The sequence below is a fragment of the Scomber scombrus genome, chromosome 20 (genome assembly GCF_963691925.1).
Source record: "Scomber scombrus chromosome 20, fScoSco1.1, whole genome shotgun sequence".
Lineage (NCBI taxonomy): Eukaryota > Metazoa > Chordata > Actinopteri > Scombriformes > Scombridae > Scomber > Scomber scombrus.
In genome coordinates, this window is record NC_084989.1 from 388,486 (window position 1) to 460,574 (window position 72,089).

Genomic DNA, 72,089 nt, shown 5'->3' on the forward strand with positions numbered 1-72,089 from the left:
TTTCAAGTGGCTTCTCAACAATATAAAGTTGACAAAATGTTTTTGATGTTTTCTGATGTTTATAACAATACTGTTAAAAAATACTAGTTTAGCTATTTGATACAGAAGGATAAAATGTATGTACATTTGAATTGTTATTTGTTGCACCAAATTGTCAATTTAAGTTGGTAAAGAAGGAAGCATGGATTTGAATGGTGAAAAGACTGGAATTTCCTGTTGTAATTAGGCCACTGTCACCACTGTCACAGTCTCTGTCACCAATGTCACCACTGCCACTACTGTCACCACTGTCAGGTCTCAGTCACCACCGTTGGATGGATCTTTTTTTGTTTTAAAATAATATGCTTTCAATCTGTTTCTCCAAAACAGCTGATTTATTAAAGTCATTGTTTCTTTAAATGAAAGAATATATTAATTTATGTTCAAAACTGTTATTTATTTATATTAAATGCAAATGATAAGACTTGCATGATATAAGAGTTTTCAAAGAGCACATGTGAAACAGCCTAGCAAAACTAATAAAAGGGAATATTCAACATTTAACAACATATTTGTGTACTTAAGGTGAAGACACAATGGTTTAAATGCTCTACATTTATATCAGACCGAATAAATAGGAATAGTTAGCTTTTTATTGTGTCTGACTGTGTTGACAAAAACTAAGTGATGACAGGAAAAACACATTTTTTGCCTGTTTTCCCCTTCCACATTACGTAATTGCGCGCACACCCCCACCCGGAAGAGAGTCTGTTGTGGATCCACATTATAATACATCCATGGATGTATTATAATGCAGTGCGGGTGTGGGACATAGGAGGGAGGAGGGTTTTTTTGTGCTGTGTGAAATGCAATAAAAGTAAGAGTCGCTTTAATATTAGATTTTTTTAATTTCAAAATTAAAACTTGTTTTATCCAAATTCTCAAGAATCAGTGAAAGTGGACTGTACTTATTTTGTGCTTTTCTAGTCTTTTTGACCACTCAAAGTGCTTTTACACTGCATGTCACATTCCCCCATTCATACACATTTATACGCCGATGACAAGGCTACCACGCAGGGTGCCAACCTGCTCATCAGGAGAGAGACACACATTCATACACCATTGGCAAAGCCATCAGGAACAATTTGTGGGATCTTTGCCTCCTCCATGACACCAGTACTTTAATCTGAGTCCAGTGCTAGCCACAGGGCTATCTGGATAGCTGCTAAACTTAGCCAGCACTTCAGGTAACATACAGTAATGTCACTGTCTTAGGTCTTTAGGACATAGGACATATTAAGGTTGCTTGTTTGTGTCACTTTGCCTTGGCTAACCGTATTAGCATGGACCCAGCTTAAGTGACACGTTAATAATTTTAATAACCTTTCTGGCTCTCATCTAGACCTTTTATTTTTTGCAAATAACATTGCTTTGGATGGACTTGACACACTGCAACTCAAGCAGCCTTTTTTTCTTTTGCCTGTCCCTCCAATGCACTGAATTTTTCAAGAGAGATTCTACATCAGCCTACGCCATCATGTGCGGGGGGCCACAGCCCCTCTTTTGCACCGTGTGGGGATGATATGTCTTTGACTCCCAAATGACTTAAAAGTGAAGAGACTGAGTCTCTACAAACTGTTTTATTTGCAAGAACTCTCATACACAACTTGGTCACGTAATACTATTACTACTTTTGACTACTTTTTTGATGAACAACAAGAGAATGTGTGAGACCAGGTTCTGTTATTAAAATATGCACAAGACATATTTAAGTTTTCTTCCTTCCCCTTACATCCACTCCCAACTCTCAGTTAATGTATTTAGTGTACAGTTTAGTGTTCATTTGAATCTATTAAGGGAAGTCGGACACTTCTTTTAGAATTAATGTCTATAATGCAACACCGGTGCCCTGACTTAAGTAGCGAGGCTGCTATTAGACCCAACAGTGGTGTTTCATCCTTTCTCTCTGGCCACTATCTGTATTTTTAAGAATCACATCTTGACCTTTGGGAACAGCGACCAGGATCAGTGTCTATGGAAAAGAATGGGAAGCTTTAAAGGGGTTTAGGATTTATCATCAGCATTGGGTTTTGTTTATTTATTATGCATTTATCATTTCTGTATAATTTCCCTTTCTTTCTTTCTTTTTAGGTTTTGTCTTTTTTCTGTTGGTCACATTATTCCCCTCCCCCACTGGCATCACCAGTACACATGGCATTTTAACAGTGGGTGAGTAATGGTGTGTTGCAATAACACCTCAAGGCAAGGGTGGTCAGTTTGTCTCATGGTATGTTAAGGGAGGCAATTGAGTCATTAAAAATATTTACTTCCTCCAGGAAACTTTTCTCAGATACTCTGGATGAGACATATATTTTATTCTAAATTTTCTGTCAGGGCGAAAGGAGCAGCCATCATAATAGGCAGAAATGTAACCCTCAAATATATTGAAGATCCCAACAGTAACTTTGTGGCCATCTCTGGCCGACTGTTCTACAACCGTGACCTTAATGTGTGCCTATGCCCACGTTTGGGATGATGACAGATTCATTGCTCATTTCCCCCATTCCCTCCTAGATATAGATAGTCATTATCCAGTTTTAGGTAGCGATTTTAATCTCAAACTGGACCAGCCTCAACAGGTCCTCCTCCAGACCTTTTAATCTCTCTAACTCAGCCCTAGTAATGAAATCACTCACAGACGTGCTCAGTTTAAGTGATCCTTGGAGGTCCTTCCATCCCTCTGCCAAAGCTTTTTCCTTATTCTCCCACGTACATCATTTGTACTGGAGAATTGATTTCTTGTTTGTTGAAAGTAAACTTTTACATTGGACTAATTATGGTATGTACCACAGCATAATGATCTCAGATCATGCCCACACTTCAGTTGAGATACACTATCCTAATTACAACCTTCCACCTAGGCAGTGGAGGCTCCCCCACATTACTAACTGATAGACAATTCCAAATAAATTGTTGTTGTATGAAAAAGAGGCACCCTGTGGGAGAAGCATAAGGCTTACTTGAGGGGACAACCTATTTCTTTTGCATCTCAACCTAAAAGGGCAGAAACGGCCATGATTGTGAATGTTTCAGATCAGCCCCATAGGGTCGACATACAATATGCCACCACCCCTACACTTTACAACCAACGCCTTAAGCTTCAAGCCAAATTTGTCATCTGCTGAGATTGCAACACAATTATTATAATAAATTTAAAAAATCAGTATTTTGAAAAGGGAGAGAAAGCCAGCAGAACTCCTCACTCATCAGGCCAGAGATGCAGCTCTATCAAGATTTATCCCCAAGATGAAATCACCATCTGGGACCATAGTCTCTGACCCAAAAATTGTGAATTATGTTTTTTTATTCTGACCTTTATTCCTCAGAGAACTCACCTGACGTCTGGAGTTGCCACAATCCTCTGAAGTAGTTAACATACCCCAAAATCACTACCAACCAAGTTAACAAGTTAGGAGCACCAATAACTACTGCTTTAGTACAAAAGGCAAATAAATGTTAAAAATGGTAAATATCCCGGGCTGGATGGGTATACTGTAGAAGTGATGATGGGAACTACTCATAAACTGTCTCTATACACAGACGACCTGTTGTTATATGTTTCCAAACCAGCTTCCTCCCTCCAAATTGTCAAAGACTTTCTAATTACTCTTGATATAAACTAAACGTCCAAAAAGCAAACTCCTCCCCATCAACACCTTATCTGAGAAAATATCATGGTGTTCTTTCACATTCAGAGTTGTGTCACCAGGTTTTAGATACTTGGGGATGTTTATCACTACGTCATTTGAGGAACTTTTGCCCAATTGTTGATAAGTGTAAAAATGATATAACTTGTTCTTCTCTCCCTTGTCCCTGACTGGCTGAGTTAACCTCACCAAGATGGCGATTCTTTCTTTCGGCAGCTAGATCGGGTAATATTCTCAATTCTGTAGGCCAAATAAACCTCCATGCATTAAAAAAAAGCAATTTTCCAACTCACTAAAAACATCAGGCAGCTTGGCATTGCACAACTTTATCCAGTAGTACTTGGCATGCAACACTGACAAAATAAATTACTGCTTTGATAACGGGGCCGAGGTATGCAGGGATTAAAGCAAAAAAAAAATCTTCTGACTGAAATTTTTTTCTGACCCAAGTCATAAACTGTTCACCATTTACCTTGTCATAGAAACCCTTTTACAGTCGCTTCCTAGGATTGATGGTAAAACAAGGTGGAAACAGTTGAGAAAACGGCAAATTGTTCTCCTGCTGAACAAGATTATATTTCACCCACTAACCATTGCTGCTCTTTTCTAAATGAAATGGAAAAGCTTACAGGCAATAATAGGACATACTGCGGTCTGTATAACCGCAGTGGGGGTCAGGAGTATAAATGTTCAGAAATCGTTTGTATTTTATTTTAGCACCTTATGGGCTTCAGAAAATAGTTATTAACATTATAAGAAATCAAAGGGGTCCATCAGACTGTTGCTGTGACACAGGGAGGATTTTTATTTTTTATTTGTATTTATGGCACTCTTGACTTGATGACAACATCCAGAAAATCGAACCATTTTTAAAATTCTGCTAATCACTATTTGACCATGAAAAAGAGAAATTGTATTTCAATTTAACATTTTGTATTTTAAAACAAAAATCAAGTAACCACTCATTTTATGGGTGGATTAGATTAAATTACTCTTCTTTTTTTTAAACACTGGTAGCTTTTATTGCACTTACAACAACATAAGGAGAGTAGTTGTTACCTCCAGTTTTCATCTGGTTCACTGTCTCTGTATTAAAGAGCCGTACAAGGGCGGATTGGGGCACCAAAAGCCACCGGGAGAATTCTGACCGGCCCAGCCCACCACCGGCCTACCACCAGCCCTCCACCAGCATGGGTGGGCTGGTCCACCTGACCTCGGTGGCCGACCAGCCGACCGGGAAAACTCCCGATCGTCCCGACGGCCACTCCGCCACTGGAGCCGTATGCTACTCACACAGAGATCATCATCATAGACATAAAGAAGATCTCTCATTAAGACTGTGCTTGATGATTGAGGTGGAGCTGCAAGGTTGAGTGGAGGTGTGTGGGGAAGCTAACAGCTAACAAAACAGCGTACTACAGCCGCTACCTCTGTAGTCGCTTATTGGCGGAGCAACTCTGTCCTCCATTCAGTGTCCGGACCTTTTATATAAAACAGCGAGGAGGAATAAAGTAGTAGTATTCCTGCCGTGAACAGACTCTCAAAGGAGAGCAGTGCGATGACAGCTAACAGCAGCAGAGGCTAACATTAGCGGCTCCTCTCCTCCGTCTGAGCGGGGCGGAGCTGAGTCCTCCGTGTACAGCAGACACAGACACACAGCGGTGGAGAGTTGTCACAACTTAATTCAGTCATTTAGATGCAGTAATGGTCTGCTTGCTTCCAACACCATTTAAAAAATGTATTGATATTTGGAAATTGACTCGCGGGCTGCCCATGTCTGCTCTGTGTGTCTGTTGTGATAATAATGTAGGGTATAATTATTATTATACCTTTTTAATTCTCATTGGATCAATCCGATGAGACCAAGCAGCGTTGTTGAAAATGATGGCTTCCGATGACTTGTTAATATACTCGAACCACACTACATGTTACTTACTCCCAAACATATAAATGAAGTGGCCAACCCTATCATGTATGCACAAGTGAAACATGGCGTTGCAACTTCATTGAAGTCGGCGGAGAGAGTTGCTTTGATTTGCGATAGCTGGACATCCAGAGCAACAAATTCATACCTGACTTGATGGGGCTGTTGCACATTGGTTGTTTTGCACACACACTAAACTTAGCCTCGCAAGCAGCTTTAGTCTTAACATTTAGGCAAGGCAACACCTGAGCTTAGGGAAATAGGGACAAAGTTAAGTTTGAAACTTTACATAGTTTATGCAACAGTGATTTAGTAGAAACCTCTCTGCCAGTCTGGTCAGGAGAAATGTTCACAATAACTTATAACTATTTCAATCCACATAATGGGCATGTGAGCCTTTCCTTTAAATAAAGACAAAAATGAAAAGATAAAATATATAAACGACGACAACAATTGTGAAACAATTCAAAGACAATATTTAACATATCATATTAAATGAATAAATAAATTAAGTGATTTAATCATTCTAATGGTAACAAATGTGTTGTAGTTATTTTATTTCACAAAGCTCTTTTTAAAGTCATTTATTTAAGTGTGGATTTTTTTCCAGTGACACCTTTATTTTATAATGTCGGTGTTCCAGTCCCCCCCCCCCCCCCCCCCCCGTTGTCTGAATCAACCGTACAATTGTTTTATTTGAAAATTTACATCAGAGGGAAAAATACTAATATGAAATTAAATGGATTAAAAAACAAAAAACATTTTGAAATCTATGACAAAAACAAAATGAATTCCTACAGCAACTCCTTGATAACTTTGTTGCAGTGAAAATAAGGATTTCCCTGTATAGTAATTGTCAATGCTCAAATTGTAAAGCTCACTTTCTGTCACCTCTAAATGTTCATTCGAACAGTTAGAGGGACAATTAGGTGTAGCAGAATATGTGAATATATGAACTATAAATGAAGATATCAAACCTGAATGTTTTTAAAGGCTGTTTTCCAGCGTTGCTGAGAGGAATAGTTGTAGTTCTCCCTCTCATGAGCAAAAGGCTTCTATTAATGTTGGTCCTGTCATGTTTAGCTAACAAAAACAGCTCTATAAATTATACCGCTCTGTATATTTTGAGGATTTTTGTTTGGTTTAAGAACACTTTACAAAGAGCTAACTAGATAAAAAGAAATGGTTTTGCTTGCTTGCAGTGCTCACAGGTCATAGAAATAAAAACCTTTGTTTGAGCCATCAGAGCCGGAAGGATTTGGAACGACTGCACTAAACCACGTTAACTTCAGCTGCTTGTTCAGACAGATTTCAGCAGAGCTCACTACATGAAGCCACTGAAGTTCAGTCCCATTATTATTATTGTGTCACACTGTTTTAGTCCCTCGCCTATTGCTGCTTTCTATAAACCTTCCAAAACAATTCATCATTCACTGCACTGATATTGAGTGAAGTGGCAATCCAATGATCTTCTGTTACCTTCACAGCTCATTTTCAGGGACTCTCAATAAAGGGATGTTTGGAGGCCTAATGAAGCCAGGGAGGATGATGTTAGTTCGATTTTAGTGGCATCACTGTCGGGGCCTCCACATCCTCCTGTTCCACCAGACAAATGACTATTTCCTTATGAGCACAATCAATTAATGACAACATTAATAATTCACCTAATCAATATTTATCAAAGTGCTGTGCAAAACCTGTTAGGCTGTTTTCATCTGATGTGTTTCTGACTGATCATTTAGTAACCATCTTTATTTATTAAGGCATTAATTGCCTCTTATTTCTAAGTTAGTTGATCTGGCATTATATGTCTATAGTCTGTTAAGAATGATGGAGCATCAGGATGCTTTCTCTCTCTCTCTCTCTCTCTCTCTCTCTCTCTCTCTCTCTCTCTCTCTCTCTCTCTCTCTCTCTCTCTCTCTCTCTCTCTCTCTCTCTCTCTCTATTACCACTGTGACTCTGTGCTATTGACTCTTCGCCTCTAGGCTATAACAGCCATACGGTCTAACTGGTCCTGATCCGCATTAAGAGTCCAGCTGCTGTACAAACACTTTACTTCGGCATCTGTGGGTCAATAAGGGACCAGACCCCAAGTCTGGATTTAAGAGCCTCTCGGACATGCTGAATCCAGTACTTTTTGAAATCACCAAAGGCTGAACTTTCAGGGAGACTTGAACAAGCAGCGCATCAGCAGAAAAAGTGTGGATAGGTGAGAGACGAGGACGAGGCCAAAGGGAGGGGCGGGGGGGGGGCTTCGCTTTAAAAAGTGAATTAACATTACCAACAAAGTGTAGCTCTGCTACACTTTATTTCCTTTCTATAGAGTTACCTCCAGTCAGCAAAATTTCACCCAAAAGCAGAACACAGGATCGTCCTGCGCTGACGCGCCTGGTCGGCAGGAAGCGGCTGGTGGCGGCGGGGGTCCTGGGGGTCGTTATGGTTCTGGTTCTGGTCATCCTCATCCCGGTTCTGGTCAACTCAGCGGGGACGGCAGCGCACTACGAGATGCTCGGTACCTGCAGGATGGTGTGTGATCCGTATGGCACTAAATCTCCTACCAGCACAGCTACGGCGGACACGGTCAGAGACAACAGCCTCGTGCAGTCTTTACCCACTTTTATCCAAGGTCCGAAGGGGGAACCGGGTCGTCCGGGTAAGGCAGGGCCAAGGGGACCTCATGGTGAGCCGGGGCAGCCCGGTCCGGCCGGTCCGCCTGGAGAGAAAGGTCAACCAGGTAGACCAGGGTTACCAGGACCTCCGGGACCCAGCGTTGCCTCCGGTGCAATTAGTGCGGCCACCTACAGCACTGTTCCAAAGATCGCCTTTTACGCAGGGTTGAAAAAGCAACACGAGGGCTACGAGGTGCTCAAGTTTGACGACGTGGTGACCAATCTAGGAAATCACTACGATCCGACCACCGGAAAGTTCACGTGCTCCATCCCAGGGATTTATTTCTTCACTTACCATGTCCTGATGCGCGGAGGAGACGGAACCAGCATGTGGGCTGATCTGTGCAAAAACAACCAGGTAACACAAGTAGGACACAACACTAAAGCTCCATCCATGTGTGCACGGTTGGCTGATGACATACAGTGTTTGTTTTAAACACTTTTTACTTTTGTCGGAGGACGCCACACCTCACCTTCAAATTTCATCTGTTGTCTGCTGATTACAGTTAACAGTTCATACACGCAGCGGCGGCTCATATTATTCACGCATTAATAAAACAAAGAAATCAGTATGTAAGGATGATGTAATAGAAAAATAACGACAAACGTCAAAACGCTGATTATGGACGATATGTTTATGGGCTTAATGATACAAACAGTCAGAGGTCAGCATCTTAAGAGAAGAAAGGTAGTTACTGAGGGTGGATGGACAGAATTCTGAGCACTTAGCAATCGTCAGGAATACGGTTTAGAATGTGGACAATGCACTGTGGGTGTAAAGATTACCTGGAGTGTCTGTTAATTGCATTCCACAGTAGCCTACAACAATGCTCCATAATTTACTAAACCAGAACCCCCTTTAATTTCAATATGTCTAAATATATTTTACAAACACACACACACACACACACACACACACACACACACACACACACAAACACACACACACACACACACACACACATATAATAGTTATGAATATTTCTCCATCTTTTCTCACCCAATAATAGTGGTGGACAAATTATTATAGTAATATAGTAAATTGATGTAGTACATTATGAATGTGTTATATTGATGCATAATACCATGATTTAACTGATCTGAGAGAATAGAAGATGTATGAGTGTATGACTTAGTTACAGAGGATGTGTAACCAACTCATACACTATTGACTCGATTAAAGTGCAGAAATGCATCTTAGTTGATATGATGACTGCATATTTGCAGCAAAATAAATACGTAAATGAAAACATACAAAAATATACAATTTGCATAGTCACTCTCTGGTTTCCCAAATTTTCTGTCTGGTAAAATTAAATAAAAGTGTAGTCCAGCTCCATTCCAGTTTCGTTAACTAGTTCTGGGAATTACCTGAATGTCTGAACATAACTTTTTTTTTAATGTTATGTTATAGTTATGTTAATTCAGTCAGGGAAAATGAATGATATATTTTTTAAATACCTTCACAGAATGCTATTTGTTAGTAATAATGATAACATTAATAATCATAATAATCATTATCAAGACTGAGGACCTTCTGAGGCCCTTTGCTGTCCCGTCGCTAAGGCTGCGTGTTTGCTCCAGCTCAGCATCCTGCTTGCTCTGTGGTGATCAGGCTTTCAGCAGCAGATCTAATCCGGGGGGTAAACCAGTGTTGCAGCGTCGCTCTGCCAAGCACATCCCTCCTTTCTGTCAGCCTGCTACTGTAATAGTGCTCCTGACCGCAGCGAACACAGCAAACATCTCTGGGATCAAACCAGCAGAGCTGCACTCCATGACAAATCAGATGCTGAAAAACATGTTTCAATTGGGACTGCTACTGCTGAGACTTTTAAATAGGTTCAGAGGGGAAAAACCACATATCTGTGTGGATAATCAACACACGAAGGCTACCTATATCCTTGATTTGTCATCCATATTAAAGTCATTGAAATAAATCATGATGTAAAATGTTGTCCTTTTTTTTTTTTTTTTTTAAACATATCTTTATTGGTTTTTACATTCATACAACAACATAGAACACTTAAAACATATGGCAGTAATACAAATAATAATGAAAATACTAATAGAATACAGAAAAAGTAAATAAATAACTTGTCATAATAAAATAAATAATTAAAAAGGGATAAATTAAATAGACAAATTGGTCAGAGAAATTACTGAGCAATAAATAATAAATACATAAATAAAAAAATAATCATATAAAATGGTAATGATAATAAATTATTAATAATAATAATATTCTTAATATAGGTTACATCATACACTCCTATCAACACATTAAATATTTTTATTATCTCATTCTCCCATTGCCTCCTCCAAATCTCCACCCTTCAACAGTTCCAAAAATATCTTCCAAATGTCATAGAATTCAGACGCCCTCTTTCTAACAATATAGGTCAGCTTCTCAAGAGCCAAACTTGATGTTAAGTTATTCAACCATTGGGTAAAAGAGGGGCCATTAACATTCTTCCAACATAATGCAATACAGCGTTTGGCCTGCAGTAAACAAAGATCAACCATTTTTCTCTCTTTGCCGGATAAATTACAGTCCTCTGGATAAATGCCTTAAAATACATAACTTAGGGCATAGGGGTACAGGGGAAGTAGTGATTTGAGAGATATACTTTAATATTGAGCTCCAAAACTTTTGAATCTCTTCACATTTCCATAAACAATGAAATAATGTGCCCTGGTGGTTTTTACACTTATAACAAAGATCAGGTATATTAGGATCAAATTTATTTAATTGTACAGGGGAAATATATATTCGCATTATCCAATTAAATTGTATCATTCTCAATCGAGTGTTGATGGTTTGAGTATGTGTTTTTAAACATATTTTACCCCATTCACTGAGTGAAATGTCTTCTTGTAAGTCACGTATCCACTCCCGCCTCTTACTATCAGAGTTTTCCTTATGGTTTTCAACCAGCATATTATAAAACCGGGAGACCAGCCTTTTCCCAAAACAGCTTTTTGTAATATGTGTTTCTAAGGTGGATAATGGAGGTTGTTGCACCGAGTTGTTTAAATGTGCCAGAATAAAACTTCGAAGTTGTAAATACTTCAAGAAGTGTTTCTGTGGTATATCAAACTTTGCTTTTAACTCATTGAATGACATTAGAGTAAAATCATCATATACATCCTGCAATTCTACTATGCCCTTGTTCATCCACGTTTTAAAACCCATGTCATTCTTTTCTGGGCGAAGTTAGCATTCCCCCAGATCGGGGCGAAACAGGATAATCTTGGAGAGTCACACAACAGTTTTTGTACCACATGCCAAACAATAATGGTGTTTTTTACAAAAGGATTAGTAGTATCTTTCTTTAATGTTTTAAAAGAAGCTGAATATAGATAGCTATTCAATGACAAACCTTTTGAGGACCGTTTTAAAATGTTGTCCTTTTAACAAGTAATTTTTTTTGTCTATTATTTTGTTTTAAACTCAAAGTCACATACCTTGTTTAACAAATTTCTAAAATCTTCAACATTTACATTGTCTGTAGTGCAGTGATCAACCTGTCTTTCAAGATACAGGCAACTTTAAAAATAAATGCAAACACATTTCCACTGAAAAAGCAAGAGGTAAATCACCCACTGGCAAGTTGTGGTTAACTTATTGGAGAAAAGTACACCATAGCACTGCAAAATAATCCATTCAGTCACAGATTGAATTGATTATTCAACAGAAAAACATGGAGCATAATAATATTACAACTACAACTATCAAATCCAACTGAAGTAATGAAATTATGGTTCAAAAACTTACTGTAACTATCCAGTGGATTTATACTCCAAACCTGAAAATAGCACATTTTAACCAATTATTTTACTGGCATCATAACTCACCTTTAAACCCCCGTTACAGCACAGACGGTCACATTAAAGGTGAAGCTGTGTATCAGGCATTTAGTCTGTAAAAAGAAGCATGTGAAAGAGACCTTTGTCTTGATTATACCCTACAGGCATCAACCTCCTGCTGGACACAGCTGACACTCCTGGACCACACCACTGCACATTTTTTTTAAACCAACAAATACAAAAGAAAATGCAATTATGATTAATCATGCCCTTCTTGAGCTTTTTTTCTGGAATTGTGCTGCACCATTTTATGCTGAGTTTGAAGTTTGTAGAAAATCTTAAAAGTCAGACACAGACTAGCTGCAGTAGTCTGTGGGCCGACTCATATTCAGCCAGTGCTGGAATTCCAAAAAAGCAACAAGAGAGTGCAATTTCTTTTTGTGTGTGCATGAAAAGCAATAGAAATGCTCCTCAGTAGAAACATTTAAAAGTTTCTGAAATCGAGGATTGTGGATAAATGATCATCCAACTCCGACCTTCTGTGTAGGAAAAAACAGAATGGATGGCGTCGCAAAAACAAGAAGGAGACAGTGAAATCGGCTGCTGTAAGTTCCTTTGGGCAGGTCGGAAGTTGCTGTCTAAGGTCGACCGGCCCAAATGACGTTATTATTATTATTATTATCATTATTATCATTATTATTGCCTTTTAGTGGGAACGGTATTTCGTTTTTTACATGTGTATGAAAGTACATGGTAAAAGTAAGAATCAGAGAAGAAGAAAGGATGCAGGGTGGAGGGATGCATGTGAATATTGTAGAATGAACGAATGATCGAACGAACAAATGAATAAATGAAAAAACGAATGAATGAATGAACAAACCAACGAATGAATGAACAAACTAATGAATGAATGAATGAATGAACAAACTAATGAATGAATGAATGAATGAACAAACTAATGAATGAATGAATGAATGAATGAACAAACTAATGAACGAACAAACGAATGAATGAATGAGCAAATGAATGAATGAATGAGCAAATGAATGAATGAACAAACAAACGAATGAATGAATGAACAGACAAACAAATGAATGAGGCAGCTGAGGACGGCCCTGTAGCGGGCGATGACGTCATCAGCGTCGCAGTGGACTTGTGTGTAGGGCGAGTGTGGTGTTTTGCTGTAGTTCGTGTAAAGTTGGAAGAGTGTGGACTTTCAGTCTGAGTGGTGAAAAGTGATGTTCAACAGGATGAGTCCGTGCTTCGGATCACAGGGAGCAGGCTCTCCCCTGGAGACGTCGAGAGGTGATTGCCTGATGACGGTGGTGCTGTCGGAGGAAAAGAGTCCGAGGGCTGCGGGAAGCTGGGATGACTGAGCGTGACTGTTGTATGTTCGAAATGAGACGAAGGGGGGTAGAGTGGATTGGGTGTGACTTAAGTACTGATTGTGCAGAAATTGAGAAGGTAAGAGGCGTGGTCTCCGTTCCTGAACTTTGTTATAAAACTTCATCAGTATGTGTGAATTTGTATGCTGATAATTTGATGTTAACTTGGTTGTGTAATGGCTGGTAAGCTGGCAGGACCCACAATCAAACTAAACAGACAGGAAGGTTGTACAAATGAGGGATTTATTATAACTCAGGGTTTGGGGAACTGGCAGCTGCCAGTGGCCGGGGAGGGTGGGCACACGGGTGAGGCTTCAGCCAAGGTGGAGGCAAAGAGTGAACAAGGGGTTCCTTGAGGGACTGATGTTCCAGGTTGAATGGCGGGGTGCACGAGGGAGTGGGGGCACTGAGGCTGTGGTGAGGAGGGCGAGTGTGATCGCACAAAGCTGAGGGGGTTTCCACAGGAGCAGGAGGCCGGGCTGGGCAACAGCTGGATGGCGGAGATCTCTAGGCAAGGGCAGACACTGGTAATGCACGGAGACACAGATCAGGTTAGTTAGACAGCACAATATCATAAGCTCTCAAAGAAACTCAGGAAATTACTGAAGGGACCTGTTTGTAGGTCAGGTCACTGGTGGAGACAGGCTTAAGCATGGAAAGTGGGGTGGATTTGCATGGAGGCAGGGAGTTTTAAACATCTCAAATGGACCAACATACCAGGGAGCCAGCTTACGTGAGGTCACTTGGAAAGGGAGGTCCCTGGAAGACAACTAGAGCTTTTGTCCAGGATCATATTGTGGTGCCGGAGACCTGTGCATGTCGGCTAGCTTCTAGTTCCTTCAGGACAGGTGATCCTGAACCGAGGGCACAAAAACATCCTTCTCCTGTGAGGGGAATAGTGGTGGTTGGAAACCATTAGCAACCATGAAAGGTGACATACCTGTAGCAAATTTTGGCCATATTCGAGCCACAGAAGGTGGTCGCTCCAGGAATCAGGGTACCTAGCTGTGACACAGCGTAACGCTGCTTCGAGATCCTGATTAGCCTGCTCTGTCTGGCTGTTGGTCTGAGTAACATTATGACTCTTTTTCTCGTATTATTACGACTTTATTCTTGTAATATTACGACTTTATTCTCGTAATTTCCAAAATGTTATTCATTTATTTTATTTTTTATTTTTTGGGGGCTGCAGAGGAGGCATTTACAAGCAGACCCGGCATTAACTAAAGTCTGCATGTCTCTTTGTTAAAGGAGGTTTATACAAAGACCTCCATGCCGGTCAGGGGCGGACTGGGACAAAAAATCGGCCCTGGCATTTTGGACCAGACCGGCCCACCACATTCGATAACGCACACCTTTTCTGTCTTTTCGGTCTCTTGAATGTGTATATCAACTGTGCAACTCCAGAGGTGTTCACAACTCATTTTTTGCAAGTCTAAAGTCTCTCACCAACACTAAGTCAAATTCAAATTCTGACCTTAGAGCTGTACAATCCTTTATATAGGACAGTATGAAAATTGATCAATTGTAGATTAACTATAGTGACTGCCACGCAGTCATGTGGTTGTCCATCGTCTGGTGTATGGAGAAGAGTTGCAGGGTTAAGAACATTGCATCTTTTAACAGGGATGTTAGGTATGTCAAGCAGAATTGTGTTATATCTGAGCGACCTTGCTGTTGACAGGTGGGAAGTTTTCTGTTCAATCAAAATCAATGAAACAGCATGTGGTACCAGTAGGGTGAGATCAGCATAGCCTACAATGTCACGTGAGGCTATCACAGCTTTTTCAGCAGCTGCCACGGCTCTTAGACATGTAGGACGTCCTGCAGCAACCGAGTCAAGTATTGATGAGAAATAGGCTACAGGTCTCTGTCGTCCCCCATGCTTTTGTGTCAGTATTGAAGTCATGTACCCACCCCGTTCGTCAACAGTCTGTGTGAATGGTTTGGTGCAATCTGGAAGGCCCAGTGTTGGAGGACATTGTAATGCCAATTTCAAATCCACAAAGGCTTTTACGGCCTCAGGTGTCCAAATGACTTTGTCTTTTGCTGTGAGGCCCCTCCCATGAGCGAGGGTGCTTAAAAGGGCTTCAATTTCTGCATAGTTTGGGATCCACTGTCTGCAATATGACTTCATTCCTAAAAAACTCATAACCTGTTTCTTTGTTTCAGGCTGTTGAATGTTTAGGATTGCTTCAATTCGTTTGGGTGAGAGAGTTTTGCCCAAAGTTTTCACAAACTGGCCTTGTGAGCGTTATCAGCCAGATGGTTCAGGAGAGCGAGTGTGTCTTGTACACAGGCTTCCTGTGTGGGAGAGCAAATCATGAGGTCATCCACATATTGCAAAAGAGCACTACCAGCTGGTAAGTTGGGTGAATCTAGGTTGTCTTTTAATGCTGCATTAAAAATGGTTGGAGATTCAGTGTAACTTTGACAGAGCCGCGAAAAAGTGTACATTTTGGATTCAAATAGAAAAGCAAACCAAAATTGGCTATCTGTATCCACTGGGATACTAAAAAATGCATTTGCGAGGTCAACAACAGAAAACCATTTACTGTCAGATGGAACTAGAGAGAGAATTGTGTGTGGATTTGGTACATTCGGTGCTGTACAAATCTCCACTCATCGGGTTGCTCAACATCTCTGATTTTCTTTACAGGAAAGATTGGTGTTTGCACAGGAGATTTTTCACATGGAACTCCTGCTTCAAGGAGGGATTCAAACACTGGTTTGATGCCCTCGACTGCGTCTTTTTTATAAAAGGATATTGGATATTGGGTCAAATATAACCAGTTTAGTCTGAGTGTGTGTCTGTCCTGATCTGTCAGATACCATGTTTCCTCAAACACTGTCTGCTCCCTGCGAGATGTGAGAAGTGCAGTGGAGGCATTGAGATGTCATGATGTCAGTGTGTGTGTCTTTAGTGAGTGTCTTGGCCTCCTGTATCAGTGTGTTGTTGACAGAGTTGAGTGCAGTGTCTGGAATCTTCCACTGATAAGCATACATTAGGTCTTCCCTACCAACAACAGAGCATGCACAGACAGAATGGAGATTCGGGATTGAATAGGAGAGGAACAGGGTGCATATGCGTGTCCGCAGATCAAAAAGTATAAAACATCTGTAACTGAAAGTATGCAGGAATAATATATGTATTTTGAAAAGCCTGAAAAATCGTCGAAAATCCCACATGTAATGGCAAACTGTGCACTTCCTGTTGGATTTAGGTCAGTGGTGTCATTGCGTGATTTATAGGTCTTGATAAGACAAACAATTTAGTTTTGGTTCGATCGTAGTGGCCGTTTTACTGTTTCTAGGTGGCGCTAGAGAGCCCATTTTGGCACTTTTGGGGTTACTTTTTCCATTTTATCAAATTTATGGCCAGACCTGATGTGCGTGGTGAATTTGGTCTGTCCTGGAGCATGTTTAGGTGGTCAAATTTAGGGTGCAAGTGGCATTAGACTCTCCTCCCATTCATTGTCTATGGGAGCGTTTTGGCGAGGGTTTTTGGGCACTTGACATTTGAGGGCTTCTAAAACCGGACGAGTAATGAAAAAGTTGTTCAGAACTTTTGTGCAGCAGGGTGTGCTAAGTCAGCTATTTACTTTTAAAGCGCCACGATGAACGCCCTCGGACAAGATAACGTTTGTAGCAGGCCAAGAATCGTCAAAAATCCCACATGTAACAGCAAATTGTCCACTTCCTGTTGGATTTAGGTCAGGGGTGTCAGCGCGTGATTTGTAGGTGTTGATAATACAAAAAACTGAGTTTTGGTTTGATCTTTCTACGATATTCCTATCAGGCGTAGTGGCCGTTTTAGTGTTTCTAGGTGGCGCTAGAGAGGTCGACGTTGTTTTTTCCATTTTATCGAATTTTTCGCCAGAACTGATGTGCGTTCCAAATTTGGTGCGTTTTGGAGGAGGTTTAGGGGGTCAAATTAAGGCTCAAAGAGGCGGTAGAATAATAATTAAAGCTGCAATCAACGATGAACGGGCCCTCGCCCCCAATGCAGGGCTGTGTCGCCGTCGGAGGGCTTGCACACGTAGACGTCTTCATACACTGGCTTTTTTGTTTTTTTTAAAAGATTTTTTCTGGCAGTAGACAGACAACATGGGAGAGAAAGGGAGGTGTGACATGCAGCAAAGGACCTCTGACCATGATTCGAACCGGGGTATACGGCATACGCTCTAACCACCGGACCACCTGCGCGCCCTTTATATGCATGCTTTTATCGGAAGTTTCATGAATTGGTGAAACATCACTGTTCACTATGTGGAGATAGAAAAATTGCCACTAAGTAACACACACAGCCACTAATCATAAGTGAATGCAGACGAAAATCACACCCGTCCTAAACATGATGTGATAAATCTGTTAACTTTAACACTGAGGAAGATGCAGGTTATTTATGCATGGATTTAGCTGCTTCAAATTGTGTTTTGAGATGTACAGGGTTCCTACACATTTGGAATTTCAAAATTCCATACTTTTCCATACCCTAATTCTCTACCCTAGACTTCGCTGCAGGGTTTTTTTTTTCAGAGAATATGCGACATCTGAGTAAATAAATCAGTGTATCATATTTCACATCATATTTAATTATTCTTATAGGGGATTGTAGCCAAGTACCATAATGGCATGCAAATAAAAACTCAGGTAAATTCAATGCGTTGAATTTTATATGAACAGTTCAATGCTTACAATTTTTTTGTGTTCCTCAAGTTTCTGAAAATAAAACTGTAAATACTGTTTCACTCACTCACTCACTCTCTCTCTCTCTCACACACACACACACACACACTCACTCACTCACTCACTTTCTCTCTCACACACACACTCACTCTTTCTCTCTCTCTCTCTCACACACACTCACTCACTCTCTCTCTCACACACACACTCACCCACTCTCTCTCACACACACACACTCGCTCACTCACTCACTTTCTCTCTCACACACACACTCACTCTTTCTCTCTCTCTCACTCACACACACACAGACTCACTCACTCACTCTCTCTCACACACACACACTCACTCACTCACACTCTCTCTCACACACACACACACACACACACACACACACACACACACACACACACACACACACACACACACACTCACTCATTCTCTCTCTCAACAGCATGTTGAATGAGCAGACTTTGAGCAGACTTTGGCGGGGCGTCACGCTAAGTGTTGTTGATGCAGACTTTAGCTTTTAATAACTTATCATCACAAAGGTCTTAAGATGACACAGAGTCAAATCCCCGCAGTCATGAATATGATGTGATAAAGGTGTTAACTTTAACACTGAGGAAGATGTAGGGTATTTACAGATGAAGCCACTAGAAATTTCCCCTGTTTCCGTGATGGCTCCTTGACCGCCCCTTGATAGGTCCTTGACTGGCCGATAATGGAAGCAGGGGGGAAATGCGATGACGTGTCAATGAGGCCCCGACTGGAAACGCCCCTAAACTGCCTGAGTGAAAACCAGTTGCAATGCTTCATTTGTCCACGGGGAGGCGCAGGTATTAGTGCAGGAGACCCGAGTTAGTTTTACACAATAATATAACTTGTATTTACTTCTATTCTTCTTCATAAAGTAGCCTTATACTATATGTTGTTGTTATTGTCACTGTATCGTCACTATGTGTCTGTGTAATGCTGCTGCTACACTATAATTTCCCAGCTTGGGATCAATAACGTATATCTATCTATCTATCTATCTATCTATCTATCTATCTATCTATCTATCTATCTATCTATCTATCTATCTATCTAATGAAGGGTGCAATATAGTTCAATCCATTAGAAGGATGCAATTGAAGCTGCTGTGCGCCGGTAAAACACAACACAGCCTATCAATTAACAAAACGCACTATGATTAAAAAGTGCAAGCTTGTTATTCTGAGTCATGCCTGTGTAGTATGCAGTACTAGATACTAGTGTAAAAAAGACTCCAGTAAAAGCAGACGTCCTGATTCAACTCTTTACTCCAGTAAAAGTAAGACTTAGTTTAATGACTTAGAAGTCGCCAAATGACTTACTTTAACGAATTTCGTTAGTTTATATAATGCAGATTTGTAAAATATTACTTTTATGAAGGTCACAGTCACTGACAATAAACTTAGCATTTCATAATTGTGGTAGCAGCGGTGCAGCAGATGTAATGAAGTCCACGCAGCACGCTGGATGCAAACTAATATTAAGCCTTTAGCCTTTTCATTATAATGTCCATGGACATAAACTGAGTTAATTCATTGAAGATACCGTACATTTTACAGGACCTCTGACAAATCATTGTCACTGTCAAACCAAGAAATAGCCCATGTGACATACCCCGTCTAGTGATTCAAAACAGGACGCGCTATTTACTGTAATACATAGTATTTCAATGGACGGTGCAAATAATGTAAATAATGTCACGACTATTTTACTACATATTTCTTACTATTATTGTTCTTATAGTTTTTTGTTTGTTCGTTTGTTTTTTTGTATTTATTATTTATTGTTCTTTATTCTTTTCTTATTGCTGCTATTATATTCTGACACTGATACTGGGTTTCCGTTATCCGGTAATTACAAAGTCAAAAGTCAAAATGAAATGAAATGAAATGAATGACGTTGGCGCACAACGGGTTATGAATGGAGGGGGATCTCCCACTCGAGGCACCCCCCGACACGTCACTTTCTCGTAGCCAATCGTAAGCCCTGTTGAGACCGACTGGTTTACACAATCCTTCTCCTGTCGGATTACCTCCAAAATCATCATCCAGCGTGTCATTGTCAAAAGAAAGTAAAATAGATAAAACTTTGAACTCGCTTGAGAAAACACGTCTCTGTCCGTGCAGCTAACATTAACCTCAGCTCCAGTGAGTCTGTTCAATACTTTTATTTTATTGGCAATATGTTATAAAACATAATAGTTAAAATAATTTGATCATAATGAGAGCAGGCGTAATAGAGCCGTGGGAGGAAAAATTCAAAGGATTCACAGTTTGCCATGAGACATGCACAGGTGTGGGGGGGGGGGGGGGGGGGGGGGGGGGGCATTCGATTTGAAAGACAATGGAACAGGCTCCCAACCATCCCCCCAAACCCATCATCACCCCGCCAAATCCGCACCCCTTCTCAGAAAGTACTGTAGTTGCAACGGCCATGAACACTCTTGCGTGATTTGTGTGGCAATGGAACCAAATAGCCCATTAAGCCCAAACAAAAAGTTAAGCAATGATAATGCTAATAAAGTGGATGGGCTTACCTGACTTACAGCATGCACTGAATAGACCGGGGTTGGCTTGCACATTTTTCAACAATTCTACAATTCACAAATTAGCAGACGCTGAACTACTCATTCTCAGTTTTAGCACTCTGGCATAATTTGTGTGAGAATATTCAAACCAGCATCAAATGAAAGGTTAATCATCCTTTAAATTCCTTGTTTTTACGTTTGTTTCTAATTTCTCACTGTCAAATGTTTATTTTCATATAAATAAAGCTGTGTTGTCTTGTCTTGCCTTGCCTAAAATCAAAGTCGTTTACGTTTTTCCATTTCGTATAATTGATCTGAGCCTAAAATTGAAATATGAAAAGCAATTTGTCTTTCTTTTTTGTGTTAGATTCAAAACAAATAACAAAATAATCAGTCAGTAGGCTATTTAATTTTTTGATTTGAAAATGTGTTCCGATTTTTTGCAGTATGAACTCTTGCCAAATCCTGTCACGCACACTTTGTTTCTCTTTCTAGCACAAACATCCCATTCATTTTCCTTTCTTCACTGCTAAACAATAAAAACACTCTTAAAATACTCTACAGGCAAACACACTTCCTGTTAACCAAGAGAACATCATTAAACACACATTAAACTCATGGAACATAGCAGAGAACCATAGAATTATCTGTCAAGATTTGATTTCCATCATTTAACAACCTGAAGGTTGTAAAGTCAGTTATTTTCGGGTTGTATGCATTTACTTAACAAAGTTATGAAAATGCAGCAGAGTTTTTCCGCTGAAAACATTGTCAATAAGTAACTGCTACTGCTAAGACTCGAACCCAGGGCTCCCGCACTAATGACGGACACGCTGCCCGTTACGCCACCGCTCCGGTCCTGTGTTGTAACGTGTCTAACTGAGAAACTTACGCTTGTATGCATTCACTGAGGAAAGATTATGAAAATATAATACAACTTTCCCGCCAGAAATGTCTTTAGAACAAACATAAGATATGAAACCTTTCTAAATTCGCCCTTTTCTGTTGGCGTGGAAGATGAATACCCGCCATGTTTTCACGTTGTTATAGGCTACGTGTAGGGTGCAAATAGACACTCCGCATTTTTTATTCAAGATAGTCATGTATCTGTGTCTGCAAATTGTTTGCTCAGTCAAGGTCTTCCTTGAAATTTAAAATATTTTTTCTAAGTTGTGGTGCGTGCATATAAAAAGTCAGTGGGTTACGTTAGGTAGTAATTAAGTTTACTGGTTCGGATGACCAGTAAAAATTCATAGAATATGTGGGCTATTCTGTGACAGAAGCGCCATCACCTGGTCATACCCTGTATTACAATGAATAGGTGGGTTTACAGGAAAAGATAGACACGCCCAGGAGAAGGAGGGGGTTGCTGAGTCGGCTGGCAGCCGGCTGGGAGTCAGCTGCCATTCAGCTGGCTTTCAGCTTGAACGGGAACTTTCAAGGGGCTTCATCTGTATGCATGGTTTAGCTGCTTCAAAGTGTGTTTTTGAGTTTCTGATCATGTAGCTGGTATGAAAATTTGCCAAATGTTGTGGGAAAATTGTTGGCAATTGGCCATAGTGTAACTTGTAATAATAAATATGTCTATGTTATGTTTAGGGTGTTGTGTAAGGATGTTGTACCTAAATAAATGTGGAGGTGACAGACATAAATGTGCATGATTGAGAAAAAGTAAGGATGTAATTAAATGTTGATTTAAATTACATCCTTAAATGACTGATGAAAAGTCACTGTTTTAATAACTTTTCATCTCCAAGGTCTGTAGATGATACTGACATAATTTGAAGTCGCTGAGGTCAAATATGAAGGAGGAATATGGAATATATATATATATATATATATATATATATATATATATATATATATATGGAATATGCAGGCAGGAAATGGCCAAAATGACCTCAAAATCACCACTTTGACCTAAAATGGCCGACTTCCTGTTGGATTTAAGGTATGACTTTTTGGTTTGTCCGGTCATCATATATATGCATACCAAATTTCATTTTTCCACGACAAACCGTGTAGAGGGGCCCAATTTTGGCAATTTTCAAGAGGGCGCTGTCGAGCCATTTTGCCACGCCTTTTTGTGGGACCCATAAAATATATTTACACGGGACCTGGCGCGCATGCAGTTTCATGACTTCGTGAAATATCACTGCCTGTGTCCACTATGAGGCGCTAGAGATCACCCACCAATTATATGTCATGTTGTAGTGTATGATGTAAAGAACACATCCTGTAAATTTTATATAAATCGGATAATGTTTGTCATATGAGGCTGACTTCCTGTGTCCAGTAGGTGGCGCTGTGTATATGACACAGTATTGATGCAAAGACGTGTTCAGGGCGGGACCATCTACATGCGTGATTAATTTGGTGTAGATCGGACAATGTCTGTAGGAGTTATAAGGATTTTCTGCTTTTTGGCGAAGGATCGTATGGCGAATGAAATTGTCGGCACCGCCACGCCCAAACCGAATCCCTAATCAGAACGTTTTTGATAACTTTTTAGCTCCAATGTCTCAAGACGATTCTGTGCAAATTTGAAGTTGGTGTGATTAAATCCCTAGGACAAGTTCGCTCAAATATGATGCCACGATCGGCAGCAGATCTTCCTGTTGGTGTTAGGGTATGGGTCCAAGAGACTTTTTGGTGCGACTTGACATGATGTGCATGTCTACCAAGTTTTGTTTGTCTACGTCAATCTGAGTGGAGGGGCTTGAATTTTTAAATGTTCTAGGGGGCGCTATTGAGCCATTTTCAATATCAATATCAATATCAAATTGTTCGCCGGAACGGACATGATTGCAAGTTTTGGTGAGTTTTGGGGCACGTTTAGGCTGTCAAAAAGGCGATCACTTTGTCAGAAAAAAGTCTGAAAAATAATCCTTAAAAATTATAATAGGTCCTCGCAGTTTCAGTGCTCGGGCCCTCATAATCCTTACAATTAAAGCTGCAAGCAGCGATGAATTGGCCCTCGCTCCCCCATGCATGTCGGGGCTGTGGCGCAATCGGAGGGCACGTAAAAGTCTTCATACGCAGGCTTTTATTTGACGTCGCATTATGTGGTGAAATATCACTGCCTGTGTCTTGACATGATGTACATGTGTACGAGTTTCGTTTGTCTATGTCAATCCGTGGTGAGGGGCTCAATTTGATTCATTTGTCAAGGGGGCACTACAGAGCCATTTTGCCACGCCCATTAATGCAAACCATTAAATATCACATTTTTCGCTGGGTTGGCTTGCGTGCAAAATTTGGTGAGTTTTGGGGCACGTTTAGGTTGTCAAAAAGGCGATCACTTTGTCAGAAAAAAAAAGAAAAATAATAATAATCCTTACAATTACAATAGGGCCTCGCACTGGTCAGTGCTCGGGCCCTAATAATAATCTTGACATTTATAATTAGATATAGAATCGAACCAGAAACAATAGGGCTTTGCGCTGGTTAGCACTCAGGCCCTAATAATAATCTTTACGATTACAATAGGTCCCTCACTGACTAGTCAGTGGCTCGTACCCCAAATAATCGAACCAGAAACAATAGGGCTTCGCGCTGGTTAGCGCTCGGGCCCTAATAATAATCTTTACGATTACAATAGGTCCCTCACTGACTAGTCAGTGGCTCGGGCCCTAATAATCGAACCAGAAACAATAGGGTTTCGCGCTGGTTAGCGCTCGGGCCCTAATAATAAACGACACAAATTCAATAGGGTCCTTGCCTCCAGGCAAAAATTTCAGAAATTCTTTCTTCTGTTGAATGGCTGGTGAGATAAGTTGTTGCTTGCTGTGTGCCTGTTTCTGTTGTGTTTTGTATGTCAGTGGATGCATTTCTACTTATCTGCTGTGTGGAGCGATCTGCCGTCTCAGCCCTTGCGTCATAACCAGATGTGTCCGTCACTGTCCTCTGCTCTGCCCCTAGTCAATCTTTGATCTTCTACAGTGAAATTCCCAGCTACTTTTGTCCATTTGCCCATTTGGATCATGAGCAGTCGCTTCAGTCCATTGGTAGATGGTCTGAATTGTTGACAGAAAATGTCCAATTGTGTTGCAAACTCATCTCCCCCATTTTGGACTGAGGGGAGGTGAGTAGCAGCTTCTTTCATGTCGTTGTATGTCCATGGTCTGAAGATTAGCTGAGGGTTTCCGTCTCCTCCAGCTACTTCAACTATTGGTGCAATTAACATGGAGTCTGAGTAGTCTGACAACAAGGGGCTGTCTGTTGACTTGAAAATGGTGCCTTGTCTGCTTTCGTCCCATGGGGAAGGGGTGTGCGGTGCACAATATTTTGTAGCGTATGGTGGAGGTGGAAGTCCTTGTCTTTCCACTCTTGGGTATGGAATTGGCCGTGATGGTGTGGTTATGGCTGTGGCTGTCATCATTTCCGGAGCGCTGGCTGCTCCTCCTTGGTCCACTACAGAGTCCAGATCAGGATTTAGTTTGAGGCACTGAGATGCAGAGGTTAGTGTAGCTTTCCCTGCCTTCTGTCTTCTGTCCCTGATGTTGGCTTCATCAAGCCAACAAGTATAAGCTCCCCAATTTCCTTTGAACATTTTTCCTTTTTTCTTTTGTTTTGCCTGACTGATTTCTTCTTTTACTGTTAGTTGGATTTTCAATTTTTCTAATTGTGTTAAGCTAAAACTACATGTACATGGAAGCCCACACTCCTGAACCCAGATTTCAATTGGGTCAGTACTTTGTTCACCATATTTTGTGATCATAAAGTGAATATTGGGAGAAAACATTAGAGGTGGATTTACAGGTGTTTTATCCCTACTGCTGTTGGAACCCATTGTTGAAAAGAAAAGGGAGAAGAAGAAAAAATAAAATTTGTTTTAGATTTTTAGTTGCTTCTTTAAAGTAGATTTGTAAGGACCTTGGGTTTTAATTTAATTATTGCTACTTCAGCTAATTAAGTGTAGATATTTTTGTTAGTTTTCTCTAAAGTTTTTTTCTTTTTAATTTAATTGCGTTATTTTTACTAAACTCCCCACTTTTTTGTTTTTTTTGCAAGTGAGAGTGTAATGTAAAAATATTCGGTAACACTTTCTATGAAGACCACATCTATAGTGCATTATGAGCGCATTCATAGTGAATTATAATGCTCATCATAATCAATCATAATGCTTTATGACTACACTCATAGAGAATTACATTAAGATTAGTCTGCTTTAGGAATATAACATTAAAACCTGTAGAGGGCACTCCACATGCATATTTTGAACACAAAATGTAAATTGTTAACTGTTTGCACTAAAATGTCAAGATTTGGACCTGAATCAATCAACAACACTACTAAATACCTGGACATAATAGTTTTCAGCTGAAACAGTGGTTTTGGGGTTTAGTTACTGTTTAAGTTATAAAACACTAAAAATGAGAAAAAGACAAAACACATTTTTTCATGCTTTATTTATTTTTTTAGTTAGTTTTTATTTAATTTTCATTCAAAATCATGTACAGAATCACATTCATCATATCTCCTGTTTCATACACAAGGTACAACAAGAGATATAGAGACTATAGTGACAAAGAAAAATATAAAATAAGATAGAATAAAGCAAGATGGAATAAAATAAATAGAATTATATCAGTATACCCAAAGGCTCCACCTTTTAGTGAATATATGTTTTTGAAGCCTCAGGGAATATGTTATTTGTTCCATTTGATATATTTCCTTTATTTTTTCAGTCCATATATTGTGTGTTGGAGGGTCAGGCTTCAACCACCTTGATGTAATGCATTTAATTGCTGTTGCTATTAGTATCTGTAAGATATATTTTTGGGCTCTTCCTTCCAAACCTCTTGGTAATAGACCTAGTAGGGCCACCATTGGGTCAATTGTAATATTTCCACCAAATATTTTATTAAGTGTTTCAAACACTTCCTTCCAGAATGCTTCCAGTTTTGGGCATAGCCAGAGTATGTGGGTCTGATTACCAATGTGTGGGCCACAGTTTCTCCAGCATTTATTTGAGTGTGTAGTGCTAAACTTAGCTGTAATTTCAGGTGTCCATTTAAATTCTCTCCATACATTTGAATTAGGTCCCAGATGCACTTCAGTACAAATTTCCTCCCATATATCATGTGATATGTTGGAATTAATTTCAATTTCCCATCTCTCCTTAACCTGTGTAGATATATTCAAATTCATGCTCAGGAATATTTGGTAACAATAGCTTGCTAATTTCTTATCCCATTTTTTTGTTTGTACTTTAATCAATAACTCTTCAAATAGCGTTGGTTTAGCAACTTTGTCCCAGCCTTTGTGTTTTAATAAGAAATCCCTTAACTGTAAGTATCTGAAGAAATCTGTGCTTGGTAGCTTAAATTCCTCCGACAGCTGTGTAAATGATTTGAAATGACCAGCATTGTGGAGTTGATGTAACTTGGTGAGTCCATACTCAGACCATTTCCTGAAGCCTGTATCTGATTTAGAGGGCACAAAATCATTCATATATCCAATGTTTGTAAGTGCTGAAATTGTTTTAGGCGGCCCAAATGTAGATTTTATTGTCTTCCATATTTTTAATGTGATTTTGGTCCAATCACCCATATTTATTTTACTTGGATGGACATCTAAGAATGGCAAGGCCTGTAAAGGTCTTTCACATAAACTCTTTTCAATATTGAGCCAGCATGTATATGATAAGTCCTGAATCCATATTATTAGCGGTTTTAGTTGCGCAGCCCAGAAGTAGTATCTCAGATTAGATATTTTGAGCCTTCCCTTTGCTTTAGATAACTGTAACACTTTTTTTTTTTTGTAATTTTTTATTTTGTTTGGAAAAGGCATTTACAAACAGACATCAGCATAAAAATATAAAATCAAAGTTTTCCATAAACCTAATCCAATTTTTCAAAATTTTCCCCCATCCAGTCGTGCATACAGGTACTCATATAAAAAAGTCTGCGGGAGTCAGAGATTGTGTGATAGAGGAACGTCCATTTGGTCCTTCATGAGCCTCCATATTCATAATCCTGGAAACTTGTTGTTGTATAGTCCATCGAGTATAGAAGGTTTAGTACATTCAGGTACAGTACTAACTCACACATAAGACCCTCCCTTTAACCCACATGTTCACAGCCTGCATACCTGGGGTTATCATTCAGTAAACAACAGACTTACAGTCTTGAAATGATAACTATATACAATTAAGTGAAGGAGCTTACATATTTAAGTTTTCATCCAGGAAAAGGTGGAAAATAAATGAGTAAGTACTTCAGAGGGGTCATACAAAGTCTGCTTGGGTTTGGAGTTATGAATTCAATCCATCTTTCCCAAATTTGGTCAAACTTATCTTTTTGGGTCCTCAGACAATAGGTCAACTTTTCCATCTTGAAAATTTCCAGAATTGTTCCGTGCCAATCATTAATTTTAGGTGGTGATGGATTTAACCACTTTCTGGTGATGGATTTTTTACTTGCGGCCAAAAGGGCCTGAAGCAGCTTTATATCCCTCCTTAGTGTCACACATACAACACGACCCAGATACAGATTTTCGAAATTGAGGGGAAATTGACACTTAAACACTGTATTTAATGTGTTTTGGATGCCACTCCAGTATTGATTCAGTTTGGGGCATCCCCAGAATACATGGAAATGGTTTGCCTCTGAAGAACCACATTTTCTCCAGCAATTTGAGTTTGTATTCTTGTACTTTTCTTGATACGGGGTCTTAAAATATCTTATAACATTTTTCCAACAGTGCTCCCGCCAGTCCATTGAGTTTGTTGACGACCACTGAAAAGTGCAAATCTCCCCCCAATCTTCCTCAGACAGCTTCATTCCTCCCTCTTTTTCCCACTTGTCTTTAATATGAAGTGTATTTTCATTAGTAGCATGCAAAAGTGAGTCATATAATCTAGAAATGCTTTTTTTAAGAGTTGAGCTGGAGGCTGATTTCAAGATTTTGTAGAATGCTAATTCTGCTGCTGATAAGTCTATAGTTCTACAATTTTGGTTGAAATAGTCACGAATTTGGAGGAATCTGAAAAAGTCATTTTGTTGTAGATCATGCTTGGCCTTTAAACACTGAAAACTTTGTATTGCGCCTTTGTGTGTAAAGGACAGATAGGTTGTAAGACCCTTCTCGACCCAGGATACGAATCTTTTATCTCCCCTATTTGGTAAAAAATCTGTGTCATAGGCACACCATCTGAAAAGTTTTAGCATCTTCTGGATTCCACAATCTTTAACTACTTTCTGCCATATTTTCAGTGTTTGATTAATCCAGGGGTTGTTTATGTTTTCCAATTTAGCTGCCAGTCCTCTATCAGCAATTGTGGCTTCAAGGGGAAAAGTAGTGTTCAAACCAGATTCTAATTCTTTCCACCTGGCCTTGTATTCCCTGCTGCACCAGTGCAGTAAGGGAATAAGTTGTGAGGCATAGTAATAGTTTCTTAAACAAGGAAGTGCAATCCCACCGTTCTCCTTTCCTAGTTGTAAAGTGGAAAACCGGATCCGTGGCTTCTTTCCCTGCCAGATGAAGCGGGAAATCCATTTATCCCATTCCCTGAACTGATTGTCGTTCACCTCTACTGGTAGAGTCCTAAAAATTTATAATAGGCGGGGGAGGATATTCATTTTGACTGCACTTACCCTTGAATTCAAACTGAGAAAGGGGATGAGGTTCCATCTGTGCAAATCTGATTTTATTTTTGAGGACAGTGGACCATAATTTGCCTGTGATAGTTTTGAGAGATCCTTAGTCAAATTAATGCCTAAATATCTTATTGAATTAGCTTCCCATTTGAGATTGAATTTATCCTGTAAATTTCTTGGGGCACTACAATTTAAAGTCATGACCTGTGTTTTTAAGATGTTAAGTTTGTAGCCTGATAATTTCCCAAAATCCTCCAGTAGTGTCATCAATCCTATAAATGATTTCTCAGGCTCTTCCAAGAACACCAAAACATCATCTGCGAACATCGCTACTCTCTGTTCAGCCCCTGCAATGGTAATACCTTTGACAACTTCACTTTGTCTTATCAATTGGCCCAGAGGTTCGATAAATAAAGCGAAAAGTATAGGGGAAATCGGACATCCCTGTCTCGTTCCCCTCTCTAAGACAAAGGAGTCAGAGAGATCATTAATCTTTATTCGAGCCGTGGGTTTATTATATAGGGAACTTATTGTTCAAATAAATTTGTCTTGAAAGCCAAACTTTCCCATCACTTTATACAGAAATACCCATCGAACCGAATCGAAGGCTTTCTCAGCGTCTAATCCCACTATCAATGATTTAGTTTTATCTTTGTTTGTCTGGTCTAGTATGTGTAATGTTCTTCTTATGTTATCCAGAGTTTGTCTCTGCTGGATGAATCCAATCTGATCTAAGTGGATGATATCAGGTAAAATTGATTCTAGTCTAATTTATAATCTAGATTAATGACACTAATAGGTCGGTAGTTACCGCACTCCTGCCTGTCTTTGTCCTCTTTGGGAATGACTGAGATGGTTGCTTCCCTCCAGGAGGGTGGTATTATAAGCGACCTTGGGTATCTTGAAAGGCGCTATATAAATCAAAGTTATTATTATTATTATTATTATTTCTCCCTTCTGTATTTCCCCTCCACTTCATAATTCCTTTGTTTCAGGAAGACTAATTTCTTCTGTGTTTCTTGAGTATAAATTTGATTAATTTCAGACTGTAATTTTTCCTCTTTCGAGGTTGAGCTGATTTTTTTACTATTAGAAGTTTGTAACTGTTTTAATTTTCCTTGAAGGTCACACAGTCTTTGTCCCTTAAGTTTCTTCATATGTGTGGTAATGGATATAATATTCCCTCTCAATACGGCCTTCAATGTGTCCCACAGGATTATAGATGATACCTCCCCTGAGTCGTTAAAGTCTAGATAATCCCGAATTTTCTCTCTTAATTTTTCTCTAATTTTTTGATCATTGAGTATGTTTGAGTTAAATCTCCATAGGTTTTTCTTGATTTTCCCTCCTAGTATTACGGACATGGATATAGGGCTATGGTCTGACAGGTCAATTGTCTTTATGTCACAATCCTTAATTTGAAATCTATCCACACTAAACATAAAGAAGTAGTCTAGTCTTGAATAAACAGAATGGGAGAAGGAGAAATGTGTGTAATCTCTACTAGTGGAGTGTAGTTCCCTCCATACATCTATTATGCCCAACTCACTCATCAGTGATTTCACTCTCTTAATTAGAGGTTTGTTCTGGGTAGTTGATCTGGATGAATCCAGCGCAGTGTTCAACCTGAAGTTAAAATCACCTCCACAGATCACCACACCCTGTGAGTTTACCATTAATTCAAAAACATGTTTATAAAATACCCAGTCACTTGCTGGAGGAGCATACACATTTATTAATTTTATTTCATTCCCTTCTATTCTCCCTGTAATTTTGACATATCTCCCGTCCTCATCCTGAACTTCAGATATGTGTTCATTGTTAAGTGTGTTTGATACAAGAGTGGCTACTCCTCTTTTGCGACCTGATTTATATGAAGAGGAAAACACATGCCGGAAACCCATCCTTTTTAACTTCAGATTGACTCATGTGTGTTTCCTGGAGGAAAGCGATCTGAGCTTTTTCTTTCTTTAACTTTGATAAAATGTTACTTCTCTTGATTGGATTTAACACCCCATTTACATTAAAGGAAATTATTTTCACAGACTCTCCCTGCATTTTGTACTTATTAAAATCAAGTATTCATTCTTTCCTTCTGGTGCATAAGTAAGCAGTCCCTTCACAATAAAAGAACAGAACAAAAAAACACATCTAAAACAGATAATATGAACTTGAAACATGTTTACCTCTGGCCACGCTTCCAAAACTGGGGCCAGTTCACTGCCCTGCTTAGACCCTGAGGGGTAGCCTCTATTTCCAAACAGGATTAGGGGGCCCTCTACTGTGCCGAAAAAAAGTTTTTTTTTTTTTTTTTTTTTCCCTTCCCTTTTTTTTTTACACGACCCTGTAGTTATTAGATATACCGCCATATACCGTCACACACATTTGTCATTATTATCAACAATTCAGGCCGGTCTAGATCCTTTCAGACATTATTTACAGTTTTCAAAATAGAGCTGGCTGCCACGTCCACCGCTGAATCCCCTCCATCAATGATTTCGGCTGGGTGACGACTTTCACCGGGAAGCCCCGTCTCGCTAGCTTTGCCGTTGCCTCCTCCACCGTCCCGTATGTCGTTGTCCCGTCGTCATGGAAGACTCTCAACCGGGCGGGGAAGAGGGTTTGGAACCTTATGTTGTTTTCCTTCAGGAGCTTCCTCACCTCCGCGTATTCCTTCCGTTTGGCCAGGATTCCTGGTGCGTAGTCGTGGTCAATGTTAATCTTGGAATTTCTCCACGTAAAGCCTTTCTTTTGCCATGCCAGTCTGATGATTTCTTTCATCCTGAAGCTGAGGAATCTGACCAAGATCGATCTCGGGTGAGCGTCGGCCGGGGGCTGTGGTCCCAGCGCTCTGTGCGCTCTCTCTATCTGCATGTCACTGGAGCCGGGGATTGTGAGGTTTTCTCTGAGCAGTTTCTCCACGAAGGGGATCGTTTGCCCCGGCCCACCTGCAGCGCCTTCGGGGACTCCATATATCCTCACATTTTCTCTCCGTGAGCGCCCCTCTTGGTCTGTTAACTTCTCCAGGAGCTGCTCTTGTATTTTCACCATTTCGGTTAATACATCTTCGGCGTTTTGCAGCCGTTCCTTGTTGCCCATTATCCGTGCTTCAGCGTCATCCAGTCTCGAGTTTACTTTTGCAATCTCTCCCTTGATGTCGTCAAGCTGTTCTTTGTTGTCTTGTCTGAATTCGCGTAGCTCTCTGAGAATTGCGGTCAGATTCGCGGGCTCACCTTCTTGGTTAGCTTCGCCTTCGTCTTGGCTAACCATGGCGGAGCTAGCGTTAGCTCCTTCATGTTGCTGCACTTCGCCGTCTTTTGCAGCACTCTGCCCGGTTTGTTTTCTACCTTGGTTTTTAGGCGGCATCCTCGCCCTCTTCTAGATTTTACAGATGTAGACCAACTCGTCTATAATTCCAACTTTGGGGCGGTTTTATTTCGCTTTGGTCGGGAGAATTCTGCCTAAGCTGCCATCGCGTGGTGACCCGCTGCCGGAAGCCCAACTGTAACACTTTTAGTCTGATTCTTAGTCGCTTTCTCTGCCAGATAATTATTGAAATTAGTTTGTCCAATTTTTCAAATGTAGTTTTGGGGATGTCAATAGGTAACATTTGAAACAAATATAGTAATTTAGGCAGCACATTCATACGGACACTCTCAATGCGGTCCAGCAGAGATAAGGGCAATATTGACCATCGGTCTAAGTCCTCACTAATGTCATGAATTAAACTTTTGTAATTGAAATCGTATAGTTTTTCTAATGAAGATGGTATATGAATGCCTAAATATTTGATGCCATCTACTGGCCATTTAAACCCACTCTGCAATTTAGTTGTATCTGAGATGTTGCCATTTATATCCATGGCCATTGTTTTGTCCAAGTTTAATTTGTAGCCCGAGAAGTATCCATAAGTGAAAATGATGTCCTTTAAATATGGTATTTTTGTTGCAGGTTTTATGTGATACAGCAATACGTCGTCAGCATACATTGAGATTTTATGCTGTTCTCCATTTATCGTAACCCCCCTTATATTATCATTATCCCTAATCAGCTGTGGTCTAATGGTTCAATACTGATATCAAATAGCAAAGGAGATAGTGAACAACCTTGTCTACACCCACGTTCAAGAGTGAAGCGGTCTGAGAGAAATCCGTTACCTTAACTGCGGATTGTGGATCCGAATACAAGGTTTGTATCCATTTGATGAAGTTTGGGCCAAATTGGAATCGTTTCAGAGTTTGAATAAGGTATTGCCAGGATACTCGATAGAATGCTTTCATGGCATCTAAGGATAATATCATTGACTCCTCTTCTTTAACTTTTGGGTGTGTTATTAAATTTAACAACCTTCTGATGTTGTTCCCATAGTATCTTCCCTTTATAAACCCTGTCTGATCGGGATGGATAATTTCTGTAGTAATTTTATTGACACGTCTTGCCAGAATAGCTGTTAAGATTCATAGATCTGTATTCAATAATGAGATCGGTCTGTATGATTGGCATTTAGTGGGATCTTTGCCATCTTTATGTATCACCACTATAGTAGCCTCTCTCCAAGAGGGGGCCATGGTTCCAGATTTTAATGCACGTCTGGACCAGGGCTTTTATTTTTTTTCAGTGTGGAGATTATCTGACGTATTTCCAGGTCCTTAATTGGTTCATCTAATTCTCTTGCCATAGATTCAGGTAACTCTTTTAATTTGTTGTCTTTTAAAAATTGTGCCAATTCCTCATCATTTGTGCAAGTGTCTGTATTTTTTTACAGAGTTATGTAAAATTCTGCGAAGGACTGTGATATTTCATCCGGCTTTGTGAGAGTTGAATTATTCTCCTTTAATTTCTGTACTATGTTTGATGACTGTTGTTTTTTAAGTCTTAACGCTAGTAACTTACTCGCCCTATTACCATTTTCGTAGTATTTTTGGTTAGTGAACCTTAAATTGCCCTTTATTTTTTCATTAATTAAGCTGTTTAGGTCCCTGCGTGCCTCTTTCAGATTATTCAATAAACTTGAGTTTGAGTTTCTTTTGTGTTGCTGTTCAAGCTGCCTTATTTTGTCTTCTAGCTCTCGCTGTCTTTCTTCCCTTTTTCTTTTTCTGGCGCTTGTAAAGGAAATGATTCGGCCTCTGATATATGCCTTTGCACAGTCCCATAGAGTAAGGGGTGATATTTCAGGTGAAGTATTAGTGTCAACATAATTTCTTAGTTCAGTTTTTATAAGTGCGATGAATTCTCTATCATTTAGGAGCGACGCATTTAATCGCCATTGTTTAGTTGATGGCCTGTTACCAATGTTCCACGACAATACGAGAGGAGCGTGATCGGATAATGTAATTGGGAGGATCTTTATGTCGACTACTACTATTCTGGAGTATGAAGAATGCCTATGCGAAAAAAGGTAAAGTCTTTGCCTTTAGGGTGTTTGTTTCTCCAAATGTCCACAAGACCAGATTCTGTCCGTAAATGCCTAAGCATATTGCTCATCCTAGAAGTAGAAGTGCTGGGACATGACGCAATTAAAATCTCCTCCTAACAGTAAAATACCAGAGCTATGCTGTAATATTATGGAGAAGATTGTACAAATAAAGCTAGGCTCATCCTCGTTTGGAGCATATATATTCATAAGACAAACTTCCACTCCATCAATTAATCCATTCACCATTATAAATCTCCCTGAATTTTGGTTGATGTGAAATTGACCTGTCTTTGTATCAAAATAGCTACACCTGTTCTCCGGCCAAATGAGTGTGATGAATAAAATACCTTATCTGCCCAGGACTTCTTCTAATTTTCTTTCTCTTGCTTGGGCTATGGAGACCTTTAACATTGTAACTTATTACCTTAAGAGATCCCATAACTCAAAAGCAGGGTCAGATGTGATGGAAGAAAAAGAAAGAGTAAAATAATATAAAATAAGCAAATAAAAAAGTTGTGGAAAATAAAATCAGACAAGTAATAAAGTTGGTGTACAAATAAAGACTGGAAGCTACATGAAAAATACCTGAGAATTACCAAGATAACAGCAGCATATGTTTTGTAGCATTTCAACTTTAATAAATTATTCTTATCCTGAAAGAGTATGTGGATGGGGAAGTTCATTGTTGCTCTTCTTAGATCCCTGGGGAACAAGGGAATCGTCACAAACAGAGCTGAACATAGAACTACAATAGCCAACAACACGGCTGACATACAGTTGTGACCAAAATTATTAGCCCCCCAGGAATTATGGAACATTTTCCTAAAATTCTTCCCAATGTTTGCAGCATTGATAAAACTCGATATAATCAAACATTCACCAGTGCTTTTTAGTAGCTTTTGGTACATTTTGGACTATAAAATAACATTTTAGGCTAACTTTATATCAAATATAGAGAAAAATGGGGATGTCAAAAATATTAGCCCCCATGATGGGGTGGTCAATAATATTTCCCCCCATGTGAATTCTTGCCTTCAAAAACATACCTAATTAACCAATCAGCTTTCAAACCCCACCTGTGCAGTCAATTGGCTTCCTAACAACACCTGAACATTCAATCAGAATAAAAGGACTCCAAGGAACAGGGCACTTGAACACATTATTGAGAGGGACAACTTTTACTCACCATGCCAAAGACAAAGGTTAATCGGTCTTGAGCTCAGAAAGAAGATAGTGGAGGCTCATGATAAGGGGGAAGGCTATACTGCCATTTCCAAGCGTTTCACAGTGTCTAGAACCACTATACGTTGCATCATTGCCAAGTACAAGGAGACAAATTCTGTAAGAAACAAACCTGGGCGTGGTTGTAAGCTCAACATTTCAAGAACTCTAGAGAGGAAAATTGTCAGAGATGTCAGCAAGAATCTCCAGACATCTGCCAAGATGATTGTTGCTGACCTGGCCTCTTCTGGAGTTGATGTTTCAAGGAGCACAGTTGTGAGGGCTCTCCATCGTGGTGGGCTTCAGGGCCATCGTCCAAGAAGAACTCCTTTACTCAAAGAGCGGCACATCAAAGCCAGACTGAGGTTTGCCCGTGAACATTTGAAAGGTAAAGATGAGTTTTGGAAGTCTGTGCTTTGGTCTGATGAGACTAAACTGGAATTGTTTGGGCACATGGATGTTGCTTATGTTTGGCGAAGAAAGGGAGAGGCCTTGAACCCTAAGAACACAGTTCCCACAGTTAAACATGGTGGTGGGAGCATCGTGCTGTGGGGCTGTTTTGCAGCCTCAGGCACAGGGAGCCTTGTTCGGGTGCATGGCATCATGAAAAAAGAAAATGATGTTGACATTTTGAGGGATAATATGCAGAAATCTGTTCGTAGTCTATCCTTAGGTCGTCGCTGGGTCTTCCAACAAGACAATGACCTAAAGCACACATCGGAATTGGTCCAACAGTTCCTGAAGGATACCAAAATCAAGGTCCTGGAGTGGCCCGCACAGAGCCCAGACCTCAATCCTATTGAGAATCTGTGGCGGGTGCTCAAAGTGAATGTCCATGCTCGAAAACCACGCAATTTGGACCAGCTGGAACAATTTGCAATGGAAGAATGGGCCAAAATCCCTCAGGAGACCTGTGCCAACATAGTAAAGAACTACTCTAAGAGGTTGTTGTCAGTTGTGGCTCAGAAAGGGTACACTATTGACTATTAATGGCCAGGGGGCTAATAATTTTGGATTTCTCATTTTTGCCCTTTTTTGTTTCAACTCATTGTATCAATAAAATATCCTAATCAAACTTGTCAACTTTTGTCTTTGTAGTGTATTTGTTTCCACAATAACAAACACGTGTTGTTAATGGACATTTCCATGGAGAAATCAAGAATTTTGTCTAATTTCACAAGGGGGGCTAATAATTTTGGTCACAACTGTAAGTGTCCGGTTGGTCCTGTGGGGCACAGTTTCAGGCTGCATCTTGAACTTGCAGCTGCGCGAACAGTCCATGAAGAACAGAGTTCTCTTTGGTTTGGGCAGAAGCCAAACTATATTCAGTCAGTAGATGTGCACATCGAGCTGCCCCAGAACCTCATATAAAATAAAGACATCTTAAACTCAATCACTTAAGTTTCAAATGTAACTGTATGTTGTAGTAAATTACTTTAGCCAAAACGGCAGGCAATCATGTAATTTTGAGTAGGCTGTTGATAATCTCTCACTTATTCGTTACACAATGTGCGGATGACAAATCCCCCAATTCAAACAGCTGGCTTAATAGATACATATTCTATCATATTGACATAAAGGTTGCGGTTTTAGCATATCAGGCCTTTTTTTCTCCTTTTTTTTTTCAAACGTAAAATAAGCTGGAAGGATGTGTTTCTTTATATAGTCCATTGCCTTAGTAATATCCACGAACTCCTGCTCATCGTTGTTGTTGGAGATGCGGAGTCTGGCCGGATACAGTAGACCGTAGCGGAAGCATCTTCCTGGCGGGCGTAAACGCTGCCCTGGCTCTGGCGACATTCGTGCTGTAGTCCGGGAATATAGCAATCAGGTTTCCCTTGTAATTGAGTTGGCCGCCTCGGTCTCTGGCTTTCCTCAGAATGTCCAAGGCATCTCCCTCGTTGTGTAGCTTCGCAATAATTACACAAGGGTTGTCTCCGGGTCTCCTCCGTGTCAGGCTGCGGTGTGAGCGTTGGATTAGTACCTCTCTGTCCAGGTGTAACATCTCTTTAAGGAGTTTGGAGACCGCGGTGGGAGAGCTCGACCCCGGCTCCTCAGTCACCCCCGTGATCTGAATGTTTCCCCTCCTCATCCTGCCCTCCATGTCCTCTAGGGCTGTCAACCTTCCTCTTCAATCCCATTCGAATTTCATTCCTTATTTTTTTTTTAAAATTCGAATAATATTCGAATTTTTAATGTTAATATTTAGCCTAATATGTATTACTATGTAGGTTACCTATAGAGTGTAGAGCATGTGGTTGTTATACGTTTTGACCAGTAGAGGGCGTTGGGATGTAACCAGTAAACATTTTATACCAAAAGTCAGGTGATATTTTTCTTACTAGGTAAATAATAATTATGCTCATGCACAAAATGAATAAAGTTAAATTGTGAGTTTTTAAACAATGTGAATGAGCATTTTGAGCAACACAGTCATCTCATTTTTTCTCCCAGCTTCTAACAATGAATTAAGCAAAGACTGCATTATTTACACAGCTTATCTGTTCACAGTGCTCTTTATTGGCAACTTTGCCCAAAAACAAAAACTTCCCCACACATCCCCTGGCTTATCCTTCGCACTTGAAAGATATTTTCTCAGAATAGTAATCCCATTAAAACTTGGGTGAAATAATTGTATACAAAAATAACTCAAAGTGCGCCGCTTATGGCGATAGTGGTAACAGTATAATAATAGGCCTTAACATTTCAAACATCACAAATACGTTTTTTATCTCTAAAGATTGTTAGCCAAAAACACCAGGTGATCCACATTTCCAGGGTCTAGTGCAGAGCGTTTTTTATTTACTATCATCCCAGCCGTGGAAAAAACCCTTTCTGCTCTAACTGAGGTGCCGGGGATGCTCAAGTAGCGCCGTGCCAGCTGGGCGAGGTGGGGGTACTTGGCTCTTGACATCTTCCACCACCTCAATGGGTTGCTGTCGGTGGGTAATGGGGTCTCAGTCTCGTACATCTGCATTTCTTGCAGTAGCACAGTTCCAATATCCAAAGTACCACCTGGGCCAGCATTTTGGCGATAAACATCCCCAAAAAGGGACCCCATAGCTCTGAGAGCGGTTTTCTCTGAGTGCTGTGTCTCTGTAGCTGTGCCTGCTCCCTCTTCATCCTCCACACGTTCTTCATCCTCCGCAATCAAACTCATCTCTCTGTGTACTTTATCACGTATCTCCTGCTGTTGGTCTCGGGCCAAATGAATCAGCCGATGGAAACGCGGGTCGGGGTAGCTAGCAGTATTGAGCAGCATGAAGGCATCTTTGATATGACTGTAGCGCTTCTCGAGGTCGGCGGAAATCTTTGTTTTCATGTCATTGAGTGCTTGCAGATCGCCGGTAGATGGGTGAAGATGTGACATAAGCACATACTTAAGGGGTAGAACGGCTGATGCGGTTGGGAATCGATCAGTTGATAACGCCTCAGTGGCCACTTTGAAAGGCTTTAGCACTGCTCTCACCTACAGAAAAAACATAAATAAGAATACTTGATGACTATATGGGCCTAACACTCCGCACCTCGATCACGCTGAAACTTTCTCACGTCTATATTAATAATTATTGATTTATTAAATTTAGGCATGTAAGTCAAAATTGCTGGGTTATTTTAATTTCTGTGACTCACCTGCTCCATAAGGGTCCACTCGTTGGTGCTCAACTCAAGATGACCGAGTTTTTTCTCCATAATGACCGCTGCCACCGGAGCTTGTTGTTCGGCTGCCCGACACACCATATCATAAGTGCTGTTCCACCGGGTAGCGCAGTCATTGATCAGTTTCGCAGGTTTCACTCAGAGCAGCTTCTGTTTAGATTCCAGGAGGTAGCTGTCAGTAGTTGACTTGTTGAAATGCAGCGCTGTGGCCTTGAGTCTGCTGATAGGATTTTCGATAGCTCGCACTGTCAGCCCTTTTCTCACAGCTAAGTTTATAGTGTGGGCCATTGGCTACCTGCAGGTGCCTCTCGACTGCGTTAACATAATTAGTCGCGTTGTCTATGGTGATGGAGAGCACTGACTGGCGACTCACGTTATACTCTCCGAGTATGTTGGTGATGCACTCTGCAACGTTTTCAGCAGTGTGGGTTTTCTGAGCTTCGGCTGTTTTAAGAATAATATCCTTCAGTTCCCAGTCCTCATTTATAAAATGTGCGGTGACTGTCGCATATGCCTCGGTGGCTATTGAGGTCCACCCATCTGTGGTCAGGGCAATGTTTTCTCCGCGTATCATTTTCCTGATGTCATCTTTTGTTGTATCATAAAGTTTCACAACTCTGTCACTGATGGTTGCACGGCAAGGAACAGCGTACCTTGGCTCTAGCTTGTGGACAAAATCTTTAAACCCAGACCCCTGCGAGATGTTTATCGGCCTCATATCTTTGCAGATAAATCAGTTTATCTGTTATCCTGCTTTGGCGTTCAGCTGATAAGCCCCGTGATGATGAGGCAGGCAGGAATGAGGTGATTCGTGCCTGCTTTGGCTGTGGTGCATCAGCCTCCGAAGTTAGCTCGGCTAGCTTGCCAGGGTGTAGTGTCACCAGGTGTGACAGCATGTTACTCGTCGTAGTATGATACTTCATTTGAGCCTTGCACAGTCTGCATATTACTGTCTCTCTGTTTGTAATTTTTCCCTTTTCTGATGGAAATCCAAAATACTTCCACACCGAGCTTCTATAATGCCCAGGAGTGGTAATCCCTGCCGGTGAATCCTCCTTACCCGCCATATCCGATACTGTGTAGGTTACCGTACTAGCGTATTGAAGTAACGTGATAACTCAAGTAACTTAACGTGAGATTTTTTATTCAGCCAGACTAAGAAAACTTTATATTCATAAGATGTGACAAAAGCTAATACAAGAAGGGCAAGATTCGTTATTAGGCTATATAGTGTAATAATAATAATAATAATAATAAAAAATTCGACTAGTAATTCCTGCATTCGAAGAGTATTGAGTTTTTTAATAGTCGAATTATATTCGACTCCCGAAAATTGTTCCGACAGCCCTAATGTCCTCACACTTTTCTTTTAAATCTTCGACTTGCCTGTTGAGGTCCGTTAGCGTAGTTTGCACCGATACAACTTCATCCGACCACGCTGACAGTCCATCCTCAACAGCCTTCACATTCGCTTGCGCCTGCTCAACCTCTGTGTGATAGCTGCTGTGTTGTTAGCTATCTTGTTTTTCACGTCAATAATTTCTTTCTTCAGTGATTCAAAATCCTTCGCCAAGCAACTGTTAACAGTTCTACAATCTAAAAGGTTAAGTGTGTAGGATTTAGTTGCATCTACTGGTGAGACTTGCTAAACAGGAAATAGCATTGTGTGCTGTCATGGCAAGACTTTATGCAGCCACTGTAAAAGTCTCTCTCTACTTACATTCATGAGTGTTAAATTTCCTTATATCATGAATTAGCCGGCCAAGAATACCATATCGGTGACATCGTCCAAGCCAGTACTCCCACTCAATTACCCTTAAATGTTCTTTTAAAAGCCCTGTAGTCCGATTTCCTCTATGACGCCTAACATCACATTTAAAGGTTTGCCAAGCTCTCTCTAAATTCTGTGTGTGACATCTGGAACCAGGATCTACAAAGTGTCTCTTGTGGCAGACAGTACGATGATCATATCCTTCCTCTGACAGAGCTCTCTTGTAAGCTCTCCAGTCATCAGTCACAATGCTTGATCCTCTCTAAACATGGCGCTTTATGACAGGCAGAAGCTGGTCTGTGTAACGCCTCCTGACGATCTTGAGAATGGGTCTCCTGGTGGTATGTGATACTTTCAATATACTAAAAACCCATTTTTTTATTCCGTCTCCATGCTGGTCCCATCCTCCCAGGGTTGTACTGTCAAACATTGTTTGGGATACACATCGAATTAATACATGCACTTTGTAATCCAATTTACATGGGAGTTCAAAAAACATTGCGTGTACCTTCATAGTACACCGAAAACTCTGGGTTTTCAATTTTATACCACCAACTTTATTTATAGAGCACATTTTGAAACAACAAGGTTGACCAAAGTGCTGGCATTAACGTAAACTCTGAGCCAGTTACCATGGTAACTCACTGTCTGAACTTAACATGTTCGCTGGCAGGTTAAATTCTGTCTCCTCCCTCTTACAGAGCTGACATACTGTTTTATTTCCCCATTGATTCAGTCCATATCAAATTGCATATTGAAGCATAGTAATTAGTGGAGGTATCCTGGTTGGATATTAGTTTACTGGGTCTTCAAGTTACCACTTTTATGTGCTGTCACTTTCAGAATAAAACACCTGCATGTCCTTTTTACAAGTGATATCTTTTTTTTAATTTAACACTGTGCACACAATACAGCTTTATTTACTCATTGGTCCTACTTTTCCAAAGCTTCATACCATTGCTTTGTCAGTCCCATCAGCAACAGATAAAGCAAACCCACCTGTAAATGAATTCCAGGTGGTTCTGGAGGGATCTGCGGGACTTGTAGAACATGGATCCTTGGCGAACTGAAACACTTCTTCCTGTGTCGCCTGCAAATCCTGTAAAAAAAGTCACTTGATCATGTATCCATTACAAACACAGCTAGCCTAAAGATGTAGGATATTTTGGTTTCAAATTTTTATTATTATTATTTCCACAATGAATGTACAAGTAACAATGATACGTTGAAGATGAATACACAACAGTAACATAAATGCCCACCACAAAACATCCCCAAGGTTAGGCTAGCAATTTCAGATGGTATCAGTTATCCTACAAAATTTACATAGAAAAATAAACATTTACAGAAATCTTGAGGTAGAACATTGACCCCACCTACATTAACCCTAACCTTAAATTGAATTAGGCAGTGTCTCGCGCCATGTAGGATATTTTATATCAAAACTTTAAAAAACATATTTGCTGCTCCATGGATATATATAAAACAAGACAACATATTTTTACTAACACTAGCAAAACATTTCCCCTTGTCTTGAAAGTTATAAATAAGTACACGTTTGCTACAGTAGTAACGTTATACGAGGAGAAACAATGGCACACTCTTCAGTCATAGCTACATGTTGAAAGTGGCTAGCCAGCTTTTTAGCACCCCCATGAAATCAAATAAAAATTAATTAAATACAATATTTTTTTTTTAAACATTTTATCTTGTGCCACTTGTATCTGATTTCTGCCTAAAAATAATAAAATAAATTGTGTACAAAGTATATTTCATTTTCTTGACATTAACGCGAGGTCAAAGTTGAAGTGTCAGGAGTCACGTATTTGGGCACCATTTATGTTTGGCTAGTAGCTGTAGCTTGATGTATCGGCTGCAAAATGAAGCGTTTCCTCATCTCAAATAAAAAGAAACGGACTACTTCGCCAAAAAGTGACTCCAGAGGAAAGACCGACAACATACCGGACCAACCTCTCGACAGCAACAACAACTTTGTGGAAGCCGACGGCACCGCCGCGATATCAGATGGCCCTACTCGTCCTCCTAGCTTGGAGCCTGCGGCCGCGGCTACGGTTACTGATGTGGAGAAAGACACCGTTATGGAATCGAGCGGTAGCAGTACTTCTGAGTCGGATGGGGAGTCGCTCACGCCGAGGACGTATTGCTGGCGGCCGGGAAGCCCACCTCTGGGGCCGAGGAGTTAACGTCCAGGAGCGGGGGACTCGCGCTCGCTGATGCTGACAGCACTCCACGCACGGCTTATGGACCGCACGATCTCAGCCAAATTCCGGATGAAGGACCACGACGCCCTATACGCAGTTTCCCAAAACAGACATTTGGAACTCAGTGAAGGAGTTTTAATCGTGCATGGTATGAACAATATGGCTGGATGGAGTATTCAGTTACTAATGATGCAGCGTTCTGCTTCTCTTGCCGGCACTTCATCCCGGCGGCAAGTGGATTTCGCTCCGAGCCTGCTTTTACTGTGTCTGGTTTCCAGAATTGGCGCAAAGCACAAGAGTGTTTCAAAGCCCATAACATAAGCGCTGCACATAAATATTCAATGCAGGCATGGTCTGAATTTAAACAGAGGAAGCAGGATGGTTCCAAAATCACCAAAATGTTGGGTGAAGGACATTCAAAGCTGGTACAAGAAAACCGGGAGTATATGAAGGCAGTGGTGGAAAGCTTGCGATACACAGCATGCCAGGGAATTGCTCAGCGGGGCCACAGAGAGCATGATCAGGCTGAAAACAAAGGTCATTTTCTCGAACTCCTCAATGTTATTGCTATGTTTGACAAAACAGTTGCAAATAAGATATCAAAAAACCCGTCAAACGCAAAATACACCCACCATGAAATACAAAATGAGATATTTAATATCATGGCTGACATGGTGAGGAAGCAAATTAGTGACGAAATAAAAGAAGCGGGGCATTTTGCCATCATGGTGGACGAGAGCAAGATATTAGCAAGAAGGAGCAAATATCTGTTGTTGTTCGCTATCTGCACAACGAAACTGTGCTTGAGGAGTTTCTTCATTTCACCCCAGCAGACGGGTTGGATGCAGACTCTCTCCTCACAAGTATTAAAATGACACTTAGCCAATGCAACATTGATGTAAATAGCTGCATTGGCCAATGCTACGAGGGAGCAGCTGTGATGGCGGCACTAATGGGGTGCAAGAAAAGTTCAGAAAAGAGGTGCCACGAGCTCTTTATGTTCACTGCCACGCGCACCGGTTAAATGTGGTGCTGGTTGATTGTGTGAGAAATGTGCAGCCTGCAGCCGAATTTTTTGACATAGTGCAAATGTTGTACAATTTTTTTTCTGGCTCCGTGGTCCCCTAACAACAAAATGGGAGTTTTTTAAAAATAAATTTAATTTAAGTTTACTCTTGAATAAATGCAACAACAAAAACAATCTTTGTGCTGTTGTTTTCATAGCAGGACAATGAATGAAATAAATCTCAAGTCATAGCAAACGTGTCGTGTTTCACTTTTTTTGAAAAAGTTCATATTATCAAAACTGCATTGACCTGACAAGTCACAATAAACCTTTCATTTCAGAGAGAAAAAATTGAATTAAAAAGTAAAGAGTCGGTACCAGCTAAATTAAATGAGCTGTGTGAAAAAGCTGACATATCAGTAAGGTATTTTTTGTTAACATTCTTGAACATTGGTCTTTCCTTCATGAAATTACAACATTAATTAATCAGGAACAGTTGAACTAAAAATGATGTAATGCCAAGCCTGAACATCATGTGGTAACAAATCACCCCTAAAAGTCTGAGCTCAACAATAACAGTAAACTCATAAAGGGCTTGTTGCTGAAGACCTCAAAGGTACAGTTTCTTTCCATGAAAGCTAAGATTTAAGAAGAGCTTGGTTGCATTTCAGAAACATGAGAAACTGCAGCATTCTGTGACCTAAACGTGCACGATGGGGTCTCATGATGATGCCTCCTGGTGCAGAGGATGCGGGTACTGACAGCACCTTCAGTGCCAAGTTGTGGGAATCTGTCTTGGTTTTTGTACCAGAAGACAAGTGCATTGTCAGTGTCAGTGTCCTGGATGGCATCAAAGTATTTGCTTATCTGTGTACTGATGCTTGAACCCTGGCCTGAGCTGCGCTTTTTGAGAGCTTTGTAGCGAGTAAGAAGGCGTGGGCATTTGGCTGGAGGTGAATCACTGGATGGATCTCCATCTGTGGCTCCGGCTTCGCACTCTTCACCCTCACTGTCCATCAAGTTCTCAACCTCAGAGATCAAAGTGTCTGAAAAATACAAGCAAATGAAAGAAAATTACTGAATTAGATAGAAAGAAACAGTGATACAGTGTCAGCAGATATCAAATAATTAACTTAACAATATGTTGTTTAGAACAAGCTTATTCTCTAAAGGTGAATTACAAAGACGGTATCAGAGTTTTACAATATGAAATTAAAACCTAATAAATTCCACTACAAGGCTAAATTAGAATTTTGATGTAAAATGTACGTGTGTATAGCCTACCTGTCAGTTTTTTCTTCAGATCCTCTCTGAAGCTATTGGTTGCTGGTGCATTTTGCCCATTTGCAACATCCAGATCCACCCAGTTTAATCCAAATTGTGGGTCAAGCATTGTAGCCAAAAAGTACACATTGTGGCTGAACGGTTCCTCTCCCCCACTGTCTTCGGTCATGTTTGTTTTGGCAAAGATTCCACTGAATCTTCTCATCAGAGACTGACGGAGGGCCTTTACTATAGGCCGACACTGTATTCGTGTCTCCTCCATCTTCACAAGATGTGTATGCAAGTCCAGAACAGTTGGTACCACCATGCTAATGGTAACTGCCTTTTCTCCCTCTGTCAGGTCTGTTGCCTCCGAGAACGGTGCAAGAATTGAGGTCAACTCCTTGAGCTGGTTCCACTCACGAGTGCTGAATACAACTTCTTCATAATCCTTGCTACACATTTCAGTCAGAGCTTTATGGTCCAGAGTTGTGAGGGCCTGCACTTGTTTGAAAGTGCTGTTCCACCGAGTGTTGTTTGCAGCTGGAATAGTCTTAGTAGAGTCTAATGCAGCCTCAAACTTGTCTCTGAACAATGCGCTGCTGTGCAACAGAGTTGAGAAGCGTGATGTTTTGGCAATGGCGCGAGAGATAGCTCTAACTTCCTTCATGCCGTCATTTACTACTAATTGCAGGGAATGAGCAAAACAAGAAATACGTTCACCTGATAACCAGGGTGGCTCTGTGTCTTCCACAGGATTCATGTCCTCCCACAGGTGCTCATCATCAAGGTTTTCCTCCTCACTCTCGCTGTCATCTGACTGCTGTTGTGGCATGCAAACTTTAAATGCACACTTCATATTAGCAGCATTGTCTGTCACAATATAACTGATCTTCTGACGGATACCATATTCTTCAGTGATCTCCTCAAAGGCAGAGAAAATTCGCTCTCCACTATGTTTGCCTGGGAAACGTCTACAGTCAAGCAGGAAGGATTCGAGGGCATAGCAATCCTTTGACTTGCTGCACAAATGAGCTGTTACTCCAAGGAAGGAGCAAAGCCTGCCATCAGACCAAATGTCAGTAGTTAAGGACACTGTTGATTTTTTCTTCAGCTTCTCCAAAACTGTCTCCTTAACTTGCTTTACCAAAACTGGTATATATTTTTCAGTAATTGTTCTTCTTGAGATTGGTGTGTACTTAGAATCCACAGTCTCAAGAAAGTGTCTAAAATGTTCATTTTCCACAAGGCACAGCGGCAGACAACACCCAATTATCAAATCTTTGACAATGGCCTCACTGATGGCTTGCTGTCGTGGGGACTGTAGACTGTAGAGCTGCACTTTCTGGGCAAAGGAAGAGATAGTTGGCTGTGTCGCATCTGTCTGTTGTCCTGCCTTGTAGTCCAGGAACCTTACATTTAGGGAAAATAAAATGGGGAGTTGAAATTTACCAGACTTTTGATATAACGTGTAGCTAATGTTAAACTTTGCATGGCTAACTGTTATTAGCTTACCTGTCTCTATGTTTCCTCTCCAGGTGACGGTAAAAATTTGAAGTGGTCCCCGCCGTTTCAGTGAGGAGGACTTTACAAAATTTGCACACGGCTGAGTGCTTTCGTTTACCTCCTTGAATGAACTCCTTGTGGAGAGTGAAGCCAAATTTAATAATTGCCGAGTTGGCAGACATCTCTCAGCCGCCGTCCTCCTGTCGAGTCCCATAGACTTTAAAAGAGGCGCCGTCTCCACGTGCGCAGGAGAAAAAAAACAACACTCAGTGCGCAGGGGGTGTGTCACTCTCTCACACTGACACCGGGCAGGTTGCAGCTGCAGCTGGGGGAAATCGTTACACTACCAATGATTTTAAGTTATGATTAGCTGTTTTGAGAAGGTCCTTTTTCACTCTTATCAGTAAAGCATGGACAAAAAGCCTATCAGCAATGGTCTCGACCGATCTCGTTCAAAAAACCCGAGGCCGCCCGGTCCGAGACAAGACCGAGTAAAAATGCCGTCGATACCAAGACGAGACCAAGAACCTAAAAAAATGGTCTCGAGACCGGTCTCGAGACCAAGACCGATCTCGAGTACTACAACACTACAAGCACCCAACCTTGATATCTCGTCTTCGAGTGATCTGGTTCAGTCAGTCATTACAACGCTACTGGAAAAACGGTCGGAAGAGGCCTGGGACGACATAAAAGACAACGCAAAACATTTGTGCGAAAGGGCTGGCATAGCACTGCAGAGCCGACCACCATACAGGAGAGGTGATCGGCAACAATCCAGCCGTTTAATGGACTTTGTGGTTGAGGCCCCCATAAACCGTGGAAGTACATCAGATGAATCACGAACAAACTTTTTTTATCCTGTAATTGACAGGCTAGTCAATGAACTGAGGAAACGCTTCTCCACAGATGTGGGCGACGTGCTGTCAGGGGTCTCAGCTCTAAACCCAAAGCACAAATCATTTTTGGACCAGCGGTGCTTATTGACTATGGCACATAACTATGGCATCACTGAGGATAACTTAAATGCAGAGTTGCATCAAGTCCGACGTCTTCTGGAAAGGAAATCACAACATGGACACTCTGTTACCACCACTTTGGAACTTTTAACACTTATGGCACCATACAAGGATGCGTTTACAGACTTGTACAAACTCCTCTGTATATCCCTGACGCTTCCCGTTACGATCTTTCTCCGCCGTTTAAAAAACTATCTGAGGAGCACTAGCGGAGATGCTCGTAGCAGTAACCTTGGACTTTTGGCTATCAACATTAAAAGGGCACGAGCCCTGAACGTCGATAAGATTATCGACGCATTTGCCCTCAGCCATAACAACCGTCGCATAGTACTCCTGTAAATGAAAGTGTTTTTTTTTTTATTCCCATGGCGATGGGTTGCCTGTTGTGAATGATTGTAAGGGTGTCATGTATTGGGTTTACGTTTTAAGAAAGTTTAGGTTTTTATCTCTCATGGTTTTAACCATTTATTGATGGACCCATATAGTTGTGTTCCCACTGTCCTGCAGCTGTGTTTTGAGATAGTGGTCTCATTAGGTTAATGCCTCATTCTACTGTTCTGTTACATGTTTAAAAAATACGAGTTACTTTTTCATGTGTCAAATGACTTTGGATAATTTCATAAAACTGAGTTTTATTCCCATGATCTGACAGTGGTAAAATAAATGTTTGGATGTGCTAGCCGAAGTACGAAATATTAATTCTTTCCTGCATGTGGATGAAAAATGCCTTCAGATTTTTCATTTTAGTTTAACATCTAATTCTCATTTGATGGTGGCTGACAATTTTTCAATATAAAAATAATGAAATTGAAATCCTGTTGTTTCTCAATTTGTGTATAAAAACACTTTAAAAACAATGTTAACGTTGCATATCCACTACTGTTTGTGTGTGTGCACTGCAAATACTGTATTTCTAGCAGCACCCCCAGTCAATATTGGAGCACACCCATAGCACCTGCAGTCAAATTTTTCTGGTGCCGCCCCTGATCCACAACTCAATCTTTCTTCTATTGACAAGAGTATTTCTTGCATGCAACAATTTGGTTAATCATTGCCTTTTTCTTTCCCCAAAATCGCGCTCAGTTTGAAAGTTGCATGTTCTGCGGGAGGTTCTCCTTGCGCATGTGCATAATCAGAAACATCACAATTCAGAGGACTACGTTGCTGAAAAACGTGTAAGTGTCATACTTTTTTGTTTGTCACAAACTTTCTACAATAATCCAAAAATCAGTTTGCTTTTAGGAAGGAGCCAAGACAATTAACTTCCGTTTTTTTCTTTCTCATAGCACCAGTTAATTGGTGAAGTCGGGCCTCCTCCCACATCACGTTTCTACTTTCCACAACTTCAAAAAGGGGCCTTGACTGCTTGTATTGGTAAAAGATGGGGAAAAAAACAGTAGCAAGACAAATTAATTATGCGACTCAAGATTAACGAAAAAGAAAACCAGCCGAAAAGATAGACTGCAAACACACAAACAGACTAAGCTAACTTTGACAAGGAAACCTGCTAACTTACACTGCACATATTTTCTCCTGTGATGGGATTGTTGCAGGATATTTCATTTTATAGCTATTGTTATTTTTTCAAAGTAGCTGAAAAGCTAAAAATGTGATTATTGCAGAGATGTAAACAATATAAGCTATATACATGCAGTAGTAATTATGGTAGGTTAGTGTAATGCTAGCAAATTGACAAACTGACATAAATAGCCAACTAATTTTATTGGCATGTTAAGATTTTTTAAAACAATCTGTTATTGGTATGAAGAATTTTCATATAACTGCATCCCTCACTTTTTGTATATTTGACTGCTGCATGTATATGCAAATTACGAACAATAATTCATTCTGAAAACAGCAGTGATTCACATGTAATAGATAGATAGATATACTTTATTGATCCCAAGCTGGGAAATTACAATGTAGCAGCAGTATTACACAGACACATAGTGACGATACAGTGTCGATAACAACGTATAGTATAAGGATATAAAGAATAAGAATATAAAAAAACAAACTATACATAACAAAATAGCAAAATATAAAAAATAAACTATACATAAAATAGCAATAGTAAATAAAATAAAATGTAATGTACAAAAGTAAATACAACAGTTTGGCAATGTTGATTTTAGTGCAAAGTAAATGTGCGATGTGTGTAACTGTGTGTAGAAAATAAAGTGTGCAGTGACTGTAAGTTGTGACCAGAGGGTTTTCTTAGCCGTTATTATACAGTGTGATGGGATGAGGCAGGAAAGATTTCCTGTATCTGTAATTGATATAATACATAAATTATTGCAACAGTAATAGCATTTTCCTGAAACTTGTAACATGTGCCTTGCTTTTTATTCATCTAGCCAGCTTCAACCATGAGTCGTTGCAAGAATGCTAATCCCAAGGCTGATTCATCCCCCCAGAACAGCATAAAAGGTCTGGTAATATTCTTTTTGTCTGGTACAATTGTAACATAATTGTCGACATGTAGGTCATTGACTACCAAATATTAACAACAGCATTGTTTTTAATAATGTGTGGCACAAGGTTCTCAGTATGGTCCATGTCTATTGCTGATGTAGTGGCTGTACAATATATTGTGTCAGCATCAACATCGCAATGTGCACATACACAATAGTCATATCGTATGACACTTGATATGAGACAAATTGACAACATGCTACAACTTCTTTGCTGCCTGACACAAAAACTGTCAGGGCAGGCAAGTGATACACAGACTCTACATGCACAGCAATTACAGTGAGTGTACAGTGACACAATGACCAAGTACAGCCCACAATTAGTTACATATTAGAATCTTTGAGACCTTTGTGTCAGCACACATAGACACACAATCAGGGATTCTTAAATTATGTGTTGCAATTATACATACCTCCTGTTATTATTCTTATTGTAAGAGAATTTCTTATTCAAGGATTACTTCATTTGTAATTATTTCAACAGCCTCACCAAATGCAGTTCAGGAGGTTGAAAAACTTCAACAACTTCTTGAAGCAGAGAAAGAGAAGGGGCGTATTCGTGATGAAACCATCTCCCTCCTCAAAGATGACAAGACCTACCTGCAAGGAGAACTTGGGAAAAAGGACGAGCTCATCCATCAGCTACTCTCCAAGAAGAATGAAGATAATTCTACAATAATGTCTGGCAAGTCAAGTGAGTAATTATCCATTCACATTCATACAGTACTCTTTGAATGTGAGTATTCTTTTTTCACTCTCCAATAGGTTTTTTCCAGCACACAGACAAAAATGTGTTTTCATATTCATTCCTTTCTCACAACTAGATCACTAGTACCACAATTTGTTTTGTTATTTGCAGGTGTCAGACGCAAGCATGGGAATGATAGAAAAACCCCTTTGAAGAAAGCCAATTAAAGAGCATTGTTAATGACGAGGAAGAGGAAGACTCCAATTCTGTTCTTTCTGATTCATCTGAAGGTAACAGAAGCACAATTTATTACATACAGTAGAATCAAATCCCACATTTCTTTTCATTGTCTGGAAATATTTTTAATGTTAACTTCACAAACAGTAACATTGAATGTGTCTCTTTGCACACCCTTTATTGATATATTATACTCAGTGGTGTAGTGGTCCCTGGAGAAGTGGGTATACTCTGAATGTTTGCCCTTTTTTAACCCAGCCCAGAAAAACGCCCTGTTTTAGAAACAGTGATGTAAGACTCTATTTAGTTTACCCAAACATCCGTCAGTAGTATTTGCTCATTGTCACATCATTTCTGCTGCTTGATCTCAAGGAGGAAGGATTATGAAATGACTAAACCAATACTGGCCCACAGACTAGTGAGAGACAACTATGCATTTTGAGTGAACTATTAAGGAATAAGGAATGACACCTATTCTCTCACTTGGCAAGTCAGTAGTTTCTTTTGTAAACTGTCTCTTTGAACAGCTGATTAGCAACAGATAGTGTGGGCCAGATGTGCCACTATTATAAAATTAACATGACTGGATCAGGAGCAGTTTGTAGGTATTAATGGTCACACAGGCAGCCTGCATGAATGTACAATATAAATGAGGCAAACATGGTGTTTCACTTATTTTTTGAACATTTATTTAAATAAAATACTTCAGATCTGAATTTGACAATGCATCCTTATTCATATTTCACCTTAGATTAAAAAAATCATATCATTCTCTTCCACACATCAAAATCAATCAGATAAACTCAAAAGTGCTTTCTTCTTGAATTGATGCTTTAATAGAAACTGTCATGACAGCTTTGTGACTTAAACAAGATGCCTCGTCAATTAGGACAGCTAATTTAAGGATGATGCTATAATGCTAATTTAAGGATGATGCTATAATGCTACTGACGATTTAGCTCTGCATCTCACTGGCAACATGTTGTATTATTTGTGTTGCACTGTTCTCTGTGTCCAGTGTTTCAGAAGTTACCCAAACTAGCAATCTACCTAAACTTACCGGTTGATTGCATATCCTAAAGGCAAATCATTTAAAGTAAACTTGTAAAAGTAAATTTGTCGGTTAGCAATATTTACCTCGGCATTGACCGCCCTTGTCTGCCTCCGATTGGCTCATCAGTTTACTGATTAGATTGACAGAAGTGGCTATACGCAATGCTGACTGAAAAATAAGTGGGTATACGGCTGGACTACACCACTGATTATACTGTATACACTATTTCCCTACATTACTGTACTGTTGAACATGTTTTAATAAAAATAAAATTACTCTGCTGCAGCTTCAGTGTTTAGCTGTTTAACAAACGTGGGTCAAGTGTGTTCCCATGTTTGTTTTTCCCACACATGTATGTGTGTTTTTGACAACAAATTGATACAAATAACAATAATCACATTATTAATTGATGATTAGGTCACACTCTTAGTTTTGTAAAAGCTTTTACTTGTTATGCTGTGATCTGATGTCCACTGAAAGCTTTACAGAAGGGCTTTGCCTTCACTGTCAGTTCTGCAGGCAATAATGCCATATTTCCCTTAGTGCATCTGCTTTATCCACAAGTTTTGTTTGGTTGGGAGAGGCCATGTTTATCACTCTCTCACCTCCTGCCTGTTTCATTAATTGACACAGTTCAGATGCATGTCATCATGATGACATTTGTTTTACCACCTGTGAGCCTGTACTGCCAAAACCAATCTCTAGCGGCTTATTCCATGGGTGCTATGTATTTGTTTATATTTTGAAAGTTGACACTATCATGATCTGCTTTGATCCATCCCTTGATATCTATTCTAGATTCATCCAGCTAGCTGGATAGCTACCGAATGAAGGAGTCTTCAAAATCTCCAACCTCTTCCTCCTCTTCCCGCCATCAAGTTAAACCCTCTAGCACGATGACCTGATTGGAAGAACAAGAGGTAATTGCTCATTACAGTTTTAACAAGTTCACACATCTTGACAGCAAGCTTTTTAAACAAAATCTGGTTTAATGTGCCATTTACAGCTAGAAACACCAGGAGCATCATCGCTTGAAACAAGATGGCTATAGATGCCTTCAACCGAGGGGGTTCCATGAAGGCAGCTTTCCATTGCATCGGTGCTGATAGAAATACTATCTCCAGGACAGCGCCAATTGCTGAACTGAGCATAGCTGCACCTGACATCTTCAAACACGTGGGGCCCTGGAATGAGTGCAAGGAAAAATTGTCATCCTTCATTGACAGTTGCCATGCTGCCATGACCCCAGAGGTCAAGGAAAAGATTAAAACAATGAAAGAAGATGGAGGTCTGCTTCCAATCGCCACCCATGTCTAACCATGTCGCTAATTGTTAATTTGTTTAAGTGTTAAGGTTAGGTTTGCACTTGATACAAGAACAGTATGTGTTATTTTATTATGAAAAAGATATTTAAAAAAAAAAATCCTTAATAGTAGCAGTGGCTGAAAATTTTAAAATGTTAGGGTGTAGTTTCCATGGGCCACATGTTTGCACTTCAGAACTAACCCAAGTGTAAGTTTTTATTCTGAAAATAAACTAGAGAAAATGGATTTTGTCTTTTTCTTACTTTGAGTTTATCATTCATGTTTTATACCTTAATGTTATATTCCTGAAGCAGACTAATCTTTATGTAATTCTCTATATTTTGGTATCTGACATAATGACTTATGATGCAGCATAGATTATTTTAAATACATGCACATGTGTTACACTTTACTTAACACCAACAATGAAACATTATGATGAGGTATGCTGCATTATAGATGCATCCATATGAACTTCACTTTACTTAAAGCATACATTGATAACTTATGATCCTTCATGGAGTATTATAGCATCCTATGAGTCCTTATAACAGTTGATTGTTGAGGTGTGTGTATAGAGGGGTATAAGTAGTCATAATGTATTATAAGCCCCATCAGTCAGCCTGTAGTTTATAACCAGTCAAAGGCACTCATAATTAATTATAAGCTAGATTTATAGTTATTCATAACTGTTGATATAGTGCATCATAAAGCATTATGTGTGTTTATGAGTAGTCATAAAGCATTATGATTGATTAGGATGAGCATTATAATTCACTATGAACGCGTTCATAATGCACTATAGATATAGTCTTCTTAGAAAGTGTTACCAAATATTCTATACCCCTGCGTTCTTAGAACTTTAAACCCTAAAACTAAACGATCGTTGATGGTAATATTCAAAGCTTTATTAATGTGCACAAGGACTGTCTGCTACAGTCTCTATGGGTCCCAGACCCGAAGCTTCCCCGATCATACAGCGGTAAACACCTGCCCTGTTAATACGTCTATTACACCCACCCACGGTGGTGAGGATCTGTTATTGTTTCCGAATATACTCACCAGAAAGACAAGGTTGTGTGCCAGAAAAAGGTTCCTTGATCACGCCAGTGAGTGGGCGTCGGTCCTCACGTGTCAGGTCCCCCAATTCTCTACCCTCTTTGACAGGGAGGTTTGAGATTTTTGGAGTCCAAGACTCCAGCTGTACAGACTTAAACCCGCAGCGCTGAGTCCCGAACGCCACCTCACGGGTAATCCTCCAACAACGCCAACTTGTTCTGGCAATTTTATATCAAGAAGCATAAAGTCGTTCGTTGTTTTTCTGAGAGTTTATTCAGTCGTCTGCAGACGGACTCCTTGCTGTCTCAAGTGTGAGATGACATGAATGAGCCCAGAGCAGAGGAAGTTGTCAGATTATATACAATACATTATCTTGTAAAAGGATGACCTTGTTCTACCATCAGAACAATGTAAGCACAATAGTCACGTCATAATGTGTTGTACAATCAGGGCAATGGTTAGTCAGTAGATTTGAACATACATGATGTTCACTCAATCAGCAGACACTGACACACACATACACCTAATCATATGACATAGTTACTCATTTGTATCAGAGAAGATGAATAATAAGAATTCCCATAACAGTTCCTTTCTCCTTTCTCCTCCTCCCTCTCTTTATCCATCTTTATCCATTTACATGTATGTACTATTAATGCATTCACTAACTTAAACTTCTTCCCCAGAGTCCTCTGTGCTTTCTCGTCTCACAGGTTACTTGAGATTGTAGATGACAGATTCATGCCCTGGACCCACTATTCTCCTGTCCGGGACCTACTAACTTCAACTAACTTTCAATGTGCTTCTTTCTCCTCTCAAAACATCCAGCAGGTGGTGGTAAACACATCAAAATCAAAATATAGTTAATCTTAACCTACTAATTATTTCTTTATTTCTTATTTCAATACTTAATTATAAATATAGAAGAAAGTATGTCAAGAATAATATATATATACATGCAGTGAAACACAATGATAGCCATCAAAATGCTGCTGACTGCAAAAATGCTGTGCATGTGACCCTGAATATTTTCAATACAATATACAATATTTTCAATGTTCCTGTAAATAAAACAGTTTGTGGCTTCAGTGGTAGATCTGCCCTCAGCTTGGAAGAGCTCAGGGTCAGTTGGAAGTAGGATTATCTACTAACACTAGCATTACTCATCTTGTGTTGAAGATGGTTTTGGTACGTTTTCTGTCAGCACACACATTGCTGTCATAAATTAATAGCATGATGTAGGTTTCCTCACATATTTTATGATACTAGGTGAAACAGCAGTTCTTTCCGTTCAGATTGGGAACGTGTTGGGTGGGTTGAAGTAGGTGTATGACAGGGAAACGTAGTGAGCCAAAAGAAGAGTGGCAGGTCGTAAACACCAGTACACACATACAGCAGTCGACTAGAGCAGTGGTTCCCAACCTTCGTTGTCTTGTGTACCCCATGAGCCTTTTTGTCAAACCATGAGTACCCCCTCACTATGTGCTGATGATTCTTCAAAAGTAGAACGTAACTGATTATTGAATGAAAATAACTTTATTTCATCTCCTTAATTTGAACATGTAATTCTCAGGCATTTTCTTAATTTTAACTTAATCACTCAATAAAAAGAAATAAAAATGAAAATGTTGCCTTGAAAATAAATAATATATTCAAATAAATACATATAAAAATCGAAAAAATCAAATTATCTTTGCTATATATATCTCGTAACATTTAGGCTTAAACCTGGAGCCCCTTTGAATAAGTCCCCTTTAAACAGGCATTAAAACTTTAATTCAGGAACAAAACACTAGGTATTGAGCTCGTTGAGTTTGGTAAACACATCAGCAAGATATGCCAGGCACGCCACCCACTTGTCATCCTCAAGCTGCACAGCAAGAGGATGCAGATGCTCAGTCAAGAACACAAAAACTTCATTGCGAAGTTCATAAAGTCTCAGTAGCGTTTTCACACGAGACAGCCAGCGCACGTCTGTGTGAAGCAATAGCTGATCGTGCTCTGTGCCATTCTCATGACAAAGAGTTTCAAACAGCCTGTGATTCAATGGCCGAGATTGGATGAAATGTATCATCTTCACAGCATCATCCATAACAGCACTTAAATCAGGGCTCATCCTCTTGCTAGCGAGTGCTTCGCGATGAATAATACAATGCATCCATTTAATGTCGGGATTTACCTTTCTTATGTGCCCAAAAAGTCCCTTTACGCGCCCCGTCATCGCAGCTGCTCCATCAGTACAGATGTGGCTGCAGGTTTTCCACTGCAGATCATGTTCTTTGAAAAAGCTGTCGATAACCTGGAACAATTCTTCCCCAGTTGTCTTTCCTGGCAGCGTTTTGCAAAATAAAATATGCTCGTTTATGTCTGATGCATCTTTGTAACGCACGAAGGACAAGAGCTGCGCTTCTCCACTCACATCTGTCATTTCACCCAGCTGCAAAGCGAACTGACCAGCTAGTTTTATTATGTTCACCACTTGTCCAATTATATTAACAGACATCATTGATCCGACGGGATACGGTGTTATTCGACAGGGGAACTTTCTTGAGTGCTTCGGTTGCTTTCTTGTCTATCATAATTTCGGCCAACGCATTCGCTGCAGGGAGAATGAGCTCCTCAACAATTGAGTGAGGTTTTTTTGATTTAGCCACAAGCAGGGACACGACATAAGATGCCTCGAGTGCTTTTATTGACACATTCGTGGCTTTCATCTTTACTGTCTGACTCGACTTAAATTCCCACAGCTTTCGTCTGTAAAATTCTTCACTTTTATCGACACTTCCTGAGTGTTTGGTGCTCTGGTGTCTCTGTAAATGCGCTGGCTTCATCGCATTATTAGCCAGGACTTCACCGCAAAAGAAGCACTGAGGCTGCGGTGGGTCTGCAGAAGTAGAAATGAATCCAAATAATATATATGTTTCACTGTACTGCCTTGGTTTCAGTTTGGCCTCTTTCTTACGTTTCTCGGCTCCTCTGAACCCTGGCCTGAATCCAGAGCAAGCGGACGTTTCAGCCATTTATCCATAGCGCAGACCTACCAGTATTTATCTGGCTGCAGGTAAGCTGTTTTGATTGTGGGACTTTGGCGCGGTTGTGCCACAGACTATTGTCTCCCTAAGGAAACTAATCATGCACTATCATTTTTGATGTTTTTTTTAATTCTTTTACTTGTCAACTAGGAAATCCACGTACCCCCTGCAGTAGGGGTACGCGTACCGGGGGAAGATGCCTGGTCACCATCAGCATGCTAAAATCACAGCAGGCAACAGACAGAGGACTGAAACTCCTGCTGTTGTGCTACTGACTTGCAGTTTTCACCACTTTGCCCGTGTATACAGTGTTAGAATAGCAAAACTGTTTTTTTTCTTGTTTCATTACACCTTGCCTACACTGGGCATGTAATGATAGCAGCACATCAGCAGTGACTGCAGTCCTTATCATTGTCTACACAAGATCTGCTCTGCCACACACTGTTGTCACTCTTTTTTTTAGAACAGGTGCAACACTTATCATCAGCTAAATATCATGAATTTTAAGTTTAGAGTTTTTCTTAATGTGTATGCTCTGTGTGTGTGTGTGTTTGTGTGTGTGTGTGTGTGTGTGTGTTTGTGTGTGTGTGTGTGTGCTTGTGCATTCCTGCAGGTGCGTGCCAGTGCCATAGCCCAGGATGCAGACCAGAACTATGACTATGCCAGTAACAGCGCTGTGCTGCATCTGGAGCCAGGAGACGAGGTCTACATTAAACTAGATGGAGGCAAAGCTCATGGAGGCAACAACAATAAGTACAGCACCTTCTCTGGATTCATCATCTACGCTGACTAGAAAACACAGTTATAGTATTTTCCCTCTACAAATAAGATGCTAACATGCGCAGAGAAACCAATATAAGCCCCTGTAACCCACATATTATTTTATTTAACATTTTAACACTTTAAGTGCATTATGATACACTGGTGGCAGATGATAATACCATTATAAACATAATTACCACTTTCATACAATAGTATCATTAATAAAATAATTATTTTTATCAATGTGTCCTGAAACAATAGCTACATCTTCAGATTATTTGACCCTTTATATTACATACACTGATTTCAATATTGATTAGTATTTAATATTGTGATTCTTTATCATTGATGTTATCATCACTTCCACTAAAGTGTCACTGAAATGCTTTCATACATTCTTCTGTTCCTCACTTACTGCCAGTCACAACCAGTCTCAGACTGAACACCAATATTGTCCATAGAAAAAAAAGAAGAATTACAACTAAAGGTACAATCTGTATTTAATTTAATTTATTCATTTAGTTTACCTAACTTTGTTTTTGTTTTATAACTGAATAATTAAGTATTTAATCCATACCATAAGCACAATGTTCTCCATATTAGTCACATTTTGTCATTCCGTTTTTTCCTTTGTCCAGAAAAGAACAGAAACCTTCTTCTTGTAAAACAAATATATTTGTTGATTAATGTATTTAAAGAAGGTGAATGATAAAAATAAAATGTAAAACATGACTGTAATGAAGAAGCCCATGAATTGCCTTCAGGGAAACAGAGTGGAGTAAAACACAAAACACAGAACTGCTGTTGCAACTGTGTTGAAAGTGAATCACTCCAGCCCAACAACCCCACTACACTTTAATAATTATTAATCCACCCATCTAACCTCTAACCCCACTCCTCAACTACATACTCTACTACACACCACTCAGTTAAAAAAACATTCCAACACCTTAGGAAATACAGCCAGCACAGTAAAAACATTTGATAACATGGAGGTAATGCCTGTGTTTTTGTTTAAGGTTGTGTTGGGTTTTAAGGCTGATAGTGATACTTCTCTGAGCTCAAAATATTTTTGGTAGATGGTTTAAATATATGAAATAGATCAACACATTTTTTTTTAAATGGAGGGATTTAGGGTATTTCCTCCGGAATATATCCCTTTAAGTGTGAAGAAGGCTTTGAAATAGCCTTTAGAGCATTATGTAGAGACATGAATTAATAGAAAATACAATTGTGAAATTGTGATAGTCAAACTATGAGTGTGGGGTGATTTGGTGTTTCCTGTAGTTTTAGGAGGAGTTAGCAGTAAGTATTTCTTGACCAACTGCTGAGCACTCAGAGGCATCTCAGAAGTTTTGCTTTCAGTTTTTGTAATGTTGCTCTGCTTTGAATAAAACCCAGTGATTCAATGGCTCCATCATTGAATCATTTGAAAACTGGTAAGACACAACATGTAAAACAAGACAGCTCCAGAATTGTTGGAAGGTGACTGGCTCGACTTTTAATGCAGCTGTCCCTGCCCCTGCTTGCAGTCTTTATGCTTAACATGAAATTGATACCTTTGTATGTGACTATGGGCAAAAAAAAAAAAGTCAGATTGTTTGTGTAACTACCTACCACATTCACTCATTCATTGAAATTGAATCTATAAATGTGTGTACATGGACACAAACTGAGGTGACATGAGCAAAAATTAAATGTGACATGCATAAATGATTAATTCAATTATTAACAGTGGGGGTTAAATGCAATGCCCAATATAAAGTCCAGTCTGATGAAATATATAGAAGTGACGAGTACAGGGATTAAATGAGAGATATGACATCTAAGGTCCGAATTCAGTCTTCATCCTGTTTATATGGCCATGGTATATAATGACACACTAACACACAAAATGCTGTCGTGCTTCGCTGGATGATGTGGCTCAATATTAATTGAGGAAGACTGCGTTTTCTCTGATTTCATATTAAAAATCCTCAGCCACATATTCCTTGAAATATAAAACTAAATGAAAAACTTCAGAGTTTACAATGACAGGGTATAAATGCCTTCACTTAATTTGAAATGGAATGCAGCACACTAATGACAGACAACTCAAAACAGTAGTTGAATGTGCCGACAACACAATGCTCCGCCATAGCCTCCTACTATTAAAACCTTACAAAAAACTATTTCTCAGAATGTTAGGAAAATTAAAATGGATGGTTTTCCTCATGGTGACTTTTGTCTGGTTTTTTGTGGAAAAATGTTAAAGTTATCATTAAAAGAAAATCCAATCAGACTTCAATGGATTGATAAAATTAAAATAAAGGAATAAAAACAAGCATAAAATCTTGTGATTAAATGTTGAGTAATAAAAAAGAAAAACTAATAACAAACGAGAAAAAAAACCCATCTTCTCTGCTCAAGAGTCCCAACTGAAAGAAAACAAACATCATACAAGCATGAAAGATGTTTCAATTGTAATACATTAATTTGACAGTTGTGCTGAGTGTCAAGAAAATTGGAAAATTCATGTCCATCTTCAAAAATCTATGGATTAAATTTTGTGACTATTTCACTAACTGCTGTGAGACTGGGTTGGAATTTTATACACTCACAAAACTGCCAAAGTAATAACCCTGTGTCCTAGAATTTAAATTTTCAAACTATGAAATTGTTTTCCAAATGAAGTTGTGGTGGCAAACACAATCAGTGCCTGCATTATGTTCACAGGCAATGTTTTTTGATAGAATGAAGAATTACATTGCTGTACTGCACCACAGTTATAAGGGGTCTGATGGGTGTGGCTCAGGCACACGCAGAGACTGGATTCTGCATCTTGAATCTCATCTATTCTTAGACATACATGACACGACTGAATGTGATTTTGGTTAAATGTTAAAGTTAAGTTCGCTTTTTTTGTTTTAAACACCTATGGTCTTTCCCTAAACTCTTTCCCTAAAGTGCTGTGAGTAACTAAACATACCATAAAAATATTGATTGAGAGGATATTATACTGCGACATCTGATATTTTGGAAGAGAACAACTGAAATGTGCTAGTTGCCAGTGAACATTTTACTGATGTGCTCAATATCAACATTTCTTTTAACTGACATAACTTCCTTATTATGTTGATTTAAAAAAAAAAAAAAAAAACGTAATCTGAACAGCACTGTGTTCCAAAATGTATTTGCTTTTGCAATTCACTTTTATAAACATCATTTCTAGGGTACAGGGTTGAAACTTCATTTAAATAAGACGTACTAATTAATATCTAAAGTAACAATACAAAGATGTGACTTAGTATGCTTCAAATTTAGACTCCTGTGAAGATGAGTCCAAAACAGATTGAAATTGCTTGTTTTATTCCACCAATTGGTTAATGACCAGGAAAACTGTCCGCACCCATATTTGGAGGAGTCATTTTTTTAAGAATACTGGTGTATTATTTCCATTTTAAATATTGTATCGTATTGTAATATTGTGTTATTATTATTATTTTTTTAAAAGCCAAATATTTTTGTTGTTAAGGGCATATAACTCACATCCCTTTGAGAAGAGGTTACCAAAGCAGTAATGGACTGAATGTTCAGTACTGTATATTTACACATTCTTTTTTGTTGCTCAGTTGCAGGTAATGAAATGTCAATATGTAAGATATTGCACAAAATGCTGGCAACCACCATACATGATCTAGGTACAGTATGTATCACAGTGACTTTATGTCTGGTTCAAAAAGAACCAGACTTAAGGTCTCCTCTGTAAATCATGTCATATGTATATGTAATAAGACACTATGACTGCTTTTCTACAGCATGTAAGCAAGTGACACATATGTATAGCAAGTATGGTGGTGCCAGGATTTAATACTTCTAAGCTAACATAGTGCCAAGCACTCCAAATTCAATCTTGGTGAGTGGATTTGCTTTGTCTTTGTCCTCTGAACAAGTTTTTAGGGTCCCTGTAGTTGGCACTAAGTTTTGTTATATACACCTCTTCTTTTCCCGCAAACAAGGTCAAGATGCTATACATACATTAGCACCTCCTTCCTTAACCATGTACAGTGAGCTTGTGATCTTAGATTTTTTTTTTCTTGGAAGTATATTTCACAATTTGAAATAAAGGCTCTATGCAGAAGTCGAGAATAACAGTTCATCAATGTACAGTATTATGTATCTTATCTAGTCTACAACATGTGGATCACTGTTACTGAAATCGTGTAAATACTGAAATACTGTAGTTGTACAAACTGTTCTTATTATTTCTGTCAATCTTATGTACAGAATGCTGAAAGAGCACAGAGGAAGTGATTTTAAATACTTAATCAACCCACTTATTCAATAATCAACGATTGTCTTGAAGTTATATCCTCACCAATGTATTGGTGTCAAAGGTATATGTATGGTAGATACAATGTCAAGTGTGTGCAATACTATAAAAACTTGGCACTCTTACAACTGTCTTACAACTGTCACCTGTGTACTGTTACCTCAACAATGTCTCCATTAAATGGATAGAAATAACACTGTGTCTGTGTATTGGGTTGACTGGTTTCTTGTTCGTCAGTAGGGCAGGTTTGTTTTGAAAATGAGTCTCCATCTTACATTTCCTACATCTTACACCTCCTCATTTATCAATTAAAATGGCATGTGGAGTGCCAAATGACTGACACTATGGACCCTATTTTTGTGATCCTCATGCACAGTGTTGGTAGTTTGTATTTTTAAGTGTAGCACACTTAAATATGGGGTGGGATCAGAAAAATTAGAATAGAAAAAATCCATTATATAGTAGGTGGCTGTGTTAGAGGCTGTAACAATCATGGCGAATCACATTAGATACCTTCATCCCCTTTAAAAAGGAACCAAGACTATGAAGACTTGTAGGCCTTATTAACGTTGACCTCAGGTTTATAAATGTGATATCAAATATAAAACATTTTAGCTTTTATCAAATTTGAAAAAAAAACCCTTCACATTGCAATCATACTGGGCAGCATTGGTCCCATACTCTTGACCCTACAGGTTTAACATGTCTTCTCCTCAGCCTTTCAACTATAACCTGAGCACAACGTTAGTGATGAGGACAACATAACATACATTAACAAAGATTTTAAAGCAACTCTTACCTTTCTTGCATTTCACACAGCAACAACCCCTCCTCACTCCTATGTCCCACCCCCGCACTCCCTTCCCCTCCACAAACGCGCACTATATATATATATATATATATATATATATATATATTAGGGATGCACCGAAATGAAAATTCTTGGCTGAAACCGAAAACCGAAAATGAGGAAACCAAGGCCGAAAACCGAAACACCGAAAGAAATTATTATGCCAATTATTAGTACCATTGCATTTATGGCTATGACTGTGTACTAACCTCACTAAAATCAAGGCATTGCAATTTAAAGAATAAATCAATTACAATAGTATGAAAATATTTATTTAGCACTGACATTACAACAATGCACAATATAAAATTAAGTTAAAAATAAAATGTTAAACTTGACCCCACTCATGTGTACATTAAAAAATAATGTGACTGACCTGCTGAAAGATTGTAAAATTAAATATGTTCTCGTATCAGTGTCGGTCCGGGGGAGGGGTGCGATCGGTGTCAGTCTAATAAAAAACGAAAATGCACTTTTGGGCCATTTTCAGCCGAAGATTTTACGGTGGCCGAATTTTCGGTGCATCCCTAATATATATATATATAGTTTTCTTTTTCCCCGTGGGAGCGGCTGGAGGTGGAAGCCGTGGCCCGCTTTTGTCGGTCATTGTCAGTCTCTACTGTCTGTTTACGACTATCTCCGTGGATCATGGATGTATTATAATGCCGTGGATCCACAACAGACTCTCTTCCGGGTGGGGGTGCGAGCGCGATTTCGTAATGCGGAAGGGGAAAACAGGGAGGTCGCTCGGTCAATGATATCATTCGGACCGAAAAATGTGTAAAAATGTAACAAAGGTAAGGGTAGCAAAATGAAGATGATCAGAGAGGTGAGGAGGTGACATTAGGGCAAAATCCATGGTGTCTGTGCAGCAACTGCTTGCCTATGCCAACCAAGAGGTAGAGTGTTTGTTGTTAAGGGTTCCACTTTCTGTCAACGCTCTGTTCAAGGTAAGCATATGGATCAAACTTATCATTAATGATAAAGGGTACTCAATACCATGTGTCAATACAACAGAGATTTCTTATTCTGATTTTAGTCCCTCCCAGATCGACCATATTCTTGATAGTGCTGCAGGCTCACTAAGAACAACTCTTGACTCCATCGCTCCTTTAAAAAAAGAAGGTAATAAAACAACAGAGAACAGCTCTGTGACATAATTCTCTAATTCTCATAGTTCAGTGCTTGGACTAATACTATTCACCTTATATATGCTTCCTTTAGGTAATATTATTCTGAAACACTCAAAACATTTTCATTGTTAATCGGACAATACTCAATTATATCTATCAATAAAGCCAGATGAATCCAACCAGTTAAATAAACTACAAACATGCCTTAAGGACATAAAGGCCTGGGGTCCGTTCCATAAAGCCTGCTCAGAAAAGTGTTGCTTATTGTCGAACACCAGACTTGAATGAGCCTAATAAATGAGATCAGGCTAAAGCTGTTCCATAAAGGCCAAAATAATTCAAGACAGGCTCAAATATTCAGACTAATTGCGTGTGCACGCCATTCATGAGCAGCCAATGACGTCGAACACAGATCAAACAGATTCACAATGGCAATCCACCACAAAAGAGCCACACAGCAGCCGCAGTCTGCAACACACACTTCTGCTAGAGACATATGAAGAATTTAAACACATAAATTGGTTATTATATAGACTGGACCTTACTCAATTAACAGGTAAAGGGAAACGCCTAGACATGCATCCAGTAAACACGTCTTAGTTTACTTTTTAGACATCATTTTAAATGTACTAATCAGTAACCAATACCTTTAAAACAGCGCTTCCTATCAGGAAAACAGCAGTTAAAGACATATGGATTTAAATATTACATCTCTTGTCCAAATATTTTTGCATACATTGACTATGTACTCAACTATATATGTATGTATGTTTATATATTATTATTAAGTCGACTATATATATGTTATTATGTGTATGTATATATATATATATGTATATTATGGCATGCTGTTTAGGAAATTAACCAAATAATATATGGAATGAAACTTGAATATATGGAATGAATATTTGAATATATTGAATGAAAGTTGGAATATATTGATAGAAATGTGAGAATATTGAGTGAAATCTTGAGAATCAAAAATCTATAGGTAGTTACATCATTGTCATCAAAGTGATAGCCTTCTGACAGGGAATTCTTTTACAAAATGGCTTCGGCTGAAATATACGAGTACTTTGTTGAACTGGGAAACTTTTTTGCTACAGGTGATACTCCAAATGACACAGTTTGGAGTCTATATCACATCACCTTGAGTATCATATTTCCATTATTGCGACATTCAAAGTGCTTATAAGTAACAACAAAACATTGCTGAAAGAACATTATGCATCATTCTTGAAGGAATTTGCCAGTCTCTAAGGGAGATGTCAGAGGAAAAACTCTTCAGGTAGAAGCTGATATACAAGCGCATGGTATGGGCATGCATTCTGCATCAGAGAGGAAGGCCGAAGTAAGTCATAGAAATTAAATAAGGGTTTGGGGATGGAGGTTGATGCAGGCCAAGAATACATAACCTCTAATGCAACTTCTTGATGTACCATGTACTAAGTAGCCTACATGGTACAATCAGGAAGTTGCAAACAAGATTATTATTAATAGGCTACAAGGTAATAAGACAATTTATTCACATTATGTGAATTAACACGTTAATTTTTTATTTTACTTTTTCTCTCTTAAGGTACAACATACCAGCTGCTCAGCTGACTCACATGCAGGACTTAGGATTTAGCTGGATGGCAATATCTCTTGATCATCTTATTACTGAGGTTCTTAGACAAACCCCTGGTTCAGGAGAGACCTACATCACAGGTAATTGGAAAGGGAGAGGGATCAGAGTTCAGCGATGGTGAGTGCGAGAGCGTTTAAGAATAGTTAATCCAGTGGGAAGAGCCTTAAGAGGACGAAGGGCAATTCAGCTGAGGGTCTACAATGTCTCTGTCCCAAATGAAGTGTGGTATGTATTGTTTTGTAAATTTAAATAACATTTCAGTCATTACTCCCTAGCTACTCCCTAGCTGGTCAATGAAGCAAGTCATAAAGATTGATGTAAGGATTTAGGAGGGCCAAAACTATGTTAAATAAATAATAAACCATCATGTAATAAGTCATTACATGAAAAGAAAGATTATATGTAAAATAAACATGAAAATGTGAGATAATGCAATGATAATAATAATGTTAGGAAAATAAACATGATGAAAGAACATTATAATAACACAATTAAGATGAATTATAAACATGTTTAAACATTTAAACTATCTTTTGGGTTGTAACATTCTTATTACCAAGTAGAAATAGCCTACTTGATAAAAAAAAAAGTAGTAGGACGAAAAGTAGGTTAGCATTGATGTACATTCAAGCTGGTTTATAATAGTAATAATAATAATAATAACAATAATAATAATAATAATAATAATGTACTTCTTCTTAATTCAGGCATATTGACAAAAACCACAATTTAAATCCATGGGGATTTGTGTTTCATGGAGGAGTTGATGGCTATAGTCGCTACATTACCTACATGAGATGTTGCACAGACACCCATGATTGACTGCCTTGCAACTTTTCCAGGCTGCTGTTGATCTGTTTGGACTCCCGCATCATGTCAGAGGTGATGCTGGTAGTGAGAACATTGGTGTTGCATGGTTTATGATTGAGAATCGAGGGGCAAACAGAGGAAGTTTTATGGTTGGACGTACACAGCAAAAATTGGAGAGTTAAAATTTCTGGGTTAAACATCTGAGAGTTGATTTTAACTCCCAAAGTGTAAATTTAACACATTTGGATTTAAATGGTGTCCAGAGTCAGAGTTATTTCACAGAGTTGATCAGATCAGTGTTAGTTTAACTCTGCTAAGACCAGGTGGGGAGTTACGGTCCTCTGAAATGATGCCAACGTGGAAGTAACTTAAAACTGCATTCTGCATAAATTTTCAAGATGGCGCTGCCCAGATCCGAAACTATTGGCTTCCGAGCAGCAGTCCACAAACCAATGGGTGACGTCCATTTATTATATACAGTCTATGGCTAAGACGTAATTAAGCTCCGCCTTCGCTCCCTGCACTGCACTTCTCCAGTTTGAGAGAAGAGAGTCAGGGGGAGTTGTTAAGATGGCGGAGTGAGCGGTAGCGTTTTCTGCAGGCTCTGTCATTAAAGTTTTGAAACCGTCCTAGACAAACAATACTACCAACTGCACAGAAAATTGCACAAATAACTTACCAAGCCCCACAGAGTTTTGGTTTCTTTGAGGCAGAACATTATTTACTGTTTTTTTTAAAAACGTGATCAAGATGGCTAACGCTAGGAGAGCGGCTAAATCCCTAACGCTAACGGACCATGACTATAACCTGACGGCCCTGAGGGAGGCATGTGATGAAGAAGAAGTTGACGAAATGGAGGAAATAGCGGAAGAAAACCAGAAAATGCTTCATGACCACACACCATTGCCAAGCCCAAATCCCAAAAAAAGTAAACCAAAGACCCAAGACACAAACAAACAGCTGGTCGAGATTACAAATGAAACCATCTTCAATGCAATTCAAGCTCTGATAAAGAGGTTTGATGAACAAGAGGACAGACTTAAAACCTTTGAAAGTCGGATGGAAGCTAACACACAAGCGGTGAGTGAAAATAAGAAAGAAATAAGCGAAATGAAAGAAGAAATATTGTTGCTGAAAAAAGAAAATGTCTCACTGAAGCAGATGTGTTTTGAGCAAGCCAGATATAAGAGAAGGTGGGATCTTAGACTGATGGGCCTTCCCGAAAAAGAAAAAAAGGACATAAGAGAACCTGTGATTGGTATCCTTACACGAGTAATCCCGCTGTCAGTGCAGGGTCACAGCCCCTTTGGATGTCTTTTAGGGCCTGTGCTGGGCACTCTGGTGTGTCTCTCTCTCCTCATATCCTGAGCTGATTGGAGCACGGGGCTCTGATTAGATGCAACTCAGTACACCTGGCCAGTGTCCTGTGGGGTGGTGATAAAAGCCCTGTCTCTCATTTGGTCGGTCTCGCTCCCTGAGGACAGTAGCGCATTTTTGTTCTGTTGGCGTTATTCTTTTGTTGCATATTCAGTTTAGCTTTTGGATTATTGTAAATAATAAAACAAGATGCCCAGACCTGTAATCATCCAATTTGCCATGCGAACTGTTCGTGATGAAATATGGAAGAGATCAAGAGAGGCAAGAGTATGCAAAGAGATGAACATTCAGTTCAAGGAGGTTCTCAAAGGAAGATCGTGAGGCCCGTGCAAAGCTGTGGCCCAAGGTGCAAGAAGCCAGACGCAACGGGATAAAGGCCTCCCTAAGAGAAGGATTTGCACTCATTGATGGACGCAGAGTTGACCCGTAACTGCTGCTTATAGTAAGGAAACACTCAGGCACTTTGTTGAGCATACAAATGCTCCTACTAAGCAGAAATTCAGATACATGGTAAGATACACTTATGTTTACAGAAAGCAAACACTCAGGTATATCGAATTAGTCAATTTGCAGATGACACAGTAATATTTTTAAAGGATAAATCTATAAAAGCAAAAGCTCTAGATATAATATCAATCTTCTCTAGAGCTTCTGGTGAAAAAATGTGAAATATTAGCTCTTCATCCTTGCGCTGAGACAAATATAAGCTCCATTCCGGTTAAAACTGAATAATAACTAAATACCTAGGTTTAACAATGTCTAAAGATAGGAATAAGAGAGAACAACTAAACATAGAAGGGAAAATAGATAGTATGAAAAGATCTCTCAATCATTGGCTTATGAGAGATCTATCTATTCTTGGCAGAATCTTGTTGACAAAAGCAGAAGGCATATCCAAACTAGTATATCCTTGTCAATCTCTTTGTTTCTCCACAAATGATCAAAAAGGTGAATTCCATCATTTTTAATTTCATATGGAAAAATAAGACCCACTACCTTTTTAAAAAAATCTGTGATGGTTAAAGACTATAAAAACGGTGGCTTGATAGCTGCTGAATTTGAATCCATGATTGGTGTATTTAAGTTGAACTGGATAAAAGCTTATTTGGCACAACCTGATTCTATATGGTTCCACATACCAAAGTGTCTATTCCAAACTGTTTGAGGGTTAAATTTTTTGTTGAGCTGTGACTTTGAATTATCTAAATTGCCAATCAAATTGTCTGACTTCCATAAACAAATACTTTTATACTGGAAAATGATGTTCACTCACAACTTCACACCACATAGCTCCACCTTGTGGAACAATAGAACCATCACTATTAACAGGAAGACCTTATTTAAAGCTGCAGTTGGTAACTTTGAGGAGAGAGAGGACTTAGCATCAAATTTGAAGAAGTACAACTTTCAGATCCCTCCCCCTCCGCTGCACTCCTGCCCTGCCTCCAAAGTCCCTCCCCCAGAGGAGGCTGACGTGCGCGCGACGGCACGCGACCATGGATGTGCCGTGTATGCTGTTGTTGGTAGTTATGTCCTCGCTGATGGTTGTTGCTGCTTTCTCTACGCTCCTGAAGCCGCTCTCCCGAGCTGAGGAGGAAGGGGGAGGGGGCTGTGTGCGTGAGCAGTGATTGACAGCTGTCAGATACTCCATCAGACACCATCCTGGCTCTGATTGGTTCTTTTTGTCCGGTAGCGGTGGATTCTGGCAATTTGCCAATTTGCAGTAGGAGCAGTAGGTGGGGCTAAATGAGCCTGTTTTTTTTTTTTATTTATTTATTTTTTTACAGATTACTAGTTTCATGTAATGCTGTGTTTACATAGTGACGGTCTTATCAAATATGACAAAGTTACTTTTATAAGACTTACCAACTGCAGCTTTAAACAAGAATAGTATGATAAAAAAGTTATATATGTTACTGACTTGATGGATGAAAATGGCAATTTATTGCAATTTCATTCATTTGTAGAAAAGTTTAACTTAAAATGTTCTAATAGAGTTTAATCAAATTTGTAAAGCTATTCCACTTCCCTTAAAGTTCATGATAAAAAATACAATCTCAAATGTGTTTGTCAAACTGCCTGATGTAAAAATAGGTGAATTGAAAATTGAGGGGAAAATATGTGTTAACAAAGTACTTGGAAGTGTGCTGAAAGAGAAGCTATTTCCTGATATCAAAAAATCAATAAAAGTAAAGATAACTGATAATGAAGCGTTGTTAGAAAAGACATACTGTAGCTATCTTAAATGGCCAATTTCACCCAAAATAAAAGAAATTCAGTTTGAAATAATAAACAATATTTATCCTGCTGCTGAAACTCTAAGGAAAAGATTCAATTTCGAAGTAGATCCTTGTGTATTATGTCTGACAGAACACAAAACTATTGAATATTTATTCTTTTCTTGTTCGGTCAGAATGATATTTTGGCAAGATGTGTATCGCTGGTTAAATATTGGGATCGACAATTCTTTGTTTAATAGGTTTCAGGTGATGATTTATATGGATGGTCTGTCAAAGAAGATGTCCAAAATGGTGAACATAATTCTCATTATGGAAAAATATCATATATATATATAAGAATAAATGGAAGAACAGCAAACCCTCCATAGTCTGTTTTTAAAATGAAATCAAAAACGATATGACATCTTTGAAGGTACTTTCGGAAGAAAATCAGTCCAAGTCACTTTCTCTTTAAGTTACAATCCTGTTTTGTTTTAATACTCTTAAAGCACTTTTGTTAAAATGTCAACCCCTATGTTTATGTACTTTTATTTTGTTTATTATTTTTATCATGTTATCTTGTCCTGTTGCTAATTGCTAATGTTTGTCAAGATGTATATAATAAGTCTACAAGCTCAAATGGAAATGGAGTTTTGTAAATTGAAAGGTGAAATAAAGTTAGAGAAGAGGGAAAAAAAGAAGCGAGTCAGCGCCATTTTCATCCTCTCATGCATGTCAAACACGGTA

The 72,089-nt window shown here is 39.4% G+C and overlaps 1 protein-coding gene across 1 annotated transcript; it reads left to right on the forward strand.

The window, feature by feature from the left end:
- Positions 1 to 8,022: 8,022 nt before the first annotated feature.
- c1ql3a (complement component 1, q subcomponent-like 3a) lies at positions 8,023 to 59,042 on the forward strand. Its single transcript, XM_062441472.1, has 2 exons — positions 8,023 to 8,637; positions 58,863 to 59,042. The coding sequence occupies exons 1-2, from the start codon at positions 8,047 to 8,049 to the stop codon at positions 59,040 to 59,042; spliced, it is 771 nt and encodes a 256-aa protein (XP_062297456.1). The 5' UTR covers positions 8,023 to 8,046.
- Positions 59,043 to 72,089: the final 13,047 nt, after the last annotated feature.

Coding starts and splice junctions, on each gene's coding strand:
- c1ql3a (XM_062441472.1), top strand. CDS start 8,047: ATGGTTCTGGTTCTGGTCATCCTCATCCCGGTTCTGGTCAACTCAGCG. Junction 8,638..58,862: donor ATCTGTGCAAAAACAACCAG/GTAACACAAGTA, acceptor GCATTCCTGCAG/GTGCGTGCCAGTGCCATAGC.